We start from the raw sequence: 72089 nt of genomic DNA, 5'->3' as shown, positions 1-72089 counted from the left end.
GTTGAGAGTTTGATTGTTGTTGAGGGTTTCTCGGGTGTTGATAACCTTGATTGTTCTGATATCCCTGATTGTTTTGATAGCTCTGATTGGGTTGAGATGGTCCTCCCTGAGTGGGTCCTTTTGACCATGAAAAGTTAGGGTGGTTTCTCCATCCTGGATTGTAGGTCTGTGAATAAGGGTTATGCTCTGGTTTTTGAAACATGGCATGTGCCTGTTCAAGCCTAGATTCCTGGACTGCAAGCAAATCGGGACAATTTTGGAATTGATGGTTGGGGTCGTTACAAGCAGCACAAACAGACGAAGCGACATGTTCTCGGAGAGTAGTGGTGGAAGGTTTTGAATTTTTATGTAGTTCTAACTCTTCTAATCTCCTAACTATTGATGCCATGTTTGCTCTTCCCTCAAAATCCGCTTCAATCCTAAAAGCCTTTGCTTCGGATGTAGTCTTTCTGGGTTCACGGATGGATTCCCACTGTTGCGTCTTTTCAGCTACTTCAATCAAGAAGTCCCAAGACGCGTCAGCAGTTTTGTCTACGAATAGACCATTACACATCGACTCAACCGTTGTTCGGGTGGACACATCTAGACCTTCATACAAAATTTGCACAAGTCTCCATTTTTCAAAACCATGATGGGGACATTGGAGCAATAATTCATTGAATCTCTCCAAGTATCTAGCTAAGGTTTCACCCTCTAATTGCACAAAGCTATTCAGACTTTGACGAATTGTCGCAGTCTTGTGGTTCGGGAAAAACTTTTTGAAAAACTCCTTTATGAGGTCATCCCATGTCATGATGGATTGAGGCTGTAAAGCATAGAGCCAGGCCTTTGCCTTATCTTTCAGGGAGAAAGGAAAAAGACTTAACTTTAGGGTTTCGTCGGACATTTGAGTGAAACGCAGAGTTCCACAAATTTCCTCGAATTCTCTCACGTGGTGGTACGGGTTTTCATTCTCAACACCTCTAAAAATAGGAAGCATCTGTATTGTGCTTGATTTCATCTCATAATGGCCATTAGCCTCGGGTAGCACAATACAAGAAGGTTGACTGGCTCTAGTTGGGTACATATAATCCTTGAGGGTACGGGGTTCTCCCATTGTTTCTGGTTGATCTGGACTGTCTCCCTCAGAACTTAGAATTTCGATAGGTTCGTCTGGGTTAATTCTAACAAGTCTGTTTGTTTGGTCTCTGTAGGTCACAATCATGTCCTAGTAGGTACCTTAACTAACATTTTAGTCAGAGCAATCGGAAACAGTTTTGGCCCACAAGGGTTATGAAGATTTGGTTTTGAATGGGTGTTGGACTAACAAGGGATTTTGGTTTTTGGTTTAAAATTGGGCTTTGGAAAATTTTTTGAACTAAACCTAGCATAAATTAGCACAACTCATAAAAGAAAATAAAAACAATAATAATAATTAAGACAAGCCCATAAAAGAAAAAGAAAAAAAATAAAAGAAAAATAAAAAAAACAAAAAAAAATAATTACAGTCCCAAATATAAAAAAAAAAAGAAAAAGAAAATAAATAAAAATTATTACAATCCCAAATAAATAATTAAATTAATTATTACAAGCCCGAATTTGAATTTAAATGAGGCCCAAGTGGGTTAACTCATGGGTTAGGCTTACTTGGTTTTTGGAGGGAAGCCCAAAAATAGGCTTTTAGTCCCCTTTTAGTTGCACAGCCCAGTTGGGCTTTAGGATCGTCCTAAGCAGCTCACGTTCAAGCCCAGCAGCAAGGGTTGGAACAGAGCCCAGCAGCAGAGGGTGCACAAGCCCGACAGCAACAGAGCCCAGCTCAGTTGAAGTGGTGAAGCCCAGCAGTAATGGTTGCACAAGCCCACCTCAGTTGGATGAGCCCAGCAGGCTTTGGCTTGGCAGCAGGCTTGGCATCAACAGCACAGCACAGCTTGGCAGAGAAGGCACCAGCAGCAGCAGCACAGCCAAGGTGGTACCTGCAATGATCACAGAGTGCAAAGATAGTCAGGCCAACCCTGCAATGATCACAGTGCAATGATTGCAGGCAAGTATGCAATGATCTGCTGCAATGATTGCAAGGTAGAGATGCTAATGGAACTCAGCAGTGGCAACACCACTCCCCGGCAGCGGCGCCAAAAACTTGGTGTGGAATGGAAAACACACAGAAACACTTGCAAGTATACAAGGCCAAGTTTATAGAATAGAAGGAAAGCAGGGGAAAGTCCACAGGGAGTGGGAGCACTATAAGAGAAACCTAAGCTAACAATGGAGACAGTGAGCAAGACAAAGTAATATGGCATACAAAGTGGCAGAAGTAAAGAACCAAAGCAGCAAGGTAAAGCAAAGCAGCAAAGAAAACAGCTAAGAACCAAGGCTTGGAAGCCAAGGGCAGAGGGAGATTTTGTGCACTGTTTTCAGTGCACAGAGACTACAAATTGCAAGACAATAGGCGAGCAACACAGCTAAGAAATATAAACTGAATTTGAAGCAAAGCAAGACTGAAAATGTAAGTGACTGAGAAGGATATTGTGGCTAAGCCAAGGCTTAGATTCCACCTTGTGTCCTAATCAAATAACATATTCCTAGGTTGAGTTGAGTCCTATGCATACAATAGAAAGGAAAGAAAAACAGCTTGCTAACAGAAATACCCCTAGTATTGACTGTCTTTTGACAGCACAATCAATCACAAGCAATCATAGCACTGCTTTCTTCCCAATGCACAAGAAAAACAAGCATATGGCATCCCATCCTAGCAATTTACCATTTGACAGTGCACCAAGGCTTCATCAAAGCCTCAGCTTGTTGCTAATTAGCTCATACTACACATGTTAACAGCATCAACATTCATCACATATGCTAATTGAAACAACATTCTTAACATTGAAGATAAAAAATCAAAACATCATATAACATTCACTATCAACTGTCATGCAATAACTGAAATTTAACTAAACAAACAGAATAAAATGTTTTTCTGGCTAGTCCAGAGATCATCCCCCTCTAACATCACTAGAGACATCAATTTATACCCAATTACACATTTAGGGTTTTCCCCCAATTTTCCCCCAAAACAGTAGAACTAGGGTTTGGTGAAACTCACCTAATTCGTTGGAATTGATCGCATGCATGCTAAACCAATCTTCTTCTGACTCTACTGCTGCTTTCTCACGCTCCAATTACTCTACTAACTCCACCTAATTCATCAATTTTTCTTCTAGGTTTTCAGAGAAAGATGAGAAGAGAAATTAGTGAATTAGATAGGTAGAGGGGTAGGGGATTGATGGGAGAAGGATGGGTGTGGTTGGTTTGGGTAGTTGAGGCAGGTGAGGTGGTGGATGCGAAGGCAGAGCAGGTGGAGAAGATGGTGGTGGTCTGCAACAGGCATGGAGGGGGAGAGGTCGATGGAAGAAGGAGAAGGGGGTGTTTGGTAGGGGTATATGGCTCGGATGTAGGGTGTTGGGCAGTTGCAGCGAGTGAAGATGTTATGCGATCTGGGCCGTAGGATGTAAAGATGGTAGGTAGATCTGACGGCTATGCGGAGGTAAGCGAGGAGCGACCGTCAGATGAAGTGATACAACAAAACTAACGTCACTTGATGGAGTTAGGAACTGTAGTGAAAAGCGGATGTATCAAACTTTGATGCACAACAAGGGGGCGACCGTAGGATGACTCTGAGATCAATCTGACGGCTGAAGACGCAAGCGGGTATGGATTTGGGTTTTAGGCTTTTGGGTATAGAATATGGGTTTGGGAAATGAGTTTGGGCTTGGAAAATCTTGAGCCCACTTCTTCTTTAAGAACAAATCTCTTCTTCAAGCCCATTTCTACCCTCTTTGGTCTTGTGCACAACATTCTTCGCGGCTTCCTTGCGTAACTCCTCCCGGCTTTTCACTACTTTTCTGCTCTTTTCGCTCCGCGACTCATCCGAATTTCGTTTATTACCTAAAAATGCAAAATTAAGTAAGAAAAATATTTATTCTTGAAAACAATGAAAATACAGAATATGGGATAAAATGTAGAATTAATGCACAAAAGATGAGTTAAATGCCAAGAAAAATATATAGAAATATGCACTTTTTAGCACTCATCAGGTACATAATTCTCTATTAGGTTTTTTGGTACTAATGCCAGCATTATTCTAGTTTTCTTTTCTTCGTATATCTAACCACATACATCTTGTTGGATATAACATAAGAAACATCTTGTTTATAACAATAAACATCTCGTAAAGTTTCTCAAATTAATTTATGGAAACGTATCACAAAAATTTAATATATATGTGTACTGGTTTATTGGAAGGAAAATAATAAATTTTTGTGATGCTTTTTCAAATTTGAAAATAATAATTCTTTGTGATTTATGTGATAATTAAATAAGAGAATCTAATGCTGCAACCGGTCCATCATTGCCCATCAAAGTTGGTTCTACATAGTCCCTTTTGGTACTGCTAGAGTGATAAATTACGTTCTCCTCCCATGATGTATATGTGTATTGGTTTCTTGGAAGGCTACAAAATTCAACCAATTTTTATGCCCTTTTAGTTAATTGACGAGCATATTTCTGGTTACCGACTTTGAAGACAAAGGAAGCCGAAGCAAGAGCAGCTACAATTTTTCCAGCGACATCAGGCCCCATCATTGTTGATCTCCATGCCTTTGCCAGCAATAACCTTCGTCCGGTATTGTGGAACCACCGCATGCCGTATATACATAAAAAGATTTTCAGATGAAAATAAAAGCTTTTTTTAGTCAAACATAGAAATAGTCTATGAGAAGATGAGCTCATACAAAGAGAAAAATAAGTCCAAGCTTAAACAATAAGATTGTTGGGGTATCAATTTGTTTCCAAGATAAGCATTGGGAACTTTATTTGTGCTCCTATCCAGTTAGGCGATTCTAACTTGGTTGCATTCTCAATGACACCATTACTTCTCTTGTAGTTGTGTGATCTGATCTTGCCACTTTCTATCGTACGAGTTCAATTAGAAGATTGGCTTGAGATTTATTTCCGATAGGGCAAGATATAAAAAGAAATTAGAAACATCTTTGTCTCATCGTTTGTGATTCCGCAATACCTTGCTTTGCTACGATACGATTAAGATTGTTGCGAGGTGATTGATAACTCTATGATGTTCTTCAGGAATATAAGTCTGGATTATCAATTGGTTCATGTTCACCTTGATTTATCAAAATACGGAACAAAACTTGTAGGTTTATCTGTGGGAGACAGAAGGAGAGGAACTGACGTGACTCGACCAGAGGGAGAGGCTCTTTAGAGATTTATCTATTATGTATACTTGTTTGTGTGATAAAGATTTGTCTATTCAAGTCTTCGACTTTGGGTCGTAAAAACTCTTGGTTGTGGGCGAGATCAGCTAAGGGAATCAAGTGCGTAGTATCCTGCTGGGATCAGAGACGTAAGGAGCGCAACTGTACCTAGAATCAGTGTGAGATTGATTAGGGTTCAACTATAGTCCAGACCGAAGTTAGTTTTTAAAAGGCTAGTGTCTATAGAGGCTTAAACAGTGTGGTTTTCAATCTGAACTAGGTCCCGGGGTTTTCTGCATTTGCGGTTTCCTCGTTAACAAAATTCTGGTGTCTGTGTTATTTCTATTCTGCATTGTATTTTGTTATATAATTGAAATATCACAGGTTGTGCATTGTATCGATCAATTCTGAAGTCCAACCTTTGGGTTTTGATTGGAAATTTATTGATCCTTGGATATTGGTCTTTGGTACCATCCAAGTTTATTATCCTTGTATTTGATAAAGACTCGCAGATTTCAATTTGCTTGAGTAATCAAATCAAGAGATTGGGATATTAACTCCTCGATACCCTTTTTATTAAGATTGAGTCAGACTGTCTAGTTGATTCTCTTGAAAAGTATATTGGAGTTAGTCCATATAGATTGCTAATCGAAATATTGATTATGGTTGTTAGACACCTGCTTTTTTAATTGGTATCAGAGCAGGCAAACACCTTCACGACCTCAAAATTCTGTGTTTGTAGCGATCTGACTCTATGGACATAACTATCTCTGACAAACGCGTCACCAGAAGTAAAGACTTTGTTTCTAATAGGTCTATTAAAGAGAAAGATCCTTCAATCTCTGTTATAGGCGAACCGAGTGTTCAAATGAAACAGACTAAAATTGACATGTGTTATCCTGATGAATCTAACTTTGTTGTTCAAGAGAAAACAACTAGAAAGAGTAAACTAATTCTAAATCTTGTTAGAATTCAAGCTGATAGATTCAAACAGTTATAAAAACATGTCAATGTTCTTAGCGGTATAGATAAAGACTTTGGCTTCAGAGAAAAGGCTTCTTATAAATAAAAACTTGAAGTTCGATATTCTCGTATATTACTTGAGGCAAAGCTTAAAAGGGAAGCTTTATAAATTGATCGTCTCTTGAGTAAACTCTTCATTCAAGGATGTTCAGAAAAGTCTTCTATATCATCTACTTCTATTCAAACTGAAAGAGATCCAGTTTCAGAAGTAACTTCAGATTCTCCCCTCACTCAATTCGATGATCAGGAGATTCACACATCAGTTGGTAGAGAGAAATCTCCAAACGATTTTGTTGAGTCTGCAATCTCTAATCACTCCCGTGATCATAAAGTGTTCCTTCTTTGTGATTCAAAAGGGAATATAGTGAAAAAGAGGAAACCCAAGTTGAAAAAAAAATCGTTTGTTCAACTTCAACACACCTTAGATTTGATTATTAAAGGTGTAACTGACATTCGTATGTCTAAATCAAACTTGTTTCAGTACATATCCTGTGTTTCCCACCAGGAAAGTCAGTTCAATGAGTTCCTCAAATGCACAAAAGCATAGTAGACCTCTTGACAATATCGTCCAAGAAGAACTCATGTTCTCTCTCCTATCAGTAATGGAGATAATGCTAAACCTGATGTGAATCATGTTTCAAGTGAAGAATGTAGATATGAACATATGGATGACAATATAAAATTAATTATTGAAGGATATAAGGAAATCATCAACAAGTTGTCCGCTCCATCTAGACGTTCTTCTTCAGGTAAGAACCCTTACTATGTGTCGTATTATGATGATAGTAATTTTGATGATAACTTTCCACATCATAACAATATTCTTCCTGGTAATATAAGAAAAGGATTTAACCAAAAACGATATTCATTTGATCATCTAAAAGCTCATACTTGTGCCCCTTAATCACAAGGTTGGATGATCTCTCACAAAAAATCCTGGTTGAGAGATATGTTCGGGTATACTTGTTGTAAATGTGTTTTCGATTCTCAAGCTATTTTCTTATTGTCTCTAGCAGGAGTATCTTTACAAACATGTTTACATAGGTATTTGCTTTTCGAAAGTGTCATTTTTTTTGGTTTAAACTATTTGCTACTTGTGTACTCAAAAATAGGTTCTCTTATGAGACATAATTCCTTTTGGGTCACCGAAGTTTTCTTCACATAGAAAAAATCCTTCTTGCAAGGTCGTGTACATACGACTCTTGTGGTTCTTTTTATTTTGGGTGGAAATTGTACTCGTACGGGTTACCCATGTAACCAACACGAATCAACTAAGGAAACCCTAATTCTTCCTTTCCTAAGAAACCTTTAAGTACCCAGGATACCGAGTTTCATAAGTTACGTACGTAAACTCTAGCTTATTTTTGGGTTGCCAAGGATGTCTTCCTCTTCATCTCATTATATTGATTTTGCTAAAGGATTCCTTGAGAAAGGTTTTGGTTTCGAAACAAAAGGAAGGAAGAAAAGAATTCTTGTAGAAGATGGTACTCCTAATGCCTCATCTTATATTGCTTACTCACATCAAGATATTGAGAATGAGGATATGGTGTCTGCTGAATTGGTTCATGACTTTTTTAAATACTTTGAGAAAGAAAAACAACAACTCATTGATACTATGAAGGATATTGATGTGGTTAGATTAAGGTGAAGAAGGTTACTACCGAACTTGGTCTCATTAAATCACATGTTAAAGAACTTCTCAATGAGGATATCTTCTCCGAAGACGCAGTTAACATGAATCATGAACTAGAAGTCCGTGAAGCTGTCGTACGTGAACTCTGATAAAGCTTGTGATCGGTTTCTAATAGTTTTGTTTCTTTTTTGTTCTTTGTTTTTGATTAGTAAAAACTTCTTAAATAGAATTGTTTTTCTTGTTTTTACTAGGGGTTGGAATAGCCATGATTGTGAGTACACATAGATATGTCCAACGTTTTCATCTTGCGATGTTTTTAGATTTATTTATTTAAATTCTAAAGTGATTTGAAAGATGATTGTTTGCAGTATTAATCTTTATGGTTTTATATATTGCAATATGTTATGGGATATGTGTGTTTGTGTCGGTGAACTTTTATTGTACCATATGATGTCAAAAGTTAACTTTTTCATATGTCGATATGCAAATATTGATACAAGATCGATGAACTCTTAACATAACAAAATTTAAGCCTATGTTGTTAATTCTTTGATGGAAGATAGGTTAAAATATTTTGTTTACAAAGATTATGTCTATTATAAATCGTTATGCAAATAGTGAAGAAGATAGAATGAATCTTTGTATATTCCGTAGTATTGAAGAAGATTATGTCTATTATAAATCGTTATGCAAATAGTGAAGAAGATAGAATGAATCGTTATGCAAATAGTGAAGAAGATAGAATGAATCTTTGTATATTCCACAGTATTGATCTTTCCCTGATCCATATCTAATATGTATATACTGCAATGCTCCATAAGTCTTTTCTTGTGTTGAGCATGAACGATTGAGTTTATCATTCTTTTATGGTTAACTTATTCGTAGATCCGTAAGTTCCCTTATGTCGAGCATTTCCAATTAAATTTATCACTTTGTGTTTAATTTGATTGTGTATTCCGACTAAATTAATCATCGGTTTACTTATGATTAGTTTAATTGAGAATTTTGGATACAAAAATCATTTTCTTGTGGTTTTTGATGTCCAATAAAATCCTTCTTTTTTCTCATAAGAGTAAGGTCGCTCTTGTTGTTCTTTCGGGAATGACATCAAATGGGGGAGAGTTCTTTGAACTTGCGCTTAATTTCCATATCTTTGTGGGGAATGCGGCTGTGGAATATTTTAGGGGTTATCTTGTATCTTTATAAACTCCTTGATGAAAGCATTTAGCTTCGGATATATGATTACATATAAATAAGTTGATATGTACTTTTCTTTGGTCTTGAAGCATCTACGTGGAAAATTCATTAGGAAGCCGTTTTCGTACCTTTGCCAATTTTATTGAGAAAAACGGGGAGAACTAATATATAATTCACACTACAAATACATATGGTTTACGTGTTTTACGGATCATTATGTAAGGGGGAGTGGTTTTCATATTGAAATGAAAGTATTGACTAAGGGGGAGTGATACATATCACCATAGTATTGTTGTCGAAGTTGTGATATAAGAACTTTGATACTGTGTAATAATACTATGACACTCTATAACACTGATCGAGAGCTTTTGTTTTCTCATTGTTATGGCTACGAAACTTTGATAGACGCATTTATGTGTCTATTATATCTCATTTGTATATAATGTTAGTACCCATTTTTGTACTTATTATGGTGTTTTATTTCTCTGTAGGTGTTTTTGGAGAAATAAGGTTTTGCGGCGAGATTAGCTAAGTATGGCTGGCCTGGTACCTCCATATATCAGCAGCATAGAATTATTTCACATACGGGGCAGAAACGCAGCAAAAGAATGTCAAAGAAATATTAGTGGGGCTGGTGGCTTTGGGTACTCTTTTAAGCACACCTCGAAGTTCTTGACGGTTTCTGCGAGTTGAATGCATGACTGCGCCGCATTGGGTCGGTGAGGTTTTGGGTATCAAAGCTCCACTGAGCTTCCCTCGCCTCTATTCAACTTACTTTAACTCGGATTGATTCCAGAGGGGTTTGCTTAAATTGTAACGAATTCCCTTTCGAAGGATTAGAAGCTGGTCTAGAAACAATCTAAGTGGAGCCATCATGCTTGTTGTTTGCTAGAAATCTTTAGGTTTGTTGTGGTAAAGTCGAGTCAGCCTGCTGTGTGATTGCTAGAACCTTCCTGTTAGGATTTTTATTTCTTTTTGAATTCTTTTTAGTGTATGCCCGATTTTGTTAATAGGGCTTGGAAAAGAGATACTCTAGGTCGATTGATTAGCGAAAAACCTAGTAGTTCTTCTGATTTAAGCAGGGAGCTCAAAGATTCTTCTTTTGAGAGCCCTGTTTTTGGAAACTTCAGTTTTGAGAATTTATCTCTGAGTGATAAAAGTACCCCTAGTACTCAGTTGTGCCAACGATGGCAACTTTGAAAGATTACATGTTCCCAACTAGGACCAACCGAGCTTCATGCATTAAATTGCCAGCCACTACGGCTAATTTTGAGATAAAACCTAGTATTCTTCAGATGATCCCTATATTCTTAGGAAAAGATGATGATAACCCTTATTTCCATATTAGGGACTTTGAGGAAATTTGTGGAACAATTAGGATAAAGGACCTTACTGATGAAGTCTTGAAACTTAAGATGTTTCCCTTTTCTTTGAGAGATAAAGCCAAGACCTGGCTGAAAAACCTACCGTCTGAATCCATAGAAACATGGCAGGAACTTATCGCTGCCTTCTATATGAAGTTCTATCCTAAGCATAAAACTGCAGCTGTTAGGCAGAACATTAGTACTAGTGTGCAACAAGAGGGAGAGTCTCTTTAGAGATTTTTAGAGAGATTCAATGATCTTCTATCCCAGTGTCCTCACCATGGATTTGATAAGATGAAACTTGTAGAGATTATTTATAATGGTTTGGACTATTCGACCAAAGCTATGGTCGAATCTATGTGCGCTGGTGAGTTCACTAGTAAAAATGCTGAAGATGCTTTTACCTTCTTAGGAGCTATCGCTGAAAAATCCCAACAGTGGGATTCTTGTGTTGAACCCCCTAAAAGACTCTTGGTCAATAGAAGTAGAACCAATATGGTAGATACGAGTTTTGCGTCAGATGCTAAGTTTGCTGCTTTGTCCAGAAGGTTAGAAGCTTTAGAAATGGGTCAGTGTAAAATAGGTCCCTTGTTGAACCTAATAGAGCCTCTCAAGTCTCTAGTTGTGGAATAGAGCCCGATAATTCATTTTGGGAAGGTCAAGTTAGTGAAGAACAAGCCCATGCTGTCTATAACAACTCTAGGTTTGAGAACCGTCATAAGTTTGACCCATACTCAGAAACCTACAACCCTGGTTGGAGAAACCATCCTAATTTCTCTTGGTCTAAGGTCCAGAATCAAGGCCAGTCTAGTAATTATCAGCCTCCCCCAGGTTTTGGTTATACTAAGAACTCTTCTGGTCAGACCCAGAACCCATATGAGAATAGAATATCTAGCTTAGAAAAAACCTTAGGAGAGATTTTAGAGTCCAGGAGAGCCGAGTAGAAGCGATTACAGAGAAGACAGTGCTGCTGCTGCTGCCATTGAAGAGCTTCAAGAACACGAAGAACAGACTCGCAGAGTCAGTCGTTCTTCAACAGTCTTAAACAACAGTATCCCGTGTTCTTCATTACAGCAGTACCGAAGTGTCGTTCTTCAACAGTGCAAACAGCGAACTCGCTGTGTCGTTCTTATACAACACTTGTGTTGTATCGATTATTTTCAGCACTTACCCTTTTGTAACAGTGACGCTGTAACACTATTACAGCGTTACAAACTTCAATTATCAATTATTTTCATCAATAAAAACACTTATTTAGCCATGAATACATCTTGTGAGTGTGTTTTCGGGATGAGGAGCTAAACCCATTAGCCAAGGCGATGGAGGAAGCCATTGTTCCACATTAATTGGTATAATTCTAATTTTACTATTTATTTGCAATATTATTATTGGATTATTTGCATGAAATTGGAATTGAAATAATAGTTTTTATTGAATAGTTGTGAATTAATTTGATGAAGCATGCTGGGTTTTAAAAACTTTTGATGTTTTATACTCTTTGATTACAATTATTACTTCAAAAATATATTTGAGGCAAATATTAGAATTATTTTTAAAGATAGAATTGCATTAATATTATTTAGAGTTGACTATTTATTTGGTCAATGGTGGAATCCTAGTCTTGGTATTTTCTCTAAAGCTTTGAATTATTTATTTGCTTGTTTAATTTAAATTTGAAAATTGTTTCCTTCACAAGTCAGAAAAGACCCCTTTTTACCACTACAACTACAATCACTTTTGAAATACCATCAAATTTTTGGCGCCGCTGCCGGGGAGTGGCTCTATGGTACTCTCTAGTTGATATCAATTTTCTTGTACATAATTGTTTTATTTTATTTTTATTTTTGTATATAATTTATTTTGTTTTTCTTTAGATTTTTTTTTAGTTCCTTTTTACGCAGTTTATTTGATTTTTTTTTAGGTACCTTAGAAAGTGGTGCGGGTGAAAAGAAAGTATGGATTCACAAAGCTTTTGCAAGGACCAATTGGAAGATCCACTAGAGGTTTTCTTAACTCATTTTGGGTATGATTTTGATGATGATAGTGTTATTTTTGAAATCAATGCCTTATTAGACTCCACACCACTGCTAGACACTAATAAATGGAAGCCCATAATAGAACCTCTAGTATTGGCCGAGTCTCGACTAGTTTCATCAGCCGAGAAAGGTCCGACCTTGACCTTTAAACCATTGTCTGACCTATCAAGTTATGGTTTTTCTCATCTTGATAATATTCATAATGAAACCGTTGTAGATGATAGTGGGTCTATGAGTCATGATATTATTTCTCTATTGAGCCCTTGTTCCACGACTGAACTTTCAGCCGTGGAAGTTATTTCCGTTGATGTGGAACCTGATTTAGAGCGTGCCCCGCGAATAGAAACTGTAAAACAATCTGAACTTATTTTTTAATAGAGTGATTTACTTATCCTGTCCATGCATGACTTGAATATTACTTACAGATTTCTATTGGGAATGAACTTACGCATCCATTTGGAGCTTTATAGTGTTTGCAGGTTCATATTTTCAGCCGACCGGACTAGTTGGGATGATCCTCAACTTTTCAGACTCTATATATATGATTGGATGTCTACTTTTGGGTACCATCCCCACCTTGTTTGAGGACATTCTACTGACAGCAAGAAAAAAAATACATTTTACTTCTTGGGAGGTATCCCATGCTCATGCAACACGGTAATATCTTTCCTTAACTCTTTTGCTTCGAATGGTAACAGTTTCTCCTTGTTCATGCTTTTAATTTTATCTTTAGAACATTGAGGACAATGTTAGATTTAAGTTTGGGGGTATGGGAGAAACTTTTTAGTTGCATTATAAATAAACTCCACAACCTAGAAATTTATGCCTATTAAGGTTTGCACTAACCAATCTAAGTGGATGGAAGCATGTTGGTTTTAGGAGTTGAGGAACCAATCTGACTAGATGGAAACATCTAAAGATTCTATTCATAAAAGCACAGAGCTCAGGTGTTAGAAATAACATGATAGTTTCACCATATCTCGTTGAGTCCTTTTCACTTCTGTTTTTTTTTTTTTCCATTTTAAACTATGTTTCTCTAAGTGATTAGGTGGGGCTCACGATTCAAGTTGTTACCATTGCTAGGGTGAAATAGAGTGATTGAGATACCCATGAAAAAAAAAAGTTATGAAAAAAAAAAGTTATGAAAAAAGAAGTTATGAAAAAAAAAAGAAAAAAAAATGTTATGAAAAAAAAAATTGAGACCAGACCATTAGACCAAACGGAATAAAATTCAATAAAGTCGACCACTGGTACCCTTGTATATGCTAGCTGTGTTGACCTAGAGTTAGGACTATTGACCACTGGTTCCCTTGTATATGCCAGTGTGTTGATATTAGTCAGACCGGTAACTCAGTCATTTAGGATAGGTTCATCTTGGAAGTGGCCTTCAGACAGATATGAGAAACACTGTTCACTTAGTCAACATCAAAACCATCTATGTTTTTCTATATCCATCTCTTAATCTATCCATGTGATTTTTTGACTCCGAATATGATGTCCATAGTGAAACTATCTTAGTAGAGCTCTGTCACTTATATGAATTTTAGTATGCTTGAGTGCAAACTCGTGTACATCAATTGGAATTTCGCGTCAGGGTACTTCCTCCCATAATCAGTAAGTATGCCAACCAAGGAGGTTCTTTAGTGCTTTCCAAGGTTCTGCGTAGATAGCTAGGGTCTGGAGTAAAGATTTTGTGGGTATATCTCTGGTAAGCCCTCCCGAGACTATACCTCGGACACTAGGGCCACCTAGGGGTTTAAAGGCTTATTGCATACGCTAAATGCAATCGACGATGCCTGCGAAAGTGAGTTAGGATTTTATTTTGTAGTTTTGATTTGCTCGGGACTAGCAAATAATAAGTTTGGGGGTATTTGATAGGCGCATTTACGTGTCTATTATATCTCAGTTGTATATAATGTTAGTACCCATTTTTGTACTTATTATGGTATTTTATTTCTTTGTAGGTGTTTTTGGAAAAATAAGGTTTTGGGGCGAGATTAGCTAAATATGGCTGGCCTGATACCTCCATATATCAGCAGCATAGAATTATTTCACATATGCGACACAAACGCAGCAAAGAAATGTCAAAGAAATATTAGTGGGGCTGGTGGCTTCCACTAAAGCTATGAGAAAGTGGGAGACGTGACTAGTTTCTCAATCTACATCTTATTTCAATCACGTCTCCTACAACAGCAACTAGGCGCATCCATAGAATGGTGAACAGTCGAGCAAAGAGTTGTTTTTCTTTGCATTGCCAAGCAAGTGAAGCCCACTAAAACCTAACGAATAATAGGACGTGTTATACTCCACCACAGTAGTCTTTTATAATCGAAGCATCAAAGATTCTTCATTTCTTATTGAAGAAAAATGAAAAGAAGTTCTCATTCGCTGTAGCAGCTGGCATTACTTCGTTAGAACTGTCTTTTACATCTGCTGGTGAATGATTGGTAGCTTGCGAGATGGGTTTTAGCCAATTTTGGTCTTGTTTAAAATGGTGACTGGATGGGTACTGGTGGTATTGGTTATGGCTAAGAACACATGAACTGAAGTTCAGGGGAAACGGTGTTGGCTGATTGTGGCGACAATGGAATTCGAGGATGGCTTGGATTGTTCTCCGGGCAGTGGTGTTGTTCTTCGATTTCAGTTAGAAGAGGGCTTTGAATCTGGAGTTATCCGTAAACGATGGGTTTCGACAGTCAGCAAATAAGAAATGGAACTGCAGGAGTTGAGAAAGAGTTGATCGATGATTGCTGTCTGAGATAGGTGCTGTGGACCTGAGTGGTTGCTGTTGGTGGTTATCGAATGGAGCTGGCAGCATGTGTTCGAAGGAGAAGGCGATTACTGCGACAACAATGAGCAGCTGATGTTGCGATCAGTAAACTTGGGTTGGTGTCCAGTTGTTGGCTGCTTGATCGAATGGAGGACGGGTACTGTGAACTGAGTTCTGTGGCTGCTGTTTTGGGAGATATTTACGGATGTACTTAGGTTCCAGTTCAACATTACACAGTTTTGTGTTAGCTGTGCTCGTTCCGTTTCGTATGGTTTTGATATGGACAAGGTGAAGATACAGACGCAAAGATAAAAATATGGCAGCAAGAGCTTGGATCGAAGATGGTGAGACAAGAGTTTCTGGTGATGGAGCTCCATGGAATTGAAGCAGCAAAACGATCGCTGCTGTGGCCTGAGCTGTGTTGGAAGAACAAAGAATATAAGTTGGTGTTGTGGCCAACAGTGCAGAAATCGGAGCGGTGGCCGGATTTGGGAAGCAGCTGGATTTGGATATTAAAGTGGGTATTGGACCGGAATTGACTGGGCCTTGGCAGATTTGCTAGGTCTTGATTTTAGACTTCTCGCAACTGCGGATATATGAACAAAATAGAAGAAAGAAAGAAAGGGAGGAGGAGGAGCTGCGGCTACAGAGGCCAGCAGCAGAGAGCGGGGGAAAGAGAACAGTAGAGGGAGGCATTCAGCGGACTGCATAGCATAGCAAAGGGAAGAGACGACGACGATCCTTTGGGTTTAATCTCTCTATTTTGTCTTATTTGTTTTAATGGATTTTAAGAAAATCATGTCTAGCTAGAGCCATGTTAGGGTTTAGGTAGAACCCAATTTTATTATGAAAACTCTACATTTATATGCTTAAATAATGAATTGAATGACTAGTAATTTATCTTCACAAAAGCTTGATATCTAATTGTTTATGTGATTTTGTTGATTATTTATGCTTTTCAATTGATATATTTCGTACTTTGGTTAAATCCCTTGACGTGATATGCTTTAGGGTTGATAGGTAATGCTTTAGAATCACTACCCATGAAGCGAAGAAAATTACAGCGGATAAACTAGGTTTCATTTAATCATTTATTTTGGTTATATAAAATTACAGCGAAGAAAATACTATGACACTCTATAACACTGATCGAGAGCTTTTGTTTTCTCATTGTTATGGCTACGGAACTTCAACAACTATGATGCTGAATTTAACATCTATGGAATCATGGGAGTACTTGGGAAAGACGAATTTTTCAAGTAATGTTGAAGCACCGAGGAGAACAAGCATGTGGAAGAGAAGCTACAAAGTTTTATTCATTTTGTAATCCATATGTATTGATAGTTTTTCCACTAAAACTGACAAAGGGGGAGATTGTTAGAGCATTGCTCGGTCGAACTCGCATGCGTTGCTATCTCAAGCATGTTTGTCAAGTTTAGTTGTCAAAATTATATGTCTTGATTTCTAGACTACTTATATCTAAGTCTGGGTTAAGATAGATTAGTGTAGTTGAGCTCCAGACTCCATGACGATTATCTCGCAAAGACGAAGAACTACTCAAGGAACCAGTGGAAATTCATCTGACTAAAAGGTATATGGAGACTTGAACTTATCTATCACTCAAAAGTCTATCTACTCTATCTCCTACTCTTGAGATAAATTCGTATAAGTATGATATTTTTCATACATACACATTTGATATTTCGAGTCGAGTTTACTCGCCTATCTTTTTCTCGAAATACGTTTTGGTAAGCTTTTCGCTTTAACCACTGTTCATCTTTATCCATGACGCAAGTCATGATGACGTTTCAATCTTAAAAATAGCTTTGATGACGGTAGTCGTGAATAACGATTATTATAACATTATGGGGTAATTTTCGATACCTCTCCCGGCAAAGATCATAATTTGAGTTACCTCCCCTACAGAGATTGAATTAGCAAAACCTCCTCTCGTTACATATTTCATCCAAGGTCAGTTAGCTGAGTCAGCATCTTTGTATAGGTGGACTAAAAAATACACATGGATCTTTAGTTTCCCAGTATACCCTCCATACAAAGCTGATTACAGGCACGCATATGATATCGGTCGGCTCTTGACCATGTTATATAATAGATGGTTTAGATGCGTACTGCATCCGTCTTCTCTTTCTTTCTGAACAGAAAAATAAATAGTTCTTCCCCAAAGTATCAGCAGCAACCATGGATGGGAGATTAGGAGTTTGGTAAGGGTTTTGACTCTTGGTGCTGATGGAGAAACAATTGAGAAGACAAATCAAATCGAAGAACTAAGAAGAATCCAAAGCTTCTGCCGTTGACTGTTCATCCCGATGGAGGAACTGATAGGGATTGTAACAGAGAGAAGACCTTTTTATTCTTGATTTGAGAGGGGTAGTGGATGATTAACGGTTCAGGTGGGAATTATAGGTTTGGTTTCATTTCAATTTGCAATTTGTAGATGATTCCTCGACTACCTATCGTTCTGAATGGTTAATGAAATTTTTTTCACCGACACCATCTCTCCGCCGTCGCCGCTGGAATGCAACGAAAATTTAATTCTTTCTAAAGAAAATTGAAGAACAAAACAGAGTACAACATCTTCGACATCCAAAATTGCAAACAGATCTTCCAAATTAGGACTCCAAATATAATTTCATAAACCTCCATCTCAATCGTTCCTCCGATGTACAGAGAGAGTAAAGCAAAAAGCGAATCCCATCTTTGAATCTCTAATCATTGCTTAAATTTCCTTGTAAGTGAAACCCCAACTCTAAATCTAACAGCTTTAGTCTCAATTGAAATTTGAATCAACTCCTACGAGTCTTTGCTTAATTTCAGATAGCAACATGGGTTGATTTGTCTTGTTTTTTTTATATATAAAAGATTTCGTAACATTGCAGTATAAAGCTCTGGGATTGTAGATTTTTTTTCAATTTTGTATTACAAACCCTTAATTTACCTTTAAGTTTTAGTTTAAGGATGAAAACTCCGAATGATTGTGACAGATAATGGTTTTCCCACCTAAGGTATTAGCATATTAGGACACTGATTTTGGTTGTAGAATTCCTTTTCATGGAGTGTATTGGCTTATAAAATCTATTGCAGATAGAATTGAGGGAGAAACTGAGATGGTGTTGTTGCTGCAAGCCCGATGATTTTTGAGAATCAATATATCTCACATAGAAGATGAGGGTATTTTCGGCATCGAAGTACCACGTGTATTTTTTAGTACACCTATACAAAGATGCTGACTGAGCTAACTGGCCTTGGATGGAATATGTAACGAGAGGAGGTTTTTCTAATTCAATCTCTGTAGGGGAGGTAACTCAAATTATGATCTTTGCCGGGGGAGGTAACGCAAATTACCCCTAACATTATAGAAGAATGTTTCAATGATTGAAATGTAGAGTTGAGATGATGTAACCAACTATGGATATAAGCATATATAGTGTGTTCGTACATTAGTGTATAAATCCATGTGCCGGAAACCAAGTGTGTGCATTCGTGCATACGATATTGGCTAAGGAGACAGGTTGGGTACGTGTACCCGTACGCGTACTTGCGGAAGTTTTCAAACCAAAAATTTCTGCTAAAGTTTGTATGTTTGCAAATTGGAAAACCAGTCACCTTAGGTATGCGTACCCATACGCGTACCCACAGAAGTTTTCGAACCGAATTTTTTTGCTGAGTTTTCAAAATCAATTCCGGTAGCTAAGGTACCCGTACACGTACCCAAGATGGTTATTTCTCAAATCGGAAGTTCATGAACTCAAAACAATAAACCAATAAGGAATGCATTTCTTTGCAAACCGTGGCTATATTGTTCATGAATTGATTCAAGCGAATCAAACCAATTTTGTTTCAATTGTTTCTATCTATAAAGATTTAAGCAATTGAACAAATCTTGAACTAGTTCTTTTGAAGTCATTTGAACTAGTCGTGAAGAAGATGAATACGGTTAATATGAAAGTGCTCATGTGGATAACCATTGGTCAACCATTTGTGAACCAACCAAATGTACATGTTTAGGTACGGTTACTCAAACCTAAATGAAATACATTTCATTTGTGTGTGACAAGCTAAGTTTCGATCTAACGGTTGAAAGATATTAGCTTGGAGAAATCAGATTTTTCATCTAACAGTGAATATTGAATGATTCGTTACCAAAGTAACTTAGATTGCAAACCCTGATTTGAAAAACTATATAAGGGGAACTCTAGCAATTATGCAAAACTAATCCCCACACCTCCTGTGTGATACTAGTTGGTTTTGCTAGAGTCGTTTCTCCTTTAACCGTAGGTTTCTTCTCGAGACCCTGTCGGTTAACGACTAAAAGACTTCATTGGGATTGTGAATCCAGACGAAACTACTTCTATTGTAGTTGTGCGATCTGATCTTGCCACTTTCTATCGTACGAGTTCAATTGTAAGAGTGGCTTGAGATTTATCTCCGATAGGTCAAGATATAAAAAGAAATCACAAACATCTTCGTCTCATCGTTTGTGATTCCGCAACATCTTGTTTCGCTACCATATGATTAATATTGTTGTGAGGTGATTGATAACTCTAGGCTGTTCTTCGGGAATATAAGTCTTGATTATCAATTGGTTCCTGTTCACCTTGATTTATTAAAATACGAAACAAAACTTGGAGGTTTATCTGTGGGAGACAGATTTATCTATTTTGTAGACTTGTTTGTGTGATACAGATATGTCTATTCAAGTCTTCGACTTTGGGTCGTAGAAATTCTTGGTTGTGGGTGAGATCAGTTAAGGGAATCAAGTGCGTAGTATCCTGCTGGGATCAGAGATGTAAGGAGCGTAACTGTACCTTGAATCAGTGTGAGATTGATTAGGGTTCAATTACAGTCCGTACTGAAGTTTGTTTGTAGTAGGCTAGTGTCTGTAGCGGCTTAATACAGTATGGTATTCAATATGGAATAGGTCCCGAGGTTTTTCTTCATTTGCGGTTTCCTCGTTAACAAAATTCTGGTGTCTGTGTTATTTCTATTCCGCATTGTATTTTGTTATATAATTGAAATATCACAGGTTGTGCGTTGTATCGATCAATTGTGAAATTCAACCTTTGGTTGTTGATTGGAAATTGATTGATCCTTAGATATTGGTCTTTGGTACCATCCAAGTTTGTTATATTTATATTTGATAAAGACTCGCAGATTTCTATTTGCTTGAGTAATCAAATCAAGAGATTGAGATATTAACTCCTCGATATACTTTTTATTAAGATTGAGTCTAACTTTCTAGTTGATTCTCTTGAAAAGTATATTGGAGTTAGTCCATATAAATTGCTAATCTAAATATTGGGTGTGGTTGTTAGACCCCCGCTTTTTCAATATTTTCACAAAGGAGTGTTGCACTTGATTTTTCGTCTTCAGATGATTCATAGTGATCAGACGTTTCATCAAGAGTTACAGCACGACCTTTGTTTCCAGTGTATTTTTTACGAGTTGGACACTCATAAGAAAATTGACTAAAACCTTTACACTTGAAGCACTGTGGGACATCCAAGCATACTACGAGATAACTTCGGACTGGAATATAGTTGAGCCCTAACCAATTTCACACTATTCAAGGTACAGTCATATTCCTTACGCCCCTGAATCCCAGCAGGAATTTACGCACTTGATTCTCTTAACTGATCTCACCCATAACCAAGAGTTGCGACGACCCAAAGATAAAGACTTATAAACAAATATGTCTCCAACAGATAAGTCTATTTTGATAGATAAATTTGTCTCCCACAGATATACCTATGAAGTTTTGTTCCGTCTTTTGGTATATCAAGGTGCACAGGCACCAAATGATAATCCGGACTTATATTCCACAAGAACAACCTAGAAATATAAATCAACTCACAACACTAGTAAAAAAATGATGTTCAGTAACAGTTAAAAACTGTTACTGTATTATTTCTGTAATAGTTTTAGTTTTTTCTACGGTGTTACTAAAGCCCCTGTTACGGAAAGTTTATAAAACCTGTTACGGAATGACTATGGAAAAATGACTCATAAATTCTAAAATTGTCACTGTTAGTAGTTTTTGGTAACAATTTATTCAATATGTGTTATTGAATAATTGCTATGCTAACTGTTTTTCTTAAAACTGCTGCTATTATTTGAGTAACCGTAATAGCTTTTAAGAAAACTGTCATCAAAAACAGTGTAAAGGTAAAAATTTATAGTGAAACTACCATCACCTCCACCACTAACACCGCCTCCACCTCCACCACCAGCATCGCCGCAACCATCACCATCATGCCCACCACCATCCCACAATTACAAGTTAGTTTATAGAAATGTCACGATAAGGTCACATATGGTGACATATTAAATATGTTACAGTAAATAGGTATATGGTAACAGTTGGTCTAAAAAATGTCACGATAATGTCAACTATGGTGACATATTAAAATGTGTTACAGTAACATGGGTATATAGTAACAATTGGCCTAAATAAATGTCACGATAATGTCAATTATGGTAACATGGGTATAAAGTAACAATTATTACAAAAACTGTTATCATTATTTAACAACTTAATATTTAGTAACAGGTAATTTACGAACTGTTACCTTATAAAAGCTTGAACTGTTACTAAATGTCACTTTTCTACTAGTGCAATAACTTAATGATATGGTGGTAGAACAAGTTATTGTGGAATCACAAAGAATGAGACGAAGAGATTTGTGATTACTTTTTATATATAATCTATTGGAGATAAATCTCGATCAAATCTTACAATATTTCTCTTTTTAACCTTGTCTTTTGTTGTTTCGATGAGATTCTTAACCTTTTCCCCGGTAACCAATTTATAAATCAACTCTGCTGATACTATAATCACCGTTATGATAATCATGTCGATAACCATGCACTTTAAAGATATATTGTCTTAAACATAACCTACAGACCTTTCCATTACTGCACGATCCATACTGGATAATCTTTAGATGAAAATTAAGAGAGAAGCAGGAATAAATTTTTCTTCGGAGGGGATGAAAATGAGGAGACGCATGATAATTTGTTCCTGGGTGTTGATAGATATATAAGCCGATGAGCATGTACTGAAACCTACCTGAATTGATGTTTACAAAGCTTATTGTAATAAGGAAAAGTTCCCACAGAGAAAAAAATTCTCTGTCTGGATTCTATTGAATCGTAATCGTACAAAGTACTACTACTAATTTAATTCTTTGTTAGGTTTTTGGTACATAATTCTCTATTAGGTTTTTGGTACTAATGTCAGCATTATTCTAGTTTTTTTTTCTTCGTATAGCTAACAACATACATCTTGTTGGATATAACATAAGAAACATCTTGTTTATAACAATAAACATCTCCTAAAGTTTCTCAAATTGATTTATGGAAACGTATCAAAAAAATTTAAAATATATGTGTACTGGTTTATTGGAAGGAAAATAATAAATTTTTGTGATACTTTTTCAAATTTGAAAATAATAATTCTTTCTGATTTATGTGATAATTAAATAAGAGAAGCTAATGCTGCAACCGGTCCATCATTGCCCATCAAAGTTGGTTCTACATAGTCCCTTTTGGTGCTGCTAGAGTGATAAATTACGTTCTCTTCCCATGATGTATATGTGTATTGGTTTCTTGGAAGGCTACAAAATTCAACCAATTTTTATGCCCTTTTAGTTAATTGACGAGCATATTTCAAGTTACCGACTTTGAAGACAAAGGAAGCCGAAGCAAGAGCAGCTACAATTTTTCCAGCGACATCATGCCCCATTATTGTTGATCTTCTGGCCTTTGCCAGCAATAACCTTCGTCCGGTATTGTGGCACCACCGCGAGCCGTATATACATAAAAAGATTTTCAGATGAAAATAAAAGCTATTTTTAGTCAAACGGAGAAATAGTCTATGAGAAGATAAGCTCATACAAAGAGAAAAATAAGTCCAAGATTAACTTGGGATTCAGTTGTAATCAACAATAAGATTGTTGGGGTAGAAATTTGTTTCCAAAATAAGCATTGGGAACTTTATTTGTGCTCCTATCCAGTTAGGCGATTTTTACTTGGTTGCATTCTCAATTACACCATTACTTAATGTCCCTAACTACACACAGGGGAAAATAATGTTTTTTTGGTAGGAGACCCTGGATCACTAAGTTGCTAGTATTTAAATTACCAAGCTTTATTATATCATATAATTTCAATAAAAATTAAGGATGAAAACATATATTAAATAGCACTGGAATAAAAAACCCAGTAGAAAGGTACATATTTACAGAAATATCATTGTTTCAAAAATAAATCAAAATTTTTAAAATTTAAAAACTTAATATATTTCAAAACATACACAAGATTTTTATAAAATTTGTGTATCTGAAAAGCACTTTAAGTTATTTATATAAATAGTACAAATAATAAAAATATTTTTTTATTTTATGCTAAAAATTTCATTGCTTTTAAATTTAATAATTTTGACGAGTCAAATTCAAGTATATGCATCGTATATTTCTTATGAATAGTAAGTTTAATCAGAGCATGTCCAATTCTGAATTCCTATTATTAGCATGGTAATAATTTTGACAATCTTTAAACAACAAAAGAAAGAGGAACAGCAAATTCTAAATGGGCTACGGTGAACAAACTATTCATCTTGCAAAACATAAGCCCACTTAAATATAAGCCCATAACAGGAACTAATCCCAAGCTCAGACACTTCAAGCACTCTATTGTTGTTTTTTTCCCATTTACAAATGAAATGTACCTCTGTTGAATGTTTTCCATCCAAAAAAGTTGGAAAAGTCAATTTCTCGGTTATATGGTCAATTTATCCTTGACGGAGATGAGAAAATGAAACCACGTAATGAAAATGATGCCACATGTTTATTTATCATTAGTATGACGTGTCACAGATCTCTGACACACATTTAGGTCAAGGAGATCCTTAGGAAATCTGATGGTATCGAAAAAGTTACTTAGTTTTCTCCGCAACACGTGGATGTGTGATGACCACAGATCTAAATTTCAACAGATCTCTATGAAAATTAATGGTATTCGATGGAAGTTTTAGATGAAGATGGGGGAAAAGAAGAGAGAACCGTCATAATGAACCTTTCTTCTTCTTCTTCCCTATTTTCCTCTCTGTTTCAGATAGAAACTTTGATTTCCCTCTCTATGTTGTTCTTCCGTCTTCTCTGTTCCTCTCTCTATTTTTAATAGAAACTCCTCTGTTTGTGAAGAGAGAAGAACAAAGAAGAAGAAGAAGAAGAAGAAAGTTAAATATGGTGAAGTTAAGACGCGAAAAGAAGAAGGAGAAGAAGAAACCAGAAGAAGAAAGGTAAGTGAAAATCATCCTTGGGTTCGATTGATTAAACCATTTTTTAGGTTTTTTTTTTTCGATTTCTAGGGTTTTGCTTGAATTCGATTATAGGGTTAGCCGAGTATGTTTGGAAAATTAGATGTATGTATTCAGGGTTTTCTTTTTTAATCCAAATTCGATTATTGAATAGATTCATAATACGAAATTGATTTTAGGGTTTCTGGTTTTTTGAAGTAAGAGTAATTGATTCCTATGATTTTTGGTTTGTTGATTTTCTAGGTTTTCTGTTTTTGTTCATTGATTTGTAGGGTTTTTTCTATATTCCATCATTGGGTTTTCATATGTTTAGTAAATTGATATAGGGTTCTCTGATTTGTAGGGTTTTGTCTATGTGTATTGTAATCTTTGTATGTGTATTGCAATCCTTGTATATGTATTGTAATCCTTGTATGTTTAGTAACATCTACTGATATGCTTTAGCTTTCATTGTTGTTGCTTCATGGAATAAATTGATGTTGTTGCTTCATGGAATAAATTGAAACTAGATAATAATGATGATGCTTTTAGTCTGTTCAATTCCATGAGCTTGAGGTGTTTGAATATAAATTGCTTTGTTAAAGTGTGCTGGGTCATATATGGGGATTGCGAAATTTGACTGCCAAGTTAGGCAAATTGGGCAATGTGCAGTTAAGAGCCAACTTTGCCTTTTGTTAGCATGCATCATGGATGCTCTGAATTAGAGCTTTTAGTGGATATCTACTTGAATTCTATGTTTCAATTTTAATTTAAGATTTAACTTTATTCAAAATTGACCGGAAGTAGAACTGAATATCCCCGAATGGAACTGAACAGTTGTAGTGTACATCTAAAATTCCTGAAATTACTACTGTTCTTGTTTTTTAGACTTTGTGGAGGTGCATCCGGAGCAAATTCTCAACCTTGTGCCAGCAGATCTAAGAGACAAACAAGTGTTGCTCAATCTTCCCAACCAGCTGCAACATATTCTGCAAAAGCAGGTGTCAAGAGAAAGGCAGGTGATGAATCTTGTTCTCAAGCCACTTTCAATCGGAAAAAATGTTGGATCTGTTAGCAACCATGTTACTTTTACAGCTCCCCCAAAAGGAAATAAGAAAGTTAGGAAATATACGAAGCATTAGATCTGCCTCTTTTATGTATGTGTTTGTGATGACTCTGTTTTTCTGTTTGTTTTGTGACTTATGTTGAGACATGGTTCTGGAATGTTATGTTAAGAGAACACAAGGCATTTGTTCCTTTGTTAAATAGATAGTCTTAATTTAAAGATGGTTGCAGTTTCATTTGCAGATTTTTCATGAATTCCTTACCTATTTCATTTACTTTCCCCTTGAGTATTTCTTTTGTTTCGTTAACTATTGCATCTGAAGCCCATTTACATGTATATTTTCAAGAGGAAAAACATGGATTTGACCTTTGAAATGTGGAACTACCTATGAAATTCCACGTGTACATAGCCGACTTGGCAGAACAGGTCATTGGTACACTAAGCGCTTTTAACATGACTTAACTGCTTACGTGGAGGATAACTTTCCGTTAGCCGTTTTTTTCAAAAAAACGGTCCAAACCGGGGTACATTTGTAAAAGTGAAAAAAACGGGGGTACATTTGTGTGTGCACAAAAAAACAGGGGTACATCTGTATTTCACCCTTTATTTTTTTTGGATCTGTTTTAGTTTTGTTTCAGTAATCTCCAATCTCCATTGAAACATTTGAGTTTTGTTGTTTGTTTTTTGTTACTTTGTATGCTGAAAATGGAGTAGCTGATAAGTTAGAAATTTTGTGTGAATTGATTCAGATGGTGAGGAACTAATCTTTAACTTCTTTCAACTTGTTGCAGTGAACTGCCTCTGTTGTATCATATAGTCTGTTTTTCCTGACATGGTAGGCAATGGTCTTAAATTCTGTAATCTTTGGCGTACATGTATTTTTATGGGTAGCAATAGGGCAACAAATGTCCAATTCTGTCAGCTGATGAACTCGATATATGTTTTTGCTACCTGTGTGTGCAAATCCCTGTAACATTAGCACTATGCTTCATAATCATGTTATGTTTTAGCTTGTTATAGTGAATGCCGATTCTAGTACCATAAACCATTACCCCTGAAATGGTAGTCACTGATCTTATCCTCTTAAATCTTTAGGCATTCATAAGCTGGCAACAGGTTTCTTAGAAACATGTGTAATTTATTGGGAAAGTTTGGTCTCAATCAGTGTGCTATTTTAGAAATTCAGGAACTCGATCTATGATTCTGATACTTTTCCAAAACCCTGTAATGTAATCATGTTTTGTTTATTTTGGGTTTTGATGTCTGATGGATCTGATATTAAGTGTTTTTCGCCATGTTTTCCCTTCATGCCTTTCTGAGCTATATCTAGAAGATGCATACGTATGATTTTGGAGTTTAACTGTCTGTTCTCTGACTTAATCTGTTAATAACTGCAGGGTTCTAATGGGTTGATCAAAGAATAACTGAGTATGTTTCACTCCCTCCTTCCCTCCCTGCCTCCCTCCCTATATACTAGTACTAATGGTAGCTGAATTTGTATTCTAAACTCTAGGTCGGTCTTGATCAAGATGTTTTCTCCTTGTGGAAAGATCAAGTCGGAGGAATTTTTATGGCACACCCGTGGTCCAAAGCGAGGAGAGCCACGAGGTTTCGCTTTCATTCAGTTCAGTACCAAAGAGGTATATCATCCATTACTCTAGTTTGTTGTTGTTGATGTGTCAGTCAAAACCTCATTTCCCAATTTGAAGTGAGCATGCAGGAAGCACAACTAGCAAAGCAGAAAATGAATGGAAGATCGGCTTGTTGTCTGGTACGTTAGTGAGAAATACTATCTGGAAATGTCAACCACAGCCCCAAAACCTTTCAAAGTTGGTATTGTCAGTGAAGAGAAGAAAGCAAGTCAAGCGGGTAGTAGTACTCATACGGGTCAAATGAGTCGAAGTGCTAAAATCGCTGCAATAAAGAACAAACTGAAATCCTTGGAAGAAGAAGAGAACTGTTGTTTAAAGAAGAAACCCAGGCAAGGTGATAGTGTCACTTGATCCGCAGCTGGCTGTAGCCTTTTATTACCTGTAGACAGTTACTCGAATCATAGGGAACTGTGAGCTTGAGTAGATTTTCTATTAATTAGCACTGAAGGGCCTCACAGAACTAAACATTTCCATTCATTCCTTTTACAGACATTTAAAAGACCTTCAGAAAAAAAAAAACATTTTCATTCATTCTTTTTACAGAAAAATGTCATTCCATAAAACAGAGAAAACTCTCATACCTCCCCTGTTACACCTCTTTTACATCTGGTGCTTTACAGAAAAAACATGTTCCTTATGGAACTGAAGATATTTGAATAGAATCTCATAAGGAACACCTATTAACCCACAGGCTTCAGGTTCAAAAAGCACCAACAGCTACTACTTATCCCCACCCTTCGAATAGGAATCGCGAAGCGTTACAGTTCTATTAAAGACAAGTTTCTCTTTAGTAGAATCCACATCCACTGCAAAATACCCAAGCCTTTCAAACTGAAACTTATCCCCGACTGCAGCATCCCGTAGAGAGGACACAGCAAATGCTTCTGGTATCACCTCTTTGGATTCAGGGTTAAGGTCCGTGAGATATTCTTCAAGTTCAGCCGGATTCTCAGAAACGAATAGTTTATCGAACAACCTAACCTCCACCCTCAGAGGATCAACTCCTGGAGAAGGCTGTGAAACCCAATGAAGAACACCCTTTGGTTTTGTGTTCTCGGAAAGGTCGTATTCTGCCCGGATCTCCATAACAGTCTCCCCATCATCACTATAGATTACTTCTGTGCATTTTATAGGGAAAGCATACCTTAGCAGGACCCACTTTCCAGGAGCAAGTCCATAGTAGTCCTTTGAATCTTTTGCTCGAAAATCTGACCGTTCTATGTACACAACATTTGTAAAAGGAACCTTGTAAAAAGCAGATGCATCATCTGTTTGCGCATCAGGCCACTTCTTCGCATCAAGATACGATACCGTTTTGTTATCCAAATTTGTGATAACAACCTTCAGAGGATGCAGCACAACCATCTGCCTGGCTGCTGTTTTGTTCATGTCTTCTCTTATATGGTACTCAAGGCGGTCCATGCGTATTGTGCTATTATCACTTCTAGTGATTCCGACTCCTCTGATAAAGGTATTTATTGCAGTTGCAGACACTCCTCGCCGCCGTAAACCAGCTAGTGTCATTAGACGAGGATCATCCCACCCGTCAACCCACTTTTCAGTCACAAGCTTGTTCAATTTACGCTTAGACATCACCGTGTTAGTGATGTTCAACCGCGAATATTCCCAAACATAGGGCTGGTATCGGCTTAATGCATCCAACAACCAGTAGTATGACGCACGGCGAGTCTCAAATTCAAGTGTGCACAGCGAATGAGTGATATTTTCAAGAGAATCCACAATGCAGTGAGCATAGTCATAACTGGGATATATGCACCACTCGTCTCCGGCACGTGGGTGAGGAGTGAACTTTATACGATAAGCAATCAGATCATACATATTAAAGTTATCACTCTGCATGTCTTGCTTCATTCTAAGTGTGGCTTTGTTTTCTTCAATCAAACCCATTCTCATGTCGTTGAACAGCTTTAGTGATTCTTCAATTGGCCTATCCCGCCATGGACTGTTCCTTTTGTTTTCCCTAGACAGTTTTATCTCTTCTGCACTCTGGTGATCAACATATGCATGACCCTTCTTGATCAGCTCTACAGCCAACTCGTACAAAACATGAAAATAGTCACTGGTGTACGTGATGTTGAAAGGTTCCCATCCCATCCATTGCACAATTTCTTCAATATGATCGATATATTCTTTCTTTTCAGCATCAGGGTTAGTATCATCATACCTGAGGTAACAACATCCACCCCTTTCCTTCGCTAAACCAAAATTAATGAACATAGCCTTTGCATGACCAATGTGCAGGTACCCATTTGGTTCAGGAGGGAATCGGGTGAAGACTCTACCGCCGGTCGCATCCAGATGCTTCTTAAGCATCTCCTTTGTATTGCAAGCTCTGAATACAGGGCGATCGCTAAAGAATACCTCTGTATGCACCTTTGTATCTTCCTCTGGCTCAGGGAATATAGTGAAGGGGTTGACTTCTTCTTCATGAACCTGCGCAGCTATCACTTTTACATCTTCTTTAGAAAGTATTTTTTCCTTTTTCTTCTTTGCAGGCTTTTAATCATTATCTGCAGCAGTCCTCTCACCCAGCAATCCAAATAGTCTGTCATCAATTACTTTCTTCACAATCTGTGTATCAGCCCATGGGTGCATAGCTCCAATTTTCCCAAATAATTCACCAACATTAAACTGATAGCGCATCTCCAAGATGGTATCCCTTTTTTTCAAAAACCATGGAGACAGCGTATTCAATTTCCTCCAACGAAACTTCTACTCGTACACCACAAGCCTCTTCAAATTCATTCAGATGAAGATTCTCCGAACCCAGGCATCCAAGATATGCATGAGCTGCCTCTAACTGAGCAGGGGACTTAATCTTGTTTGATACTATGTATTCCAGCAGAGTAGGTCGATGAACAAGAGCATTAGCAGGGAATTTGGTGGCAACTGTGTAGAGAAGATTCCCAACCGCTTTGCTACATCCATCATCAGTCACTGCTGCCTCTTCGATAACCGCAATTAGGTTCGATGTAACCTTGTTATTAGCAACAGTGTTGTTTGCATCCAATCCTATTCTTAAAAACAAATCTACAATTTCCTCGCGGTTATTCTCTTTAACCATATTGGATGTAAAGTCTGAAAAAAAATCAAGCAAAATCTATGATTATCATCTGAAAGCTGGTTATTAGATTCAGGGTTTAAAAATCAAGCAAAAATTAGAAGAACCCTAAGGATTAAAATAGAGGATTCAACACCAAAACAGAATCCTAGTACTATAAATTGATTGATCAGAGATCAACCACCTGAATTGGGGATTAGGTTAAACTTAATTGCTTACAGAAGAATTTTAGATTAGAGTATATATAGGCAAAAACAAATAGAGAACTGAAAAAAGGAAATCAACAAGCTACAGAAATTAAGGAAACAGCCGATAAGGGAGGCTTGACATACATACTAGTCGGTACTGCCGCAAGGGTTCTCGTCTTCTCCAAGAATGTGGCCGACGGCAAAATTGAACGCTGAGAATCCAAGTTTTCCTCCTTTCGGGTCGAGCTGCAAGCAAAAGTTGGCCGACTTTTATAGGGGAGAAAAACAAACTCAAAGTCATATCTTGCTGACAGAGTCAAAGCTTAACTTGGAATTACAGAATTGCCCTATCATTTTTTGTGTATTTGTATTCATCAAAATCATTTTAGTCATCTCTCTGCAGAGAAAAATCAGCTCCGAAAAATTACTGTAAGTACCTCCGCTTCGCCCTAATTTCAGTCTTTTGATTTTCGTGATTTCATTTGTTACTTCATCAATGAGAAGAAGCCCTAGGTTTGGAAACTCATCGTATTGTTTTGTTTAATTAGATGAATTTCTTATTTCCTGCTCTGATTATGATGAAATTAACAAAATCAGTTCCAATTATTTTTGTGTAATTGTGGTCCAATTGATGAATTTTGGTGTTTAAGATGAAACAATGATGGTTAGGGTAGGTCGAATTGTTGTTTGTTTGCTGTAGACAAGAAATTGTTGTCATGAATTTGTTTTGTTTCAGTAATCTCCATCGAAACATTTGAGTTTTGTTATTGAAATTGGAGTATCTAATAAGTTTGAAATTTTGTTCGAATTGATGCAGATGGTGAGGAACTGATCTTTAACCTCTTTCAACTTGTTGCAGTGAACTGCCTCTGTTGTATCATACTCCGTTCTTCCTGTCATGGTAGGCAATGATCTTAAAATCTTTAGTCTTTCAAATACATGTATCTTTATGGGTAGCTTAAGTTTCGTAACTAATGTCGTATTCCGTTAGCTGATGAACTCGACATATGATTTTGCTATTTGTGTTGCGCAAATCCCTGTCATGTTAGCATTATGCTTCGTAATTATGTTATGTTTTAGCTTGTTGTAAGGAACACCCGCTCTAGTACCATAAACCATCACCCCTAACATGGTAGACACTGATCTTATCCTCTTAAATCTTCAGGCTATCCATAAGCGGGCAACAAGTATCTTAGAAACACGTGTATTTTTATTGGTAATAATTTGGGAAAGTATGGTCTCAATCAGTGTGCTATTTTGTTAATTCAGGAACTAGATCTATGCTTCTTCTACTTTTCCAATGCCCTGTAATGTAATCATGTTATGTTTATTTTCCATTGTCGTGTCTAACACATCTGTATTCGCCCTTCAAGCCTATCTTTAGTTGCCATCTAGCTGGGCTACACCTGAAAGGTGCATATATAGGATTTTGGAGTTAAAACAGTCTGTTCTCTGCATATATTGGTAATGTTGATTGACTGAATTCGTTAATAACGACAGGGTTTTAATGGGTTGGCTGATGAGACGAGTGAAAGAAGGCTATACATCGGTAATCTTGATCAAAGAATAACTGAGTATGTGTCACCTCTCCCTCCCTCCGATGCTAATATTAACTGTTGCGTCCTCCCTCCCCTTGTACTATTACCAACGGTCGCTGAATTTGTATTCTAAACTCTAGGTCGGTCTTGATCAAGATGTTTTCTCCTTATGGAAAGATCGAGTCGGAGGAATTTTTATGGCACACTCGTGGTCCAAAGCGAGGAGAGCCACGAGGTTTCGCTTTCATTCAGTTCAGTACTAAAGAGGTATATCATCCGTTACTCTAGTTTGTTAATGTCTCAGTCAAAACCTCATTTCCCAATTTGAAGTGAGCATGCAGGAAGCACAACTAGCAAAGCAGAAAATGGATGGAAGATTGGCTTGTGGGCGTCCATTGGTTATCCGGTATGCTAGTGAGAAATACTATCTGGAAATGTCAAGCACATCCCCAAAAGCTTCCAGTGTTGGTATTGTCAGTGAAGCGAAGAAAGCAAGTCAAGCGGGTAGTAGTACTCATTCGGGTCAAATGAGTCGAAGTGCTAAAATTGCTGCCATAAAGAACAAACTGAAATTCTTAGAAGAGGAAGATAACTGTTGTTTAAAGAAGAAGTCCAGGCAAGGTGATAGTGTCACTTGATCCTCAACTGGCTGTAGCCTTTTATTACCAGCAGACAGTTTACCCAAAATCATAGGGCAGTCTGAGCTTGAGTAGATTTTTCCGTCGCTTGAAATTCTCTGGTATTTGTGAGGTCTGAGCTTTGTTGATGAGCTGCTAAACAAAGAAGCAGCTGTAATGTTTATCTGTATTTAATCAGCTTGGATTACTTTTTTTAGTACCTGTCTTGACACTAAATATCCACGAATTATCTCTTATAACAGGTCCAGTGCAGTGATTTCAATGAAAGAGTCATTTTTTGTAGTTATCTTATCTGACTTAGTCTGTTATAACATTCATTATCTACTGGCAGATTTCTCACAAGTCTAGCAAGAAGACTGGAGATTCCTCATGGTGGCAGACGGTCAAGACTTATTAGAGGACAAGTGGTAAAATGTTTGTTGGTCAGTTCAGTTCCTCCTGAAATTTTGAATCTATGTACAATACATCTAGTTAGTACTGGCGAAAAGAGAACATTGTGCCATTGCTCAAAAAATTATTACAGTATTTTTTTGTTTCAATTGATTAGTTCACATGGGCTGAGATACCCGAATAATTACCGGAGTTAAAGTTAGACAAACCTTTACCAATAGTCGAGTGGGAAATCCCGGACCAATAGTAGAGTCCCCAAGACAATAACAAGAGATTATATGAAGATGCAGGCTGCTCATTTCTTCTTTGTGTAGTGTAGGTTCTAAGCTGTAAAAATCATGGTCAAATATAAAAACGGTTCATAAAAATAAAATTACAGAACTTAAATCAAACGAAAAAGCAGAACTTAAATAAAATTACGAAATACAGACACGGGAAATGCCAGGAAATTTGTTCAGGACCAATAAGTAAAAGTCTCACGTTTTTCTTTTTCTTGTTTCAATTGATCCCTCCATACGCCCTTCTAAACCTGAAGAAGTACCAGTATTCGGTGAGACTAAGGTTTCAAAATATGGTTCAGTTCTTTAGCACTTCCATGCTCTGGGTCATATATAACTAGATTTCAGTTCTTTAGCACTTCCATGCTCTGGGTCATATATAACTAGATTACGGCCGATCAACCATAGAATCTTGCCATTCTTTGTAGACGTAATAAGCCTGGAACGGTAGTTGTTTGTAAATCTCGTATGGATGTTGATCTTCTTCCAAGATTCTTGAACTCCGTAATCCTGCTTCACCCATTCTTCACGAATCTTATACTCAATGTCTTTAACAAGTACATAAAGGCATCCTTCAAACAAACCCACATCCGAAATCCGTGGGTTTCAGACTTTCTTGGTAGTTGCAGTTCAATTAATATCTCAGTGTTGAGATCAAAGGAGATTGGTAACTCTTGAGTAATCGTTGCTTCTGCATAACCAATGAAAATCTCCATTAATAAGCTCTGCATAGTATCCAACATGATTCGAGTAAGAAATGGCTTGAATGCTTTTCCACGAATTTGATCCTAACGTATAGACTTCGGCTATAGAAGTACTCGTATTATTTTCGTCCACAGAGTCTATCAGATGTACGCACTTGTAGTCATCTGACTTGCAATCATAACCAAAAGCGAGTTTGCCGTATAAATAGTTGTTTGGTGATTCCGGTAATTTCTTGTTTTCATTAGTAGCAGGGTTCCAAAAACAGAAAAGATTATTAATACGAATACAAACCAAGCCATTACACGAACCCACCAGTTTAACGCTAGAAACCGGTGACTTGAATGGGTAATCCATCTCATTAATATCAGCACATTCAGTAACTTCTGATGATAATGAATCATACATTATAGAGTTGATTACCACATTATCAATGTTCTTATTCTTAAGACATCTAAGCATGAAACTAGGGTTATTCTTCTGGACAGTAAAATTAAGGTGGGATTAGAATCAGAAATTAGTTTGAACCAAGACTTGGGGACACACTTACATCTAAGTAATGATTTCGCTGGCAACCTTACAAGGATTTCATGGTAGAGTTCCTCCGGAAAGCTAGACATTGCTTCTTTCTCCTTCTACTTACAATTTGAGAGATAAAATAAACAACTAGGGTTTGCTTTGCTCTCCTCTGTTTAGCTCAGAGAACTAGTTATATATACACGGTAGACAAAGTTCATTGTTCGGATTTATGGGCTACTGGCAATATTCTAAAAGAAGGTGCAACCATGTTGCGATAATAAACAAGTGACGAGCTTTTAGACCCCAAGTGATGCATGGGTGAATATGCAGAAAAACCACCAAAAATGCACATATATTAATCCTTCACAATAAAAATGCACACAAATTTATTTTTTAAATTTTTTTGAAGCATCACACAAATTTTTATGGTGCGCAGTAAGTAGATTCACCCGTCTTTAGTAGCATTTTTCTATATTTTGGCAATATCCTTCACTACATTTCTCTGAATATTACTTGTGTACAGTTATTCTTATTTCATAGTAAACAACCGAAGTTAATTTATTTCCTAATCTACAAAGGAAATTCATTAATATGTTATCTAACATAAATCTCAATATTAATTTATTTCCTCACTTGGTGTTCCTGAGATTCGTGAGGGTGATCGAGACTTCCCTCCGCCGATACCTGAACCTGGAACTGCTCCTATAGCAGGAATTCTCGGTCTGGGACAAGGAACCTCGAATTTTTGTTTGGTGCTTCGGTTAAAAGTTGATAAAAAATTTGAATATTGCTTGGAGTCATACGATCTTGAGGATGCTGATGTTTCACACACGTACTTAAGATTTGGTTCCGACGCAATAATTGGAGAAGGACCTGAAGTACTTACAACACCAGTAATCCAAGATCCAAACTTCGGGACGCCTTACTACTTGAATCTATTGGATATTGATGTAAATAACAAAAGCGTAAGGTTTGAAAAAAGCGATTTCGAGATTAAGGAGGATGGAACTGGTGGGACTGTCATAGATTCAGGGTCTCCATTAACCACTATGATTAGGCGTCATTATGAAAGAGTTGAGGAAGCGGTGTTAGAATATTTTGAAGAATTTGGTATTCGTCCTGTTGATTCTGAACCTGGTTTCGATCTTTGTTTCCGTGTACCAGACAATTTCAGAAAGTATCCAACGATGACATTTCATTTTGAGGGGGCGGATTTTGTTATTCAACAATGGTCTGGTATTTTTGCCTCATTCCAAGATGTCAACTTGCTATGTTTAGGTATCGGTAGCTTGGACGACGACGAGGAAGGTGATTTTATGTATGTTGTTAATTTAGGAGCTATGCAACAAGCTAATAAGAGGATTTTATACGATCTAGATGCCATGAAACTCTCATTTACTGAAGAGGAATGCAATTTAGGTTCATGATTAAAATGTACGTAAAAGTATTTTTATTTCTTTGTTTCGCACTGAATAATTAGCGGCTCTTTGCTTGTGGAGTTGTTTTTTGGGAAAATGCTATTGTATCCCCTTCTTTATTTTGTCGGACCCGAACGCGCCTCAGTTGATATTGAATTACCCCAACTTGAGTAAAAATAGATGGATACAAATGTGTATAAGAATAAAACCTGTGACCCAATAACTCTATATCTTGAGCGGAGAAAGTCATCGACCAAAGCATCAAATGTGATATTTAACTCCTTTTTGATCAGGATACAAGATCAATAGATCATGGAAGGTTAGTATAATATTATCGAAGAGTTGCTAGGAAGACAGTCACTACAAATGAGAATTGCACACACAACAAAAGGCTTTTTAATGTGTACCTTAAAAAGATATGGTTATTTCATGGTTAAGTAAGCAAGCATACAACATGTGGCAGCCCTCAAGAACAACAGCGCAGCAGCTGATGCAGACTGTAAACATCCTAATATTATTACAAGGTTGACAGGAGACTAAATCCCAATACACAGTACAATTCTTTGAAAAGTTATATTTCTTTCTGGAGGATTGTCCTGCTTTTATAGGTAGAACCTAATATGAAAATACCTTACACGTGTACCCTAATACCTTTTCTAGTAAGTCTTCTGTTATTAGTCGTACTTGTGTACTATTACAGTTAAGGTTATTTAGAAAATCACTAATCTTATCTTGAGGGCATCCCGTCCGTGCCATGTCATCGTTATTAGCGACCTCGACTTGACATGTCATCATTGCTAGTGATCTCGTTTCGTCGTATCATTGCCAATGGTGGTTTCGGTTGGTATTACCCGAAGCCCTCATTCTCATGTCTTCGGTTTTAGTCAAATCCATGTGCTTACATTAGCCCCCTGACTATTTTTCAAGTCTTCGGCTTTAGTCAAATCCATGTGCTTACATTAGCCCTCTGACTGTTTTTCAAGACTTGCAGGCTTGTCAATCAATCACAGTTTGTGTAAGAGCGTACCTTCGGAATTATCAATCCAATGTCTTTTGTTACTTTCGTCTTCTTGAAGCCCCCTCTTAGTCATGACTCTGGCGGCTGGTTGCATTGCTTTGATATGGTCTTTGATAAGGATTGGAGCATAGTTAGACTCACGTATGTTGCCTCGTTAAAACATTACCGAAGGAAAAAGAGTACAAACGCCGTAAATCAATCATAGCTTGTGTCGTAGCTTTTCCCGAGACCGTCAATTTGATGTGCCTCTTTGGATCACAATTTCGGATCTGGTCATTAACCATGGGGTGTGATCTTCTTCTGCCGTTTTGCTCTCCACTCGCTGATTGACACGTATGCCTTTTCCTCAAACGTGCCCACTCTTCGTCTTTTCTGGTGCCTCCTCGTATAAAAACCTTCAGCCCCCATTATTTTCCCCTTCACTTCTTCTTTCAGTAACTTTCTTCCTCTCTCTCTTCTCCTTTCCTTTATATGTTCTTCCTTTTACCGTCTTCTGTGTCTTAGTTAATTTTGATTCTGGGATGGAACCACAAATATCTGGTGCTGGTAAATCCATTTCTGCGGAGGATTCTGCGGGCATGAGGAAAATTCGTTTGTTCGGCACAGAGTCGAAAAGTAGTCCTAATTTTGGGTTCATCTTTCATGATGAGTTTATCTTTAGATTGCGTGCCCCAGGGTTTCATACCATTGATAGTAGTTCGAGACTGTTAGCCTCCGAAGTCACTCCCCTCAAACAGCTTCCCCTTGATAATTTTCCTCGTCTGTGTATTGAGCGCGGGGATTATCAGGATCCTTCAATAGAATTTGTATCCACTACTCTTGTGAGTCACGACTGGTCTTCGTGGAAGCATTACATTTTGTCGAAACCACGACATGTCAGCGCATTCGGGAGCTTAATATTGAGCATGTTTTGGAATTATCTGCTCATCGGAGTATCTATCGTGCTAACAAGGCCCTTGCTTCAGCATGTCTTCGGTGGATTTCTAGCGTGCATACTTTAGGTTTTGCTTGGGGAAGGCTTCCCCTACATTGGAAGATGTCGTGGCCCTCACTGGGTTTCCCATTCATAGCTCTCACAGTTTTGAAGAAGCTGACCCCAATGGTGCTATGACTAGCTCAGATTCATAAGTGTATAAGGTGTTATCGGAGGTTCGAAAGTCTATAGCCCGTAAAGTGAGTACCAATGCTGCTGCGGGTTTGGTTAAGGAAGATAAACGTGCATATCTTTCGGGCTGGATGAATTATTGGGCGCCCCGTGTTACTGAAACGATGAGTAGGAAAGAACTTCCATCAGTTGTGAAGTCTTGTGATCCTCCTACTCATGGTCATACTGATGATGCCGAACTTGCTGCTTTCCTGGTGTACTGGTTGATTCATGATTTCTTCCAGTGTTCACCCAAAGATACAATTCGTGATTACATTCTTCGGATAGCTACTAAGGCGTCGGGGGGAATTACTTACCCCCTAGGCCCAATGTTTTTAGGTGGGGTGTATCGTCATTTAGATACACTTATCTCGGATGTGGAAATTACAAATAGCCAACAACATATAATTGAGAGTTATGTCCCCACCAGTTTTATACAGATGTGATTTTGGGAGAGATTTCCTGTTAGTAGGTCCGATATCCATGACCTAGTTATAAGACATGATGGTGCTGTGGATGTTTCTGGTCGGCTCCCTCCTGCTCAAGTTCGTCATCCTCGTACTGCGTTGTATGAGAATAAGCACATCAAGAAGGCAAGTAATGAATTTATGCGGAAGGTAGATGAATTGAAATCATTTCGAGCTCGCCCATATGATGATACACCTAGAGGGGCATTATTTCTTGGTTTTAGTTTTGTGTTCATGGATGATGTATTGGAATCGGAGAGTTCGACTCTCGATGACGAGGAGTGGGATTTCATAGAGATGGTGACCCCGGGTTTGAAAGAGGCGATAAGGGTTGAGACGCAGAAGTTGAAGGATCATCAGAAGGAGCAAGTCCGTATAACTGCCGAAGATGCCAAGATTGCCGCAGATGTGGCGGCAACGTCATCAAAGTTGAAATTGAAGCAGAAGGCATTGGCCGACAAAGAGCTTGAGTTGGTTAGCTTAGCTTAAATTGCCCTGTTGTGTGGCTCTTGTAGCTTCTTTCCCTTTCTCTGTTTTCATGACAAGTCTTTTTAAGAACATTTGCTTGTTAATGGTGTTTTCATATGTGACTGTTGGTACTTGTTGGAACATTATGAGGTTGCTTTGTGGAATTTTAGGTTATTATTGCCTCGATTTTTGTGCGTGGTTATAAAATGGGTTGAATTGTGTTATCTTAGTATGTTTCTGCTTAATTTGCTTGTATCGTATGTGATGACGTCAATCAGGATTCAGCTGGTCCTGGAAATATCAATGTTGTCTAGATTGATTGTTGTGTTAGAAATGGCGCTTGGGCATTTCGAGCTAGTTGCTGCTGAAGATCAAGACCAAATTACGACTTCGGAGAAGATTATGACAAAAGCTTGGCAGACTAGAACATTATCGGATTTAAAAGTTGACAGCCTTCGGCTTGCTCTGAAGGAGAAAATGACTAAGGTTTTCTTTCTTATCCAGGATATCAAAACTGCATTGCAACATTCAAAGGTTGCTTTTACGCCAGGCTCGAAGTGAATTGGCTCGACGTGCCGAATATTTATAGATCTTTTGTTTAAAGAGGTATTGTTATGTAATACATGCGTTCGTGAGATCTCGGGATTTGTACGAAGCTAAGAAAGAGCTCAAGTTCATTGTTTCGTTTTGTTGTTTTTGTGTTGTTATTTCTTTTGAAACATAATTTTATGCTTAGGCGGTTGGAGATTGCTTGTTATGATGAGATTTTCGGTGAATCGTATCAGTCTTCTATTTTGTTCATATATTTCAGGAAGAAAAAGGCTTTTGATTATGAATTCCAGCTTTTGGCTTCGATTTTATGGCAGCGTCGGGTGATGTTGGTCGTAAGCTCTTAAGATACGATTTGTACATATGTTATTATATGTAGTGTCAGCAGATATTGTCCGTTCTTGCGTTTTTTTTCTTCTTTTTTTTAAATATGAGGCATATTCGGCGTACTGTGCATGGGTTTATCCCATTATTACGATGTGGCCTCTAGGATTGACACCCTTCTTAGATCTAAGCCACAACCGATGTTATAAGCATCTTTTGTATGACCTTAGTCTTGGTGCGTTAGATTTCAATCCCTTTTGGGTTGAATTTTGTGGAATAGGATTACGCGGTTGACAAGTGCTTTTCGTTCTTGCAATGATTCAATGTCCTTTTGGGGGACGGGTAAAAGTAGAAGTAGAAGGTGAAGAAAAAGATATAACAAGCCTTTTATTTAGTGACATTGTTGCTTACAGAAATTTGGCATTGATTGCTTTTCGGCTTTTCTCCTCTTTGCTTTTATTCTTCTTTAAACCCCATGCGATTCCCTTTTGTAGTTGGTGTGTCTTTTGCGAAGGTCTTATTGAAGGCTTTACTTTAGTAAGTTTAAATTTCCCGAGTTAACGTTTGTATACGTACCCTCCATCTGGGCGAGTGACCTTTCGAAACTACCTCCGTTCGTCCTTGTGAACTTGTGTTCGTTTAGTGGAAGCATCTTCGGTTGGGTTAGCATATGTGGTTATCCAATCAGGGATTGGTGTTGAGTAGATGTGTGTGACCACCTCGCTTGGTTCGCTTAGCCCATTGTAAAAGGCTGCTTCGGCTAGATGTGCTTCCTCTGTTGTGAAAGGATCTTTCGAAGCAGGGACACGCTTTTGTTTTCCTTTCAGGATGAATTGGTGGTAAGTAGAAGGTACGATTCCATGCTTGTGTAACCAAGGCCTTCCTAGGAGTAGATGGTAAGCTGGGTGAACATCCATCACATAGAAAGGTTCACTTGCTCGGATAGGACCTACTTGGATTTCCAATTTGATAGTACCAATTGTTTGTTGTGTAAGTCCGCCGAAGCCTTGAATTCCCGTAGCGAACTTGTTGATGTCTTCTTCTTTAATTCCTATGCTTTCGGCAATATGTAGCGGTATCGGGTTGATCGATGCTCCTGTGTCCACAAAAGCCCTTTTGTATTTGTGTTTCCGGATTCCCACTGTGACATATAATGGTCGCGTATGGTCGCAATCCATTGTTCGATCCTTCTCTGAAAAGGTGATGATGTCAGTGGGTAATGGGTATTTGCGGTCCAAGAATTGGCTGATCCCTTCGTTTGCTGCTATCTTGGTCAAGACGACTACGGCGATTTGACGCTGTTCAGCTGTGAAGTTTAACGTATCAAAAAAGTTCTCAAACAATGGCTTCTGAAATTTTACGTGGGTAACTATCAGGATGTCTACTACGTTGTGTCAAAAAGGTTCATCGAAATTCCTTCTAGGTTAAGAGATAAACTTGAAACTCTACAGCTGACCAAAAATTCGTTTTTGTTTTTCACTCCACAATTAACATCCATGATTCACAAACCAACCAACCATTTTCGATTATTACAAATCCTAATGTCTTAAGATTGTTGGGTGCAATAATCAAAAACAAGGAAAAATCAAATAAGCAAAAGTTATTGATACTTAGCTCCTTTATAATGGAAGTGATCGATTTGATGAAACAGACGAGCTCCCCATATCTCCGCAACAATAACAAGGCAAAACTTTGGAAAAACAGAGTGAGTCATGTGTTCAACACGTTGCCCTTAAGACATTAGCGCCCGGATACACTCAAGAGTGATGCTATAGCCCTCACAGGACGGATATCTCCAGGATAAAACACCCTACTACACCTACTACTAGCATATGTAGTAGATGCTCAACTTGAGCTTGGCAACTCCGAAAAAATCATAAAGGAAAATCTCGAACACTTGAGAAAACAGTATAAAATGTTTTTTCCCTTAGGGGTCCCTCTAAATATAGAGCAACCCCTTTCCCATAGATTTTACAAAAGTAGTGAATTTGTTTATATAATTGACAAATACAACTTAAGAAGAAAAACTCTCCGATGTGGGACTAAAAGGTTTATATAATTTCTTAAAACTACTAAAAATTGGAAACCCACAATGCGGGACTAATAAGTTTCATTCACAAAAGAAAACAATAAATTATAATTTTTTATTAAAACTTTAAAAAATTATTTTTTATTAATCGTTTTCCAAAAATCTCTCACATGAATGAAAACTCAATAAAACATGAAAACATAGATAGATCTTGGTAAATCAACATCCCAATCTCACGATCCAAACAGACTGATCGTGCAAGTGTTGAAATCATACTAGTCATTTCTACGTCCTCTCCCTCACACAAAAGTGTGTTGACCCCGGGACATACTATGGATTGCACAAATCATAATAGTATTGAGAGCTTTCATATTTAGTTCTCACATGGTGAGACTATAGGTATCTTTCACCAAAGTGAAAAGGCATGAACTAGTGAACCCTTAGTGACCCTTAGGTCCTAAGTTCCAGTAATACCAAAACCATCAAAACGAAAATCACATAAAAAGCGCAGGAGATACCATTTTAGGCAGAGGTGTCCATGAGGTATTGAATCTTTGCTTGGTGAGATATTACCGAAATTACTTTCTAGAGACAGTGACATGTCTTGAACTGCTAGCATTTGATGTAATTCGCGATAACAACCACGGGAGATATCTCCTAGGTTGCTGCCAAGCTCGTGCCGTTTTGTCCAATTTGGCCCTGGACATATCCTGTTTCTCAGAATGCTCTAGAGAATCAAAGCTCATATTCTCATAGGAAGCGGCCCACTTCCTCATTCATATAGGTGAGTTTCCATAAAGAGTGTTACTTCTACACCCCACTTCAATCTTAAATTGAAACTATAGAACTCATTAAGACTTCTTAAAAGTCATCCTTCACATGCAGTCACACTATCACGTCTACACCATAGGGAAGGGACTTAGAATAAAATTCTCTAATAGTGTTTACCTTTACCCACCAGAAATTAGTTGTCTCATTCGAAACCTTGATCTTGGGATATCCAGTCAGCAAGGTTGAGTATCCTTCATGGAAAGTTTAATTTATGAGCTTAAACCCCTTCCCCCTCTATGTATTCCTAACTATCTCTTGGGATAAACCTTTAGTCAAAGGTTGCGCGATATTCTCCTTGGACTTTATCCAATCAATGGAAATAACGCCGATTGAGATTATTTATTTTCATCTTTAGCTATTATAGCTTGGCTAACACAATGTATAAATATAGCTGGCACAGGCCTATGCCAGAGAGGAATGTCTTCTAAAAAGCATCTTAGGCACTCGGCCTCCTCTCGTGCTTTATCTAACTCAATACTCTCAGATTCCATAATGAATTGAGCAATATATGTTTGTTTGTAAATCTTCCAAAAACAAACCCTCATGCTAGAGTGAAACATATCCACTTGTAGACTTAGACTCCTCTGAGTCAACTATCCAGTTTACATCACAAAGTCCCTCAAGGATAGCAAGATACCTTTGATAAATCAAATAAAAGGTAATAGAGTATTTTAGGTACCATAATACTCTACTCAGTGCATCTGAATGCTATTGTTCTGGACTACAATTATATCTACTTAACTTACTCACAATATAGGCAATGTCTGGACTCTTACAGTTCATTAAATTCATCATACATCCTATAACTCTTGAGTATTCAAGTTAAGATACTCCATTACCCTTTTTTCTTGAGTCTACAAGAATAATCGTATGGAGTACAAGCAGGCTTACAATCACACTGATTGTATCTCTTAAGCACAAATTCAACATAATGAGAATGACTAAGACTACATATGTTAGATATTTTTCTAATCATCATCCCTAAGATTACATCAACAGGGCCTAAGTCTTTCAAATCAACGTTCTCATTCAGCGCATGTTTTTAGTGGAATTAATCACATCTATGTTTGTATCAAGTATAAGCATATCATCAACTTACAAGCATACAATCACACAGGCATCCTTAACAAGTTACTTGTAAATATACTTGTCAGATTCATTAACTTAAATCCACTACACATTATCACATGATCAAATTTTCCATGTTACTGTTTACGTGCTTATTTTATAAACCATACAAAATTTTGTTCAACTTACAAACTTTGTGATCATAACCTTTCACTACAAAGTCCTCAGGTTGGTCTATATAAATTTCTTTATCTAATTCACGATTTTAGAAAAGCTGTCTTAACATCCATATGATGTATCTCTAATTTTTTTTATGACAGCAATAACAATTAGCATCTCAACGGAAGTAAATCTCGTCACATGTGAATAAGAATCAAGGAAATATACACTTTCTTTTAGTTTATAGCCTTTAGCTGCCAACTTAGCCTAATATTTTTCCACAGTTCCATATACCTAATGTTTCCTCTTAAAGACTCATTTACATCTCATGCTCTTACTCTCTGGAGGTAAACTATAAACGTCCCAAGTCGGTTCCGACGGACTGAGTCCATTTCACTAAATGAAGCTTCTTACCAGAATGGAGTTTCAGTAGATATCAAGGCTTCTTTACAAGTCCAGGGCTTAGACTAAGCTAGGCATGTTATGAAGTCGGCTTCATAAGAAGTCTCAAGTATAATTGTTTTACTTCTCTTAGGCTCAACCTTAACTTCATCTTCCTTTAAGATAAGTTCTGACTATTTGAAAATAAATCTAGGGGATCAACAACACATCTCTAATGAGGTACAGGTTTAAGAATAAACATGTTCAAAGAACTCAGCATCCCTAGATTATGTAATAGTATTCACAACAAAGTCATAAAAATCACACCAAAGTATGAAAAATCAGAACACACAACCAAAAATCTATATGTAGAAGTAACTCAGCATACCCTATATGAAGACACAATCAACATTTTTGGTTTCTGTCTAATTCTTTTAGGAATAGGAATGACAATCTTAGTCAAACAACCCCACACTTTGAAGTATTCATAAGAAGGTCATCTACCTTTCCATAAATCATATGGAGTTTCATCTGATCCTTAAGGGTATTATATTCAAGATATACTAGTTAAGAGGACTTCCTCCCCCCACAAGGCCGCAGGTAATCCTGAACTAATCAACATGGAAATTATCATCTTCTTAAGGATACAGTTGTTATGTTCAAGGCTTCTAATTGGTTTTGAACTTCAAGTTTATACATCTTAAGGCTTCTAAGAGCATCCACAGTGGGCGAGTATAACCAAAAATTTGGGATGAGATCGTAACACAGTGGGACGGAGTAAAGATCAAATCCCAACCAAAGATCAAATTCCAGACCAAATATGGTCGCGACCAAATCCCAAATTCTAATATAGTCGGGCGTAAATTTAAAGTACGCTTGTTGCTGGGCGTAAATTTAAAGTACGCTTGTTAACGGGCGGAGATTTAAATTAAGCCCGATGAAATTTTAATTAAATAAAAAAAAAAAAAGAATGAGGCGGACTTTTAAAGTCCGCCTGTTAAAATTTACAAAGAATGGGGCGGAGTTTTAAAGTCCGCCTGATGAAATTTTAATGGGGCGGACTTTTAAAGTCCGCCTGATGAAATTTACAAAAAATGGGGCGGACTTTTAAAGTCCGCCTGATGAAATTTTACAAAATAAAAATGGGGCGGACTTTTAAAGTCCGCCTGACGAAATTTTAATCATGTACCGTTGCGTCACAACACGGACTAAACCCAAATTTTGGTCTTTTTTTTGATCTTTGATCTTTGGTTTTGATCGCACCACTGCAGTTGCTCTAAGGCATCATCCTTATCCCTAAGAAAGCATACAAGATAGTACCTCGTACAATCATCCACGAAAGTTATAAACCATCTTTTACCATAGTGGTTTTGGGTTGAACTCATGTCAACTAGGCCTAACTGAATTATTTCTAAGGGCTTAGAATTACTATGAACATTTGTGCTAAAAGATTTTATAGCATATTCATTTCACTTTTGAGTTCAAGATCCAAACTAAATTTGGGTACGTAGCCTATGCTAGGCAGTTTATGCATTGACTTATAATTTTACGGTTCCAAGTCTACCATGCAAAACATTCAAAGATACACAAAAGAAAGCACAAGAATCAACTATGTTCACTTCATCAGATTTTCCTTTAAACTTATATAGACCCTAAGTCCTATAATTGTTGCCTAAAAAATCAATTCCCTTAGTTATAACGAGTTTTCCACATTTAATTAAGATCTTCAATCTTTTACCATCTTCAAGAGAACAAGATACAAGATTCTTTCATATGCTCGGAACATGAAAACTTCATTCAGTGTGAGAATATTACATATATGAGCTTATGCTCGACCTTTCCCTTATATGCAACCTCTATCGCAGATGAGTTACTCATATAGAGTTTCTCGACATCCCTTATCCTCTGATAAGAGGTGAACATGTCTCTGTTTCAACAAACATACTTAGTGGTTTCAGAGTCCACCCACCAGTCTCTATTGGTTATTAAAATAACTTCCGACACCATGTCAATGAACTCGTTCTAATTTTTTCAACTAAATTAGCATTAATTTTTTACTTATTAAGGTTTTATGTTGTCTACACTTTACTGTCGTATGACCAGGAATTTTACAAACATAACAATCACCCTTAATTAACGCAATGTCAGATTCATTTTTACGAAACATTATGAAGACTATGCTTAGAGTTATGTTTGATGTTCTCGCCTTTGTCAGCTCTGGAAGACTTGTGTTAATCCACATGCGCCTGGTAGCCATGTTCCTTTTCAATTTCATGTCACAAACTTCATTTATACTCTGACCACGGACACGGTAATTTCCCAATCACCTAATACACCACATCTCACAAACCTTAGTCCAGATAAAATATGAGTTTTGAAGATAATATCTAGATTTATAAACTTCGTTTGAACCACCATATCAAAAAACTCATGGTTACCCTATAAAAACTACTTTAGTTAACAACAAAATTCTGCCCGTCAGAATTTTTCAGGAACGTTTCTTTGTTTTGTAAAATATCAAAAAAATATTTTTACAACTCCGAAAATTCTGACATTTTACGTGGGTAACTATTAGGATGTCTACTACGTTGTTTCAAAAGGTTTCATCGAAATTCCTTCTAGGTTAAGAGATAAAATTGAAACTCTACAGATGACCAAAAATTCCTTTTTGTTTTTCACTCCACAATTAACATCCATGATTCACAAACCAACCAACCATTTTCGATTATTACAAATCCTAATGTCTTAAGATTGGTGGGTGTAATAATCAAAAACAAGGAAAAATCAAATAAGCAAAAGTTAATGATACTTGGCTCCTTTATAATGGAAGTGATCGATTTGAGGAAACGGACGAGCTCCCCATATCTCCGCTACAACAACAAGGCAAAACTTTAGAAAAACAGAGTGAGTCACGTGTTCAACACGTTCCCCTTAAGACATTAGCGCCCGGATACACTCAAGAGTGATGCTATAGCCCTCACAGGACGGATATCTCCAGGATAAAACACCCTACTACACCTACTACTAGCATATGTAGTAGATGCTCAACTTGAGCTTGGCAACTCCGAAAAAACCATAAAGGAAAATCTCGAACACTTGAGAAAACAATATAAAATGTTTTTTCCCTTAAGGGTCCCTCTAAATATAGAGCAACCACTTTTCCAAATATTTTACAAAAGTAGTGAATTTGTTTATATAATTGACAAATACAACTTAAGAAAAAAAACTCCCGATGTGGGACTAGAAGGTTTATATAGTTTCTTAAAACTACTAAAAATTGGAAACTCCACAATGTGGGACTAATAAGTTTCATTCACAAAAGAAAACAATAAATTATAATTTTTTATTAAAACTTAAAAAAATTATTTTTTGTTAATCAACAAGATTACCTCGGCATGTTGACATGAAGATTAAGATTCTTAGAAGTATATTGAATATATAGGTTATGACACATGAGATATGAAATAGTACAAACAAATCTACAGACGAAGGAGATTGAAGGTACCCCGTAAAAATAATCATTTTTATTTATATCTATAATGAAGCCATATATAATCTCGTATTACAAACCAAAATACATAGATACGATGAGAACTAACTGATCCATCAAGTGCTTGGCTATGTTGTTTTTCTTGATTATGGTCTTTTATTAAAGCTTAATAATTTGTAATGCATAGTCCACCCCCAAACCAAGTGCACGTGAAATGCTTGCAGCACCACTTGAATAAATTACAGTCTTGTCTCTCACGACCACAACCATAAGCAAAAGATACAAGCACCGAGAATATTAGAACCAACAGAAAGAAGAAATAAATTCCAATCTGCTTCTTCATTTTATTTCTTGTTAATGAATTTTCTGTAATTTCTGATAGTGTGAATATACATATATATATATATATATTGTTCGTGTATGACTAGTAAAAGATACGTACACTTTATCATTAAAGTCCCTAATGCATGTATGAAACCTCCTAAACTGATTTATTAATACTTTATAATTGAACCATTAATGCATGACTATGAGTTAACCATTTTCCTTCAATCGCTTTTATTTTTCAACTTCGTTGGCAAGGTAACTACAAATGCAAAATCAAAATAAACCCGTTCGTCTTTCAAAAATATCTGTCTAAGAGATAAAAAGCTATTTAAGAAAACAGTTCTTTAACTGAACATGTCATATTAAAACGTATTCTTTTAGTTAATTCACGTTTGGATCACAATAGGCAAATTTTAAGCCACATTGTTTTATGATCAAAATGTCATATTAAAACATTTCTTTAGGATCGAAATGTTTTGTTACCGCCGTAGTTGGGATGATGAGACAGAATTTCCATCGCGAGTCAAATCTTGGATCGCATGCTATTTTTTTCAGTGCAGAGGAAATTTTGGGTCAATGGAAGATTTTGACACAACTCAGCTTGAAATGTAAGTGCTTCGGCCAAACATTATCACATAGTTCTTCTGGGCTTAAGCGTGCATGTAGCCAAAGATTTTTAGGAGAGACAACTGCATAAGAACTTGACTAGTTTCTATTTATATATTTATGATGGAACCATATATGATATCTTATGATCGACCAAGTACATCATAAGTTGACTATCCTAAAAATCCACTTAATTAGGGATTAAGAATTATAAAAATCTTGTATTGATTAAATATGTGATTATTAAAACTCTATTGGTTCCTTATTCTTGCAGTACATATCTTTTTATAGCCTTACTAGGATATCATATATGGTTCCTTAAATATGTGTCCTAAGACCAGGCACATATCATTAAGAGTGATACGTGACCAATATAAGAGTGATACGTGACCAATATAAGAAATGAAGAACAAATCAATGGCTGATCTTGTTGTAGATCCCAAGGTCCTGCTCCTACAGATTATAGAAACTGGCCCAAATAATGAAAGACACACCTCACAAACAAAAACTTAATTTGGATTGTGATTCATAATACCTTGTTGAAGTCGAATACAGCAACAAAGGTTTAATTTTCCTTATCAGTGTATCTTGAGAGTATTATTCTAAACTCTGTCTTTCTTCTTAGCCATCACCAATTTCTTCTAACTTTCTTCAAATGCCTATTAGAGTCGAGTGACCTTATCCTTTCTCTACTTTTTTTCATATCCTTAAGAGAGACGAGTGAGACTAGGCTTTCAACATAATTCTGTATTCCATTCACTTGCCTTCCTTGTTTTATTTCTCGAGCAATTGCATGCGCCGTGTCATATATAAGTAAACTTCCGTTATAAGTCTCAAATAGAATCTCACCCCTTTTGAAAGACCACAACGGCCTCGAGTAAAAGTTCGCATTGATAATTCTGTCAGCAGCGATGACATAACGCTTAGTCCATAATTTTCGAACTCCAAAATCCTGCATCATCCATATCTCCAAACGAACACCACTTACGTTTACAAGTACAATAAGACGCTTATCTAATACTCCCAGATTCATAATCGAATGGTTATTCTCTTTAGGTTCTTTTGGTAGTGGCACTTCTACGAATTTCTCATCGATGATATCCAAGGAGATTAGCATAACTTCGGAGTCTTGGCTTTCAACTAACCAATAAAAAGTTCCATTGACAAACATCCCACGCCGCTGCCCACTTAATTTATAGGGCTTGGTTTGAATGTTTTTCCATACATTTGATTTTAATGTATAGACAAGCACCAAAGGATGTACATTACTGCTTGCTACAGTATTTACCAATATGTTGTAATATTTGTTAATAATCTTCTAGGTAAAGAACCGTGTCCAGCAGGTAACCAAGACTTGGTATTCAAGTATTTCTCAAGTTAGGAAATCGGTAGAGTTCCAGACTTAGGGAACTAGTAGAACTTGGTCGGTAAGACTATATTCTTGGCCTGTAAGTTCTGTAACCTATAAATAGGTTGGTTTTCTGTAGAGGAATATACACGGTCGAGAGTCTTTCTTTAATCGGAGGTTTACACAACAAGGAGAGTGTTTTATTCTTGCAAGGGTTCACTACACCAAATTTTGGGATTAGAAACAGAATCAAACTGTTACGAATCGGGGTTGTAACTGCCCTCACCTGTTTCAAAAGGGCGTATTACAATTTTTTCGCAACGCCAATGGGGCCTTACGAATTTTGTGTCGCAACGGCGTTCGTAACAGAGATGAGCCGTTACGAAATGCCACGGGTAACAGCTGAGAGGCGTTACGACTTTTTTGTAACAACCCAGTCGTAACATGTAGGAGCCGTTACTATGTGGTAGTTTAGTAACAGGCCAGAACCGTTACGACTCAGAAAGTTGAAACAGGTTTTAGTCGTTACGAACTTTTTTGTAACATCAAAAAATTACTGCCAGGAAACATTGACCTGGTCAAAATAGGTCAATATTGACCAATTTTGACCAGGTCAAGGCTAACTGGCAGTTCATTTTCCGCCGGAAATAAGCCGGAATTCTAAATGCAATACCCTGCATACACCTTTCAATACATTCATCATCCACACTCAACAATCTATTCATATCACATTCATATAAAAAAATAATTGAAATTTTTATAAGTACCAAATTTTACTGAAATTTCTCTAAGTACCAACTTTTTTTTTTTTGTTAAGTATCAGATTTCTAAGGGAATACATGGAAGGTTCCAAATTTTTAATGGAAAACAGAAACTTACTAACTGCCTACAAAACTTGAATAACTGCAACTTACAAATCTTGAAGCGGCTTTGTTCTCCACCCTTTCTGATCAAATAGAGCATCATTCGATTAACCACAACTAAGCTATATATCCTTTGCAGGCTTGGTTTGTTGAAAGCTTGTGCATCAAAAAACTCGATATAGGCAGTAGGCAATCCTGCATAATACAACAGGTTGCATTATTATGACAAGTAAACTGGAAGAAATAATGTTCAAAATACGCAACAAGTAAATGCAAACAAGCATAGGTGTAACAGCAGGTAGAAAATTTACTAACCACTGGAAAAGGTTGGTAACAAGATTCTCATTCTAGCACATACACTTTGAGACCAAATACTAGAACGACGACAAGGGCATGAAAACAAAGTACACCCACCACCATTAATCCTGGCAAACTCTATGAATGACTTCACACCTTGTCTGTAATCTATCGACTTACGGGGACACTTCATCCATTTCTTATCCACATCATTTGACATATTACCCTTCAAACATCAAACAAAATCACTTAGTCCTAGTGGTACAGGGTTGCCGAAGCTCTGCAAGTTAGCGACAGAAACATCCCCTCAAAGAAGAGAGAATGAGCTACAAGTAGCTTTTGCGAATATCCACTAGGATTGTTATCATATTGCCCACTGAGAATCACTCAATATCAAAACAAAACTTCCTAACTATAGTTCATTTAAACTTAAAAAACTACCTTAACATGAAACTCAAGTTCAAATCATGATGAACATATTTATGGAACAACTAGCTGGCTATGTTCTCAGTTCAAAACTTCCTAACTTTAGTTTATTTAAGCTTAAAAACTACCTTAACATAAAAACTAAAGTTCAAATCATGATGAGCATATTTATGGAACAACTAAACATGGTAGTTCATAAAAACACATACCCCAGCTATGTTCTCAGTTTCAACTTGGACAAAAGTTCTTCAAAGTTCAATAGTTGATGAGAAGCAACAAACCCTAAAGTCATAAAAGAAACACCCATGTTAGAAAAATAAACCTAAAATCAGTTCATACTTTCATTTGACTTCCATTTACTAAAAGCCATTAATGGACACATTAAATCAAAATCACCACCTCTACATTGTACAACTATATAACTTGAATTGACTGTTGTTATCAATAGCATAAAAGAATCACAAATTATCCTAATTCACAAGCCCTATTACCTACCAGAAACTAGCAGTTCATTTAATGAGTTTATACTTTAACTTTGTCAAATCAATAAGTTATTGTAGTTTATAAAAGATTTAGTACAGCCAAATAGAAAGGTATTAAGTAACCAGTAACCCAAAATCACAAATCACTGCAACAATATTAACTATTAAGTGTATAATCATGGATTAAAAACTGTCAGTGACTTATAGTATGTAACTAATTTCAAGTGAACCTAATGATGTCAATCAACACCCATAGCTTATAAACTAGAAATAGAAATTTTCGAAACTAACATAAAACCCTAAAATCAGTTCAATTTTTCGAATCTTATACCTTCTAAGTCTTCAAAATTCTTCAATCTTCAAGTCTTCAAACCCTAACAGGAAATTAGAAAAAAAAAATCGAATTAAATTTATATGAAGAAGATTAACAAAACATAACTCATATGAAACAAATCTTTTTAGTTTCATGGATTAAAAAATGGAAAAAATAAAAATGAAATGAAGCCCTAAATAACAGATCAACTAAAAAAAAAGATGAAACCCTAAAAATTGAAAAACTTATAACGATTAACACTTACATAGATTGATGATTGAAAGGTATTGAAAAGATTAAAGAGATTTCTGTGATGCTTCTCGGCTAATGCGATCTCTAAGATGAAACTAGGGTTTCATCGCCTGAGAGGAGAGAGAAAGGAGAAGCAGAAGAGAGGAGAGAAAAAAGAGAAAAAAGAATAAGGATAATGAATCTCGATCTGTTATACTACTGCTATCACGTGAATGACACACTCGTGGGAGGAAATATCCTCTCGTATAACTAATCGTGGGTGGAAATATATTGCTAGGCGTGTGAGTCGTAGGCGCACATACTCAAGGTGTGACGACCCAAGTGTGACCAAGCGTGTGACTGGCACGCCTACAAAAAATTTCGTAACGTCTTAGACCTGTTACTAATTTTTTAAAATTTAGTAACGACTTCAGCCTGTTACGAAATTTTTGTAACGGCCATTTGTAACAGGAAATTTGTAATGGCCCATAAGACGTTACGAATCCCTGTTACTATTCCAGGAATTTGTTGTAGTGGTGGTGTGACTAGAGAGAAACATAAGGGTCTAAGGGTTCTTGTAATTGTTCTTCAGATCTTTTAATAAGAAGTATCATCATTCTACAGTGGACGTAGGTACGCCGAACCACTATAAAATTATGTGTCTTGGTCTGTTTGATATTCTCTTGTTTTGGTTCATTATTTGTTGGTGATATTCTGTGTGTGAGATTGATATTAAACTAACTAGACGATTCCGACCTAACAAGTGGCATCAGACCCAGGGTCGTCTAGTTTTGTTTACTCAAAGATCAAAGTAGACGGTTAGAGATGGTAGATCCAACGGGAGAAGGTCCATCTGCACCAAAAACATCAACAACAAAGTATGCAACCATGAGGATCGATGTGGAGAAGTTTAATGGGAGGACAGATTTTGGACTTTGGCAAGTTCAAATTAAGGATGCGCTGATTCAACAGGGTTTGCATAAAGCCTTGAAAGAAAATAGGCCGGCAGATATGACAGATGATGATGAATGGGAAGAATATGATTTGCAGGCTTGTGCTGCAATTCATTCGTGTTTATCCAAGGAGGTCATGTACAATGTTATGTCTGAAAAATCTGCAAAATCTTTGTGGACAAAATTGGAGGGTTTGTACATGACAAAGCCTCCCATAAGTAGATTGTTTCGCAAGAAACAAATGTATCTATTCCGATTCAAAGAAAGTACGTATGTTAACGAGCATATCAACAGTTTCAATAAGTTGATGACTGAATTGACTAATGTTGGAGAAGTTTTTAAAGACAAAGATCAAGCTCTGCTACTACTGTGTTCTTTTCCAGATACATATGATACATTGATACAAAGTACACTGGCATTAAAGGATACTATCAAACTAGATGACGTAATTGCTGCTTTATTAAGTGATGAGTTCCGTAAGAAGGATGCAATGTAAAGTGATCAAGCTGCAGGGTTATATGTAAACAATGGGAAGAATAGACCAAAACATGGAAAGAATAAATCCAAGTTTAAGTGAAAAACCAAAGGGAAGTCTGAATGTTATTGGTGCCATGACAAAGGGCATTGGAAGAGAGATTGTCTGAAGCTCAAATCTAAGGAGAAACGCGAGTCAAATTCACAAGCAGCAATAGCTGAAGAAGGTTCTGAAACAGGAGAGGTGCTGACGGTTACATGTGGTGATCATCATGAAGTATGGATTTTTGATTCTGCTTGTTCTTATCATATGATTCCAAACAAGGACTGGTTTACCTCTTATGAATCTGTAGGAGGTGGTACTGTACTACTTGGTAAATAATTATGCTTGTGGTGTAGTCGGGATTGGAACAATTAAGATAAAAAATCATGAAGGTACAGACTTTATCTGGGGTAAGGCATATTCCTGATTTTAAGAAAAATTTGATATCACTTGGTACTTTAGAGTCCAAGGGTTATCATATTATAATGGAAGGTGGATTTATAAAGGTTTTAAATTCAGATTCTAAAGTGGTAATTCAAGATAAGAGAGAAAGAAACTTATATTTCTTACAAGGAGGTACAGTGGTAGATGGAGTTTATGTTGGAGTTGAAAATAATGGAGATTCTAGTATTTCGAAACTTTGGCATATGCGGATGGGAAATATAAGTGAGAAAGGACTAGAGATTTTGTGAAAGCAAGGTTTGCCTGACAAACTGAAGAAAGCCAAACTTGATTTCTGTGAACACTGTGTTTATGGGAAACAACATAGGGTGAAGTTTGGTAAAGCAATCCATCATACTAAGATTATTGTGGATTACATATATACTGATGTATGGGGTCCTTCTAAGGAAGTATCCAAAGGAGGAAGGAGGTACTTTGTCACTTTTATCGACGATTTCTCAAGGAGAGTGTGGTTGTATGCTATGAATACAAAGGATGAAGTTGTCGAAATTTTCAAGATATGGAAAACTATGATAGAAACCCAGACAGTCAAGAAGGTGAAGAGACTACGGTCTGATAATGGTGTGGAATGCAAGAACGACCCACTAAAGGAGTATTGTCAAAGTGCAGGCATAGTTAGACATTGGAAACTGAGAAAGACACCTCAACAAAACGGGGTTGCGGAACGAATGAATCGCACCCTTATGTAGAGAGCGCGGTGCATGTTATCCAACGCTGGTTTGGGTAAAGAATTTTGGGCTGAAGCAGTAAATATGGCGTGCTATCTCATTAATAGATCACCATCAGTTGCTATTGAGTTGAAAACACCTATGGAGGTATGTTCAGGTACACCTGCTAATTATGATTCCATTAAAGTTTTTAGATGCACAGCTTACTATCACGTTAGAGAAAGTAAGTTAGATCGTAGAGCAAAGAAGGCTATATACATTGGAGTTGAAGATGGAGTCAAGGGTTACAAGTTGTGGTGTGAATAAAGTCACAAGGTTTTTATTAGCAGGGATGTTACTTTTGACGAAAAATCTTTGTTACACCCAAGCAAAGAAACTATAACTCAGGTGGAGGTACATACTCAGGTGGAGTTACATAATGGTGAGTCTGGGGAGGAAAAAGAAATTCCTCAAATTGATTCTACATCTCAAGAAGATGCAGTTGAGGAGGAGGTTCAAGATGAAGAATCTCAACAATAACAAGATGTTATTTCTTTAGCAAACAATAGAGAACAACGCAACAGGAAGCCACCAGCATGGATGATTATGTAGCATTTGCTTTTATGGATTATGGTGATGAGCCATGTACTTTTCAAGAGGCGATGAAAGATTCCAATGTTGAAAAGTGGCTAGCAGCTACAGAAAAAGAAATAAATTCTTTACATAATAATGAAACTTGGGAACTAGTAAAGTTGCCTAAGGGTAGTAAAGAAATTGGTTGCAAGTGGGTGTTTGTGAAGAAAGAAGCAATTCCAGGTACAAATAGCATACGGTATAAGGCGCGTTTGGTAGCTAAAGGTTATGCACAAAGAGAAGGTGTTGATTACAATGAAATATACTATCCAGTTGTAAGACATACTTCAATCCATACCTTGTTAGCTATACTGGGATCCTATGACCTGGAGTTAGAACAACCCGATGTCAAAACAGCGTTCTTACACGGTACATTGGAAGAAGACATTTATATGTCACTGCCCGAAGGATATGTTGTTGCAGGTAAAGAAGAATATGTATGCAAATTAAAGAAATCATTGTATGGGCTCAAGCAGTCGCCTAGACAATGGTATAAAAGATTTGATACATTCATGAAGGAACAACGGTTCACACATAGTCTTTATGACAGTTGTGTGTATACAAAGCAGCTACAAGATAGTTCTTTGATGTTTCTACTCCTTTATGTGGACGGTATGCTCATTGCTGCGAAGAGCATGGTGGATATTGAGAAGATAAAATCTCAGTTGAGTAAGGAGTTTGAAATGAAGGATTTAGGAGCTGCTAAGAAAATACTTGGAATAGAAATTCAAAGGGACCGGAAAAAGGGAAGATTGTGTCTTACAGAAAGACGATATCTAGAGAAGATTGCACAAAGATTTAGAGTACAAGATTCAAAGCTTATGAGTTTACCGTTAGGTGCGCATTTGAAGTTGTCCGTAAAGATGAAACCAAGTATTGCAGCTAATGAAGAGTACATGTTTCGTGTTTCATATGCGAATGCGGTTGGAAGTTTAATGTATGCAATGGTTTGTACTGGACCAGACATTGCACATGCAGTTGGTGTTGTTAGTAGGTTTATGGCAAATCCAGGGAAGCAACATTGGCAAGCTGTGAAGGGAATTCTAAGGTACCTAAAGAAAACAGTAAACATTGGTTTGGTTTATCAACGGGTTGCTGGTAAAGACCCTCAAGTCTGTGGGTATGTAGATGCTGATTATGGAGGATATATTGATCGTTACAGATCAATAATCGGGTATGTTTTTACTTTGGATGGCAGTCCTATAATCTGGAGGTCTTTTTTAAAAATAGTTGTAGCTCAATCAACAACGGAGGCTGAACTGATAGCTGTAAATGAGGACCTAAAGTAAGCAATTTGGCTTAAACGATTGGTTAAGGATTTTGGAGTCGAACAAAAATGCATAAGCGTGCATTCTGACAGTTAGAGTGCTATAGCATTGTTGAAGCATGAAGATTTTCACGGAAGTACAAAGCATATCAATATTCGGTATCATTCTGCGCGAGAGAATATAGAAGGTGGAGAATTTTCAGTACCAAAAATTCACACGAAGGACAATCCTGCAGACATGCTGACAAAGGTGGTAATATTGAGTAAGTTCAAACATTGTTTGAACTTAATCAATACTTTATCAGTGTAGGCACCGTAAGGTGCCAGAAGGTGGAATGATGTACGTAAAGTGAAGAACAAAGAAGGTAAACTGAAGATTATCAACAAAGGTGGAGATTTGTAATATTTTTTAATAATCTTCTAGGTAAAGAACCGTGTCCAGCAGGTAACCAAGCCTTGGTATTCAAGTATTTCTCAAGTTAGGAAACCGGTAGAGTTCCAGACTTAGGAAACTAGTAGAACTTGGTCGGCAAGACTATATTCTTTGCCTGCAAGTTCTGTAACCTATAAATAAGTTGGTTTTATGTAGAGGAATATACACAGTCGAGAGTCTTTCTTTAGTCGTAGGTTTACACAACAAGGAGAGTGTTTTATTCTTGCAAGGGTTGTGTGACTAGAGAGAAACATAAGGGGCTAATTGTTCTTGTAATTGATCTTCAGATCTTTTAATAAGAAGTACCATCATTCTACAGTGGACGTAGGTACGCCGAACCACTATAAAATTATGTGTCTAGTTCTGTTTGGTATTCTCTTGTCTTGGTTCATTATTTGCTAGTGATATTCTGTTTGTGAGATTGGTATTAAACTAATTAGGTGATTCCGACCTAACATATGTAAGCATCAGCCTTATAATCATAATCAAAAGTACATACACCAATATGCTTATCTTGTGGATTAGGTATTAGTTTTTACTCTCTTGTAGCTGGGTTACAAAGACAAAATCTTCTCTTATCCACATAAACATTACTAATCCATGCACAAACCAAACCGTCACAATAACCCACCAACTGGCTACATTTGTAAAATTTGAATAACGGGTAATCAAATAATAAACAATTCTCATTCAAAGCTTTCGTAGGAGATGATGATGATGATGATAATCCATGATAACTCATGGAGGAGATTATGAAACCTTTCCTCCGATCAAAAGATTTAAATATGAGACTAGGGTTGAGTAAGTTGAGTTCTCTCTTAACAGTAAGATTTAGGTGGAATTCTACAAAAGTAGGATACGAAATTAGTTTGAACCAAGTCTTGCAAACACACTGACAGAAAAGTAATGATTTCACTGATAACCTTAAAAGGATGTCAATGAACCTTAAACGGCTGTCAAGATATAAATAGTTAGAAATTAGAGAAAACCAAGTTTTGCAAACACACCTGCATGTAAGTACTGAGTTCACTGGTAACCTTGAAAGGATATCTTGGTGGAGATCTCCTGGAAGGCGTGAGAAAGACATTGCGCTTGATTTGTTTCTCTTACTTTCGGTAGTATTTTGAGGAGGAAAAATTGTTATATACTCCCTCCATCCCTAATTAGATGACCTATACCATAAATAAGTTGAGTAATAGATTAGTATTATTATAAGAAATATGTAAAATTTGATAGCCATATTTATATTCATTAGGTAGGTGTTTTAAAATGCTTTCCAATTATACAAAGTTTACGAAAATCCGTTGTACATTAATTATATACTCCTAGTTTTCATGACCAACAAATATACCCTTACCACATAGTAAATATACCCCTCACCTTATCCACTTAAAAATAGATTAGATTAATACCCTTTAGTATATAATTTTTTTCCTATTTTATCACACAAACATATTTCTTCATTTTAAAAAAAAAAATCTCTCATTTCACCAGTAGCACTCTATCACCAGTCTAGCACCGCCACCTTCAACTCCAACACCGCCAGTCTACCACCACCGCCAGTCCGCCACCAGTCCGCCACAACAACCACCACCAGTCCACTGCTACCATTTTACCACCACCATCAATAGCAGCACCGCCACTTCCGGTGGCGCCGCCGCTAGTCCGCCACCACCTACGGTGGTGTCATCAACCGAAGTTGATCCAGAAAAAAAAACTGAAAATAATAAAAATAAATAAAAACTAATATGGTATCAACAACCGAAGTTGATCCCATAAACAAAAATCAGACAATAAGAAGAAAATTGGCATCAACAATCTGTTGTTGATCCCCAAAAATAAAAATCAGAAAATAAAGAAAAAAATAATATGATGTCAACAATTAAAGTTTATTCCCACGATAAAAATTAGAAAAGAAAAAAAAATGGCGTTAACAACGAAGATGACCCCAAAAATTAAAACTTCAGAAAATGTTTAGATACTGTATGGTGTCAACAATCAAAGTTGATCCCAAAATTTGGTATCAATAACCAAAGTTGATCCCAAAATTAAAAATTCAGAAAATGTTCAGATTATATACAGTGTCAACAACGAAAGTTGATCTCAAATATGACGTCAACAACCAAAGTTGATCTCAAAATATGGCGTCAAAAACCAATGTTGATCCCAAAAATTAATGTACTAACATTAGTGAACCTGACGTGAATCGAACACGCATCTTCTGACATGGAATCAGGTGTGTTACCATTGCACCACAGATTCAGCTTAGAGGGAAACTCTGTGGTTTGCAATGATCAAGAACTGGCGCACCAACAAATGCGTCCCGGAAAATGAAAATGAGCATCGATAATCACCAAAAAAACAATAAGAAGGTAAGTCCATATATTGTTTAAACTAACAAGTTATTATATTACCCAGTACTTGCTTCTTTCACACTCATCCCGAACAAGTGTATTTCCCATTAATGGTGCATATTCGTTATAATAGATTTTCACCTAAACATTCAACAGATGGTCAAAGTACATCACCATATGGCAGTTTACAGAGTTAGTAAAATGTTGAAAAAAAATTAAGATACAATAAAAGTTAAGATTATGTGTTGTACATCTTATCTTTACAAAATCCACCATGCCATCGACCCACCACCATGGAACCTAAATCCCCACTAGTCTTAATAATGTCGATGTAAGAGGGGCAATATACAATATGAAGTTAGCATTTTAGGTACTCATATCGGAAATAACAAGAAATTAAGCTAATTTTTTTTAACAAACATAATTAAACCTAAAAGCATGACTATACTGATTCATGAAAATGTTGTCAACAATAGGAGTTGATTCCATAAATGGGATCAACAACAATAGTTGATCCCATAAAAAATGATGTCAATAATAGGAGTTGATCCCATAAATGAGATCAACAACAGCCGTTGATTCCATAGAAATATAGTAGTTGTCAACAACAGCAATTGATCCCATACATAGTACACTCGTATATAGTCATACACCCAATTTCCCACCAAGAAATATAGTAGAAATACGTATAGAAAAATCTGACAACCACAGAACCATATTATGGTTAGAAAACAAACTAATGTAGTACAAAAGATATACATAAATATTCCTCAAAAGATATCCAAGAGATTCCTCAATTGTTTTAGATTAAGAGGTACTTATTTTTCCTTAAGTGCACCCATCAATCTGATATATGTTGTTGGTCTAAATGAGGTTTAGTCAATACCACACAAAATCCAGGTTTTTGTTACAGGGTATATGTGTTACTAACTAAATTTGTAACACATTGCGCCATTATGAAAACGCTGTGATTGATATTGTTACAAACTATTGCAACGGTGTTTCTGTGACAATGACAAAATAAAGCCACGTTTAGTGACCGTTACATAATTATAGCAACAGTTGATCTAATTTTTGGTCCCGGCACGTGTTTTTTTTGCCACAATTATTTTAACGGTTTTAATTGTTATTGCATATTCACAACAATTAACTGAATGACACGTGTCACCTTTTTCACAAATACAGTAGCACCTATAAATGTTCTTATTATTTTGTAACAAATCCTTTGTGGACACGTCATCATTTTAATATGCAGACCAAGATAATGACACGCGGTTCTTTTTAGTTACGTTTGTTGTAACAATTATACCTGTGACATTTCTTTACATTACATTTTTAAGAAATGGATAACCCGGATCAATTTCATGGACCCGGGCTTCCAGTTTACAAGCCCGCAATACTGGTCGTTATTATGGACCTGGACTTTCACTTCATATGCCTATAATACAAATAAATCTGAAACGCAGTTGAATTTTCTTTTTTCAATCCGCAAATTATCCATGTTCTTTCTATCCATTATTACACAATCTCAATCTGTAAGCTTTCTACCATCCATACATTCACTACAGAAACACAAATACAAAGGAATTCTTCTATTCATTATGAAATCTACCAAAAAACAATTCAATATTTCCACAATATAAGTTTTATTTCAGTTATAAAATAAATATTCTAAGAAATATAACCATGGCGTGCTAAGATGATAATTTCAAACTAAATGATAATTTCCACTTATAAATACAAAGAACTCATGGTTTTTAACTCCTCAACAAATGGTTCATAAACAATGCAATTTGTGAATGCAACATGAAGTCATTAACAAATATTGCTGGTAAATGATTTCAAATAATCCCATTAGATACATAAATCTAAGTAGCATTCGGTAGAATTCAAACTGCCAACACTAAAGCAGGTACTAACAAACTAAGCACATCCACTGCGATCTGTGTTCCATAAAGTGGTTGTTATTCAAGTACATGGAGTTTACAAATCCAAATTTTTTTTGAGTAGCTTGAATTGGAGTTTTCTTCTACATCAAAAGTCAAATACAAACCATCAACTCAATTCAAGATTCTTTATCTACGAGTTTCCTTCATAGTACATTTAAAATGTGCAAGATTTTATTGTGACATTGCGACATTTGTAAGCCACCTTTCTTTCATATCTGTTATATTTCATAAGACTGTTTTTCATTAACTAAAGTCAATTTTTTGTAGATATGAATGGATTGCCTCTCTCTAGAACCAAGAATGAAAATACATAGACAGCTCAAGTCGCAACAACCAACCTCAAGGCGTAAAAAATCCCTGCAAGCACAACAGATGTTGTCCCCTGCAGAACATCACATACCGTGATCAGACCTAAGCTTCCCATAACAAAGGTTGTATTCTAGGATGACAATAACCAAAAAATAGTGAATAAAGACTTTACCTGTATATCACGATTGAAAAACTCAAAAGCATCATGATTTCTGAAGTCTTTGAATTGCAGAACAAAGTTAAAAGTCTATCAACCGAATTTTGAATTTGCGAAAATATAGATTAAGGGACCAAGTAACACAAAATTCAGACTGGTGAAGAGTTTCTAGTATAGAAAGGAATTTCCACAACAGGTATTCTCACTCCTAGGTTCGGCTTTGAACCTAGGATGTTCAAATTTGGCCATTAACAACTGTGGGATTGCAGTTAACTTCTCATTTGATAAAATTTGAAAGCTTCAGAATCCTCACCCTTCCCCAAACTTTAATGTTTAATCAACTAGTAAAACTTGAATCTCAAAGATTCTGCACATAAACGGGTCAAAAAACATTTGACTCACAGGTTTCACAAATTTCTAATACTGTATTTTACTTTTTTTCAAAAATTTCATTCAATGTTCCATCTCATAGTCAGGATCTAAATCTCAAATCAGAGCTGAATTTTCATACTGTAAAGAAAGTTGTACCAAAACTCAGGTTTAAATTGGGAACCAAAGCCCCACATTAATTAGCCAAATCGTGACTTAAGAAAGCAATTATTATTGATCAAAAAAAAAGATAAAAAATTATTACTTCCCCAGTTCATCTTCTGACCCTCTTTCAAAAAAAACCCATTAAGATTCTAACCTCCATCTGAAACATAGATGTGTACAAATTCAAACTCAAAAAACCCCAAATATAAAACCTAGGGTTTAATTTTCATAAAACCCCTAGAAATGAAAACAAAATCAAATGACTTAAACCAAAATAAGAAATAGGGAACTAGAAATAATCCTAAAACCAACCGTTAATTTACCTTATTGTTGGTACATCAGTTAATTATTCTTCTTCCTGTTGGAGAATACCTGAAATTAGAAAAATAACCAAAAACCAATCACAACACTATCTCAATTCAGTACAAGAAAATTAATAACGATTAAAAAACCATAACTCATTACAAAAATAACGCTCAGTTACAAGAAAAATTTGTACAAAATCATATTGAAAACATAGATCTACTATAAAATAACAATTTCATAGTGAAACTATACATTAAAACTTACATTGCTCTTGTATTTGCGAGAGAAACAACCTTTACTTATAGAAGAAGAGGAGATGAATAAGAAAACCAGGCTTTTGCTCCTTCGGTGATGAATGGATACTTAAAGAAGATGTTGTTGGTGGCGGTGATTGATGGAGGCGGTGAACCTTGGCTGTGGTGGTGTGTGAGTGCAGTGGAGAAGAAGATCGAAAGAAAATGTAAATGGAGAGATCTGAAACTTGGTCTCTAGGTTTTGGTCTTAAACTCGATAATAACAAAGACAATTCTTCACGATCCAGCCATCCAACACAATCTCGATCAATGGCTCAAATCGCATGTATCTCCAAAATCAACAACTTCTTTGAGACACAAAAACATCATCAACAACAGATTTAGGGTTTTTGTACAGAGATCTTACCGATCTACTAGTTTTTGCACAGAGATAGTGAAAGAGAAAATCGTTTTTGCACCATCTACTAGTTGAGAGAGAGGTGTAGGCGGGGGTGGAGAAGGAGAAAGAAATAGAGATTAGGTTTTGAGGAATTTATCTCTCTTCTATGGTTATATAGGACCTTCTGTTATGGTGCATCAGAGATAGATGTTTATGGTATACCCAATGTAGTCGATCTCGGATTCCGGTTTGTCTAGGTCCCGAGCGAGACACTGGTACAACGTTGTCTCGGGGAGATTCCGTTTTCAAATCTCGGTTCCAACTTTTATATATATAATTTCTACATATGTTATGAACCTTATGATATAATGAAATACGACCAATCCAATAAAAAACGAACAAAAAAAAACACAAAAATGGAAACACTTCAAACTTAACTAATTAATCCAGAACATATCTAAAATGTTACTTAAAAGAGAAATTAGTACAAAGGAAATTAAAAGTGAGCACCCAGATATTGCATTTAGTGTGCAGGTGTGCCTGGCAAGGAGACACTGCTCTGATTTGCACTCTTGCTCTGCTCGAGACCAAGGTGGCTTTTAAAGGTGTGCCTCGTGATGTTCTGGCGGAGAAGATACATTAAATGCCCGTTTTCGGGGTTACTTTAAAACTGAGCATGGCACTAGACGCAGATCACAACCCGGATGTATTTAGCAAATGCAAAATTTGGTTTATTTCTTGAATGCTTGAAGTAGTTACTAGTGATATACAGAAAACAGTAACTAGTAAGCTAAGTAGCACCATATTGGATCTCTGTCTATCAACTACCAGGACTTTATCCAGAAGTTTTGCAGTAATTGATTTTTACGAAAATCACCGATGGTTTACATCCAACAGTATCATATTCACCAGGTAGCTGCTAAGATTTTATGTAGATAAGAGAGTTCTAACTTCTAACTACATTTAGTGCCCTCGCTGTATCCAATTATTTTTTTCAGAAACTGAAAATGAAATGGGAACACAATGGGGTTGGATATTCAAGATCATGTCTAGGTATGATATCTTATTCTTAGAGTTAGAATGATCTTTGCAAATCTTCTAAGAGCCCCACTAATAAGAATGGTGCACATTGGAAGTTTCTTACATATGAAACGAGGAAATATTCTGAAACAACATATGATCATACACAGACAGTGAAGAGAAAAAGATGTTCTTCTCTTTTTACTTCTTTTTTACTTGTCTCTGACTTACTACTACTGTGTTGTTTGGCAATGGCAACAAGTCTAAGCTATAATATTACAAAATGAATCCAGATATAATAACAACAACATCCTAATTTCTGAAAAACAATACCCAATTTCAGATAAATCCTAATTACATAAACCCTAAATTTCAGAACAACAATCATCTCAACTTCGATTATAATCAATAAAAACATCATGCATCAGTCAATTTTATCAAAAATAAAGAAAGAGTTTGGATTACTTACTTTTTTTCTGATTGAAAACCTAATCTTCTCTGACCAAAATCAAAACAACTCCATATCTCAATCTAAATCCTTGAATCTCTTTGTCTAGCACCCAACCAAACTCTCTATATCGATCTATATCTACCTCTCTTGCTGGATATCTTCCTCTCTCGATCTAACTCCCTCTCTTTTTTCTTCTCTCTCGATCCGTTTTTGTTTTTTTTTCTTTCTCTGACGGTCAGAGAACTTGATGTTAACTCCGACAATTTCTTTTCTATCTCCCTGCATCCGCTTCCACTCTCCAATCTCGGCCCGGAATTCCGCTTCCACTCTCCAATCTTGGCCGGAATTTCGGTTGTTTCTCGGATACTTTCCGTCTCGGCGGAAAGTTGCATTTCGGTTTTCTTTGGTCCGGAAACGGAATTTCGGCCGGAATTCCGGCCGAGATGGCCGAAATCGACTACATTGGGTATACCACACGAATTTGATTAGTTCCTAGAGATTTAATGATAATCTCCAACCACGTGTCCAAACCAAGAATCATTAAAAGTTTGTTCTTGTTTTATAATTATGTGTCATTTTATAACTTAGAGCTTCTCCAATGGTCATGTGGTCAGCTTCACATGTGGCATTTTGGAAAGACATTCTTTATCTTATTTGGCAACCAAATTTCCTAAGTATAAGGAAAAAAAAGAATCCTATTATTGGGACTTTGAAGTCAAGGGTTTTTTGGGGCTTGATTGAGCTCCAACATCCCAATATGGATAGCGGGAAACCAATTAATAGTGAAAGTCAAATATACCCTTACCTATAAATTATAATTTAACTATTATAAAAAAATCAATCTTTTCTTCTTCTTCTTCTTCTTCTCTTCTTCTTCATTTCATCATGATTTCATCATCATGAAAATGATGATCATAATTTCATCATGATAAAATCATGATTATTAAAAATACTTAAATCTATAATTAATCTTTCTCTCTTCTTCTTCTCCTCCATCACATCGTGATTCTTCATCGCATCGTGATGAAGATGATGATCATAAAAGAAACCAAAATCGATTATTCTTCTTCCTCTCTTCTTCTTCATTTTCTCCGTCTCGTAGAGATGATAAAAAAAAAAACTAAAAAAAACCCATCATTTAATTTTACTTTTGATTGACTTAAAAATTCAATTCGATTAATTTGAGAAAAAAAAATTTTATGAAACTGTATAACGGCTGGGAGTTCACACTTTCCCAACCGTGAATCATGTATTACGGTTGAGAAAATATATGTTTCCCAACCGTAAACCCTGAACCTACATGTACGGTTGGGAAAGTAAGAACTCCCAACCGTAAAAGTGTGTCCACGGCTAGATTTTCCTAGACGTAAGTTATTCTGATAATTTCGGTTAGGTGTTCCCCGCCGAAAATGATCACTTTCGGCTAGGTTTCACAGCCTAATTTGAACTTTCGGCTTGGAAAACCTAGCCGTAACTATTTCTGGTACTTACAAAAAATAGAAGAAAAAAAATCGGTTGGGAAATATTGTGGACCCAGCCGTGAATGTAAATTACGGCTGGGATATCTTCAATTCCGAACCGCAAATTATTACTCACGGCTAGGTCTACAATATTTCCCAGCCGTAACTACAAAAAAAAACCAGTTATTTTTTTATTTTTATCGGTATTGAATCAACAACATTATGGGAATAAAGAATAAGGTTCCCATGAATGTTTTAAAAAGAGTTCATAAAAGTTTAATTGTTTTTTTCAAAATCATCTTCTTGGATCAAAAAAAAAATATAAGAAAAAAAAAATTGATGAAAAAAAATAACCATATGATTAAACTTAATCTATATGATAATCACTATTAATTTGGTTAATCACCATAATTAACACTAATCAAATTGGGGGCATTTTAGACATATTGAAAATAGTAGGATAAGGGGTTATAGAATTACTACTAATGACCCAAAAAAGCCTCCAAAAGACCCTTGACTTCAAATCCCCAATAATAGGATTCAAAAGAAATAAATCTTCTCCAACCCTATCTGCAGTTTCATCTATTTTGACCGAGTTGTCTATTATTTTTTTTCTCAATATCTTTCTACCATGAAGAGAAGAAAACAATTGTACAAAATCAAATACATGCTCCAGGGTACAAAATTGATGAGCAATCGAATATTGCAATTTCAAAACATTTTTGTTTTTTTGCGTTAAAGTTAGGGAAATATAATGCATACTTTTAAAACTTACAGCGACATTTGGAAACCAGATTGATCTTTCGATTCAACTTTATTTCTTGATCGGTGATGGTTGAATATGATTAACAAACCATTTTATTATAATAACGGGGGATTAATGGATTATATCAATCACAACGATGGAGTAGATGAATCTGTTATGCTACTGGTATAGTTTGAAATTAATTATAGATGATGATGGCCTAAGATCGAGTATACAACAGTGAACAAATCTTTTGTTGTTGATATGAACATACCTTGTTACGATATTCTAAGATAATGAATTATTCTCACTAAAGTTGTATGATTGAGTCCCAGTAGTATGGAGTTGGTGACTCTCGATAAACAATTTTTTTTCGTTCTTAAAACGAGAGAGAAGGGACCAAATTTGTTAATTTGATTTTTATTTTTTGGTTTAAAAATCTGTTTTAATAAATTAAATCTATTTTTAATTTTAAAAAGATGACTAGGATGAGTACAAATCCTCTTGGTGAAAACAAGAGGTTGACGAAGAGGATGTCTACCTGAAAATATGCCATGTCATCTACATGTTAGTTAAAGAGTTTGGGTTGGAGAATGTTATTAGGAAAAATGGTAGTGAATCCTACATGAATGAATACTTTTTTCTTCACACACATTCCATTGGAGAAGCACTTAGTGAACCATGTGACGTGGTTACGTAGGGGTCCAAATGTTTGGGAAGAAACATCTAATAGCTTTACGTTTATTCGGACGCGTATACCACACTAAATTAAAAAAATATATATGAACGAGAAAGAAGACGAATCATAAGAATGAGAAATTAAACTCGAGAAATCGGAAGTTGACCTTCCCTTAGATACAAATCCGAAAAATGTATAAGAATATGAATTGTAAAATGAGGAATGAATCTCGAAGAATTGAAAGTTGACCAGGTTAATAGAATTAGACCTGAGTCTCTCATTCGGAAGAACTGAAGATGGATTTTATCCGATCTTATCATCTCGGGTTCAAATATTACTAGAGTTAGACCTGAGTCTCTCATTCGGATGAACTGTAGACGGAATATATGATATTTGAACATCCCAGGTTTAAAGATTACTAGAATAAGACCTGAGTTTCTGATTTAGATGAACTGAAGATGAAATATATCAAAATTGAACATCCCAGGTTCGAAGATTACTAGAGTTAGACATGAGTTTCTGATTCGAATGAACTGAAGATGAAATTTATCAGAATTGACCATCCTGGGTTCAAAGATTACTAGAGTTAGACCTGAGTTTCTGATTCGGATGAACTGGAGACGGAATATATCATATTTGAACATCCTAGGTTCAAATATTACTAGAGTTAGACCTGAGTTTCTCATTCAGAGGAAGTGGAGACGAAATATATCATATTTTAACCTGCCAGGTTCAAAGATTACTAGAGTTAGACATGAGTTTCTGGTTTGGATGAACTGAAGATGAAATATATCAGATTTGAACATCCCGGTTTCAAATATTACTAGAGTTAAACCTGAGTTTCTGATTGGGATGAACTGAAGACGAAATATATCAGATTTGAACATCCCGGATTCAAATATTACTATAGTAAGAACTGAGTTTATGATTCAGATGAAATGAAGATGAAATATATCAGAATTGAACATCCCAGGTTTGAAGATTACTATAGTTAGACATGAGTTTCTGATTTGGATGAACTGAATATGAAATATATCAGAATTGAACATCCCATGTTCGAAGATTACTAGAGTTAGACCTGAGTTTCTAATTTGGATCGATGAATTGAAGATGAAATATATCAGAATTGAACATCACAGGTTCGAAGATTACTAGAGTAAGACATGAGTTTCTAATTTGGATCGATGAACTGAAGATGAAATATATCAGACTTGAACATCCCAGGTTCGAAGATTACTAGAGTAAGACATGAGTTTCTGATTCAGATGAACTGAAGATGAAATATATCAGAATTGAACATCCCAGGTTCGAAGATTACTAGAGTAAGACATGCGTTTCTGATTCAGATAAACTGAAGATGAAATATATCAGAATTGAACATCCCAGGTTCGAAAATTTCTAGAGTAAGACATGAGTTTCTGATTCAGATGAACTGAAGATCAAATATATCAGAATTGAATATCCCGGGTTCAAAATTACTAGAGTAAGACATGAGTTTCTGATTCGGATGAACTGAAGATGAAATATATCAGAATCGAACATCCAAGGTTCAAAGATTACTATAGTTAGACTTGAGTTTCCCGTTCGGGTGAACTGAAGATAAAATATATGATTGGAACACCTCGGGTTAAAAGATTACTAGAGTTAGACCTGAGTTTCTCTAGCGGATGACCTGAAGGCGAAATATATCAGAATTGAACATCACAGGTTCAAAAATTACTAGCGTTAGACCTGATTTTCTCGTTCAGATGAACTCGAAACAGAATATATCATATTTGAACATCACGGGTTCAAAGATTACTAGAGTTAGACTTGAGTTTCTCATTCGGATGAACTGCAGACAAAATATATCATAATTAAACATCAGAGGTTCAAATATTACGAGAGTTAGACCTGAGTTTCTCGTTCGGATGAACTGAAGGCGAAATATATCAAAAATGAACATCACTAGTTCAAAGATTACTAGAGTTAGATCTGACTTTCTCATTAGGATGAACTAAATATGAAATTTATCAGATCCGAACATCCCGGGTTCAAAGATTACTAGAGTTAGACTTGACTTTCCCGTTCGGGTGAATTGAAGACAAAATATATCAGATTGGAACATCTCGGATTCAAAGATTACTAGAGTTAGACTTGAGTTTCCCGTTCGGATGAATAGAAAATGAAATATATCAGAATCGAACAACCCGCGCCGAAAGATTACTAGAGTTAGACTTGAGTTTCCCGTTCTAGTGAACTGAAGACAAAATATATCAAATTGGAACATCCATGGTTCAAATATTACTAGAGTTAGACCTGAGTTTCCCGTTCGGATGAACGAAAGATGAAATATATCAAATCGAATAACCCGAGTTCAAAGATTACTAGTAGACATGAGTTTTCCGTTTGGGTGAACTGAAGATGAAATATATCATATTCGAACATCCCGGGTTCAAAGATTACTAGAGTTAGACTTGAGTTTCCCGTTCGGGTGAACTGAAGAAAAAATATATTAGATTGGAACATCCCGGGTTCAAAGATTACTAGAGTTAGACCTGAGTTTCCCATTCGGATGAACGGAAGATGAAATATATCATAATCGAACAACCCACGTTGAAAGATTAGACCTGAGTTTCTCGTTCGGATGAACTGAAGACGAAATATATCAAAAATGAACATCACTAGTTCAAAGATTACTAGAGTTAGACCTGAGATTCTCGTTCGGATGAACTGAAGATGAAATTTATCAGATTCGAACATCCCGGGTTCAAAGATTACTAGAGTTAGACTTGAGTTTCCCTTTCGGGTGAACTGAAGACAAAATATATCAGATTGGAACATCCCGGGTTCAAAGATTACTAGAGTTAGACCTGAGTTTCCCGATCAGATTAACGGAAGATGAAATATATCAGAATCGAACAACCCGCGTTCAAATATTACTAGAGTTAGACTTGAGTTTCCCGTTCGGATGGACGAAAGATGAAATATATCAGAATCGAACATCCCGAGTTCAAATATTACTAGAGTTAGACCTGAGTTTTCCGTTTGGGTGAACTGAAGACGAAATATATCAGATTCGAACATCACAGGTTCAAAGATTACTTGAGTGAAAATGACCAGACTACCCTTATCGGAAATAAGTAAAGTAAATATTACAGATTAAGAAAATGACCATATTATCCTTATCGGAAATAAGTAAAGTAAATAGTACAAATAGGAAAATGACCATATTGCCCTTATCGGATATAAGTAAATTAAATAGTACAAACCGTGAAAATGACCATATTACCCTTAATAGAAATTAATGCAATAAATATTATGGAGATAAGTGAAATAAATAGTACAAACCGTGAAAATCACCATACTACCCTTATCGGAAATAAGTGAAATAAATATTACAGATTGTGAAAATGATCATATTACCCTTACTGGAAATAAGTGCAATAAATATCACACATACAGTGAAAATGACCATATTACCCTTACTAGAATTAGTGTAATAAATATCATGGATACAGTTAAAATGACTATACTACCCTTATCAAAAATAAGTAAAGTAAATATTACAGTTTGTGAAAATGACCATATTACTCTTACTTGAAATAAGTTAATAAATATCACAGAGACGTAGAAAATGACCAAATTACCCTTATCAAATATAAGTAAAGTAAATATTATAGACTGTGAAAATGACTATTTTACCTTTACTGGAAGTAAATGCAAT

The 72089-nt window shown here is 36.4% G+C and overlaps 2 protein-coding genes and 2 pseudogenes across 2 annotated transcripts; 3 read left to right on the top strand and 1 right to left on the bottom strand.

Annotated features, from left to right (window-relative positions):
• The first annotated feature begins 27053 nt into the window (after positions 1-27053).
• LOC113305049 lies at positions 27054-27775 on the top strand (annotated as a pseudogene).
• Positions 27776-27809: 34 nt separating this feature from the next.
• LOC113304315 lies at positions 27810-30871 on the bottom strand (annotated as a pseudogene).
• LOC113304316 (probable RNA-binding protein 18) lies at positions 30862-33032 on the top strand. Its single transcript, XM_026553395.1, has 5 exons — positions 30862-30999; positions 31388-31471; positions 32071-32144; positions 32249-32375; positions 32450-33032. The coding sequence occupies exons 2-5, from the start codon at positions 31469-31471 to the stop codon at positions 32744-32746; spliced, it is 501 nt and encodes a 166-aa protein (XP_026409180.1). The 5' UTR covers positions 30862-30999; positions 31388-31468; the 3' UTR covers positions 32747-33032.
• Positions 33033-34675: 1643 nt separating this feature from the next.
• Positions 34676-36062, top strand: LOC113305048 (aspartic proteinase CDR1-like). The gene is made up of 2 exons (XM_026554161.1): positions 34676-34687; positions 35283-36062. Exons 1-2 carry the CDS (start codon positions 34676-34678, stop codon positions 36060-36062), a joined length of 792 nt encoding a protein of 263 aa, XP_026409946.1.
• The last annotated feature ends 36027 nt before the right edge of the window (positions 36063-72089 follow it).

This window comes from Papaver somniferum, chromosome 8 (assembly GCF_003573695.1).
Source record: "Papaver somniferum cultivar HN1 chromosome 8, ASM357369v1, whole genome shotgun sequence".
Lineage (NCBI taxonomy): Eukaryota > Viridiplantae > Streptophyta > Magnoliopsida > Ranunculales > Papaveraceae > Papaver > Papaver somniferum.
The sequence above is the reverse complement of the archived record's forward strand: the minus strand, read 5'-3'. Positions and strand labels throughout refer to the sequence as shown.

Bases quoted from the DNA above. Each gene is read 5' to 3' on its own strand.
- LOC113304316 (XM_026553395.1), top strand. The intron at 32,145-32,248 runs GTATGTGTCACC...TCTAAACTCTAG, and splicing joins CTTGATCAAAGAATAACTGA to GTCGGTCTTGATCAAGATGT. The intron at 32,376-32,449 runs GTATATCATCCG...GTGAGCATGCAG, and splicing joins TTCAGTTCAGTACTAAAGAG to GAAGCACAACTAGCAAAGCA.